Source organism: Podarcis vaucheri (assembly GCF_965113315.1).
Source record: "Podarcis vaucheri genome assembly, chromosome: 11".
Lineage (NCBI taxonomy): Eukaryota > Metazoa > Chordata > Lepidosauria > Squamata > Lacertidae > Podarcis > Podarcis vaucheri.
The window spans coordinates 9964245-10036333 of NC_138749.1; the positions used below are offsets into that span (position 1 = coordinate 9964245).

Here is a 72089-nt window from a genome sequence, read left to right on the forward strand (position 1 = left end):
AACTCAACCCCAAACAGCCTGTTGATGACTGAGCATGCTCAGTGCCCATGGAAGGCTGGCTAAATGCAGAAGTGGGAAATAACAAGAGCATGTGGTAGAGGGAGAATGCAATGGAGTATCCTGAAAGAATGTGGTTTCGTCTGGCTGCAACCCTGCACAGGAGCCCACATCAGGGGTGGACTTTGGTAATGTGGCACCCTGAGCAAGGACAAAAATTGGCACCCGCCAAAAAAAGAGAAAAATTATTTCCACAATAATTCCTTTTGGTAGAGCTGCTTTTAAAATGGATCTTTTCCAGTAGGCACTCATGTTGTTGTTGTTTTGCTCCCCCTTTGCTCATCTCCCTGTGAGGAATCTCCCGCAGCACCCTAACTCCGGTGGCACTGCCCCAAACTGCAACATTTAGTTGTGGGTCCCACTTCCCAGAGAACAATAGCGGAACTCCCCTGTCTCCAGATGTCAAGTGAGAGGCCTTTCCTTCTAGGAAACAGATCAGATTTCTGCCTGTGCTGATGCTGCCTGTTCAAAAGGACCTGGACTCAGAATGTGGTGACTGCTTCATTCTGAATGAACACAGAAATTCTTCTTTGCGGATGGATGGATGGATTTATTTATTTATTTATTTATTGTCACTCACTTAAATATTTATAAACCACACATTCATAGAAAACAAAACAAAGGAGTTTAAAACATAAAAAACACAACACTGCCATAATAGCCATAAGAATACTAATAGCATATCGAATAAAACTGATGGATAAAAAAATGATCACAGAATGGTGATCATTTTCCCAAATGCCCCTCCCTCTCATTATATACATATATTCTCCGTGTTTGTGTTTGTGTATGTGTGCATATATACCGTATTTTTCACTCTATAAGATGCACCAGACCATAAAACGCACCTAGTTTTTGGAGGAGGAAAACAAGAAAAAAAATATTCTGAATCTCAGAAGCCAGAACAACAAGAGGGATCAATGCGCAGCGAAAGCAGCGATCCCTCTTGCTGTTCTGGCTTCTGGGATAGCTGCGCAGCCTGCATTCGCTCCATAAGACGCACACACATTTCCCCTTAGTTTTTAGGAGGGAAAAAGTGAGTCTTATAGAGCAAAAAATATGGTATATATATATATATATATATATATATATATATATATATATATGCAGGTTTTGGTGTCTTCGGGTGTCTTCCCGTGTAAGAGTCGGGGTGTCTGGGCGACGTTTCGACGAGGTCTCACTCGTCATCTTCAGGCTGGTGCTTTCGGCTTCTTGTTACTGGAACTTCGTAGATTTTCACGGGTACAGGAATGCAGGTTTTGGTGTCTTCGGGTGTCTTCCCGTGTAAGAGTCGGGGTGTCTGGGCGACGTTTCGACGAGGTCTCACTCGTCATCTTCAGGCTGGTGCTTTCGGCTTCAGGCTGGTGCTTTCGGCCAGTAACAAGAAGCCGAAAGCACCAGCCTGAAGATGACGAGTGAGACCTCGTCGAAACGTCGCCCAGACACCCCGACTCTTACACGGGAAGACACCCGAAGACACCAAAACCTGCATTCCTGTACCCGTGAAAATCTACGAAAGCAAATATATATATATATATATATATATATTCTCGCAGCTCAACTGTGAAACAATTTTCCTTCTTTTTACAGTAACCTAGTGACAGCACTGTCCTAAGCATGCTTTTATTCTGAAGTATGTCCCAATCGCAGCTTAACAACAACCACAAGAAAAAACAACAGCCGCAACAACCATGTGCACATCCCAGCATTTAGAATCATATGATTGTAGAGTTGGAAGGGACCTCAGTGGTCATCTAGTCCAACCCCCTTCAGTGCAGGAATCTCAACTACAGCTGAATTCAGGATCTCAACAATGCCTACCAGCTGTTTCCTTTTCTCAGCAAGTTTCTATCCCTTAACTGTGCAGTAGGGAGACCCAACCTGGTTCAGGCAGTACCATGGAGAAGTGTGTGTGTGAAATAGATACCGTAATTTTCGCTCCATAAGACGCACCTGACCATAAGACGCATCTAGTATTTAGAGGAGGAAAACAAGAAAAAAAAATATTCTGAACAAAACAGTGGATGTATGATTTTTGTGGTTCATGCTGTGGCCACAGACATAATATGTGATTTGACGGTGAGTTTGTGGTAGCCCAATGCAAAAATCCTGAGAATCCATGTGGATCTGTGCTTTGTAACCACGTTTTTGCGCCATTGCGATCCCACGAAACAGTGGGTGCGTGATTTTTTTGGTGCAAGCTATAGCCATGGACATGCTGTGTGATCTGATGGTGAATTTGGGGCAACCCAATGCAAAAATCCTGAGGATCCATGTGCTTTTACCTCCCCCCCTCCCAGGCAGCCTCCTTTATCTCTAGAGTCCCTTATCTCCCTCCCGATCGCTTGCCGATCAGCTGCTCAGTGGCTTTGTTTCAACACCCCCTTCCCTCTTTCTAAAAATAAAAGCGCGATCTGCTTTTTGCCCCTGTGCAATTTGGTTCCAGGGACCATGCATTCGCTCCATAAGACGCACAGACATTTCCCCTTACTTTTTAGGAGGAAAAAAGTGCATCATATGGAGCAAAAAATACGGTAAATTTAAGAAACTGGTGTCTGATTGCGGCAAACAACTCTTTTAATAGTGTTGGCCTTAGCAGGGGTGGCACCATTGAGCTTTGTTTCAGGCTGAAACATTTGGGACCGGCCCTGGCATTAGGCAGGCTGAGGGGGCCTCTTCAGGCAGCAGATGTTGAGGAACAGGACCAGAGGGCCAAAGATTCTTCACACCTGCCTTACACGGTGCTAGAACATTTCCCCACCTACCCTATAGAACCTTATAGCAGACTTTGCTGACATGATGCTCTGCCAATGTTTTGGACTACAACTCCCATCAGCCCCGGGCAATGTTGGTTGTTATTGGTGGTGGTCCAAAGGACCAACAGGGCATCAGATTTGTGAAGGTTAGGTTATAGGCTTAGACTGAAGTGTTTCCTAGCCCTGCTACTGAATTCTAGGTCTCCATGTGCAGTGCAATAAGCTTATAAAATGCCAAGCTTGATAAAACTCCATTTCACAATGCAAGTGAAACATAACGATTAGAATGCCACTCCCCACATTTTTTTAAAAAAATTACACGCTCCCTGCAAGTAGAAAGCTAGCACATCAGGGAGACAAGTTTGAACTCGGCCCTTTTATCTGCAGTGCAAATTCTCTATTTCAAGAGAGCTTTTAGGATAGGGAGGCATGAAAAATTGGCAATTCTTAACTGCAGTCCATTCTAGAACCCCCACGTATTGCCTCTTGGTACTTAGGGGATCATCTTAGTGCTCTCCAATCGGAAACTCTCTGGATTTTTCTGGACTACAATTCCCATCAGCCCTGCCAGTATGGCCAATAGTTAAGGATAGTGGGAATTGTGGTAAAAAAAAAATCAAAAATCTGGAAGGCATCTGGGGAAAGATGACCGATGCCAATGAGAAATACTGGGAACTGAACTTGAGAGTTTAAAACAATCTAGTTTTTTTAAAAAAACAGCCTGGTTTGTCTTTATTCCTGTTCTTCACATAACAAAGAACCTGTGTGTTTTGCCAAAGGATGGAGGCAAACTGTAACTCAGTGGTACCTCTCTTGCTTCTCAAGTAGAAGATTCCAGGTTCAATTCCAGGCCTCTCCAGGTAGGGAAGGAATATCCCTCTCCTAAAACACTCAGCGCAGGTGGCGCTGTCGTCTAAACCACTGAGACTAGGGCTTTCCGATTGGAAGGTCGGCGGTTCGAATCCCAGCGAAGGGGTGATCTCCCATTGCTTGATCCCAGCTCCTGCCAACCTAACAGTTTGAAAGCACGTCAAAGTGCAAGTAGATAAATAGGTACCACTCCAGCGGGAAGGTAAACGGCATTTCCATGTGCTGCTCTGGTTTTGCCAGAAGCAGCTTAGTCATGCTGGCCACATGACCCGGAAGCAGTCTGCAGACAAACATCAGCTCTCTTGGCCAGTAAAGCGAGATGAGCACCACAACCCCAGAGTCGTTCGCGAATGGACTTAACTGTCAGGGGTCCTTTACCTTTTTAAAAAACCCTAGAAAACCCGCTGCCAGTCACTGTTGACAGTACTGAGATGAATCAGTAGCCTGAGTTGGAACAAGGCAGCTTCCTGGTTAACAGCTGGATTTTATATTTTCAAAAAACAGGGGAATAAAAATCTGCCTAGCACTCAAAGAGCCCCCTTTGAATACCTACAGCAACCAGTGGCGTAGCGTGGGGTTGCAGGGGGGCGGCCGCACCGGGCACAACATCTGGGGGTTAGGGTTAGGGGGCGCAAATCCACGGGTTAGGGGGCGCAAATTACTTGCCTTGCCCCGGGTGCTGACAACCCACGCTACGCCACTGACAGCAACCTCCCATGTCTCTGATACAGACTACATGGCTTCACCATCAGCCAATCATCCGCAGCCTTGCTTTGTTTATCACCTCTAGCCTGGTAGAACTCAAGTTCTGGAGAACTTGTATGGCAGCATGCTATTTTGTCTGGCCTAATAAAGCTATCACCCAAATGTGGATTCTGTATTTTTCCCCTCACTGGGTGACCTTAGGCCAGTCATTGCCTCTCAGCCTAACCCACCTCGCAGAGTTGTTGTGGGGGTTAATTGAGGATGGAGAGCGCCAGGTATGCCACCTTGAGTACCTTGGAGAACAGGGTGGGATAGAAATGCAATAAACAAACAAATAAAGAACATGGCTGCTTTTGCTTTTTGCAAGAATAAGGCGGTAGGATTCTAGGGTGTACCATTCCAGACTTCAGACAGGGAATTGTATTAAGGAAGGCTCCCCACATGCAAAAGGAAAACTTCCTGCATTTAATAAAGTCAGCACACAACCCTTTTCAGGATGCCCTGGTTTTCTCAATTTTATAAATTACAATTTGAGAATAATTTTTAAAGATATGCCCCCCCTCCACCTACATTCTGATATACTAAAGCCTAGGATTGTATCGTTCACCTGACCTTGTAAAATAGGTAATTCGCCGCTAAAATATCCATCCCCCTATTTTATTTTATTTTTTATTTAATTCAGCTTGAACTAAGAGCATGTATATATTGCAACGCCTACTGAATTCTCCGGGGTTCGCCCTTCTTCTCCTCTCCACCGATGGAGGGATGGCCGATGGAGATGACTGAAAAAGTAGCGTAAACGGTTTGACGTGGCTACCTCGATAAAGTAGGGCACGAAATGCGTGAGTCATTGGGGATGCGGAGGGAGAAGGGAGGGTGAAATCAGCCAAATGTGAGGCTAAAAAATAAAATAAATCAATCTCGATTTTTAAATACATTTTTTTGAGAAGAAGTCGTCTGTTGGGCTCCCCAACTGAAGCCGCAGTCCTAGTGAGTCACATTGAACTCAGTGTGCAGATGCTCCGGAGTAGATACGAGCAGGATTGCTCTGGAAATGTACCCGTCTCAGGCGGAGGTTATTAGGGAAGCATTTCCCCTGAAGGTGCCACATTAAGGGACAATATATTCTCTGTAATAATTGATCGCTTTAGCAGGCCAGATCAGCTGTTCCTCCTGGATCCCTAAGGGACGGTTCCTGTTGTTTTGAAGTTGGTTCGCTCACTTTATTCAGTAAAAAGGAAGCGATTCCCTCGTATCTGGTCCATTTCAAGCTAGATACGGCAAGAGGAAATACTCTCCCCCCGCCCCCGTGGACTCCGATTCAGAAGAAAGAGCAGGCTTTGAGTCAGATCTCAGGAGAGCTTAGCCTCAGAATCTATTCTGGCGAGCATCTTCGTTGGAATCTGTGGAGCGGATTGATTCAGACGTGCATATTATTCGCGGCACCATTATGGAATGACTTGGTGGCATGCGTGGGCAATCAGAGATCTAAGTCCAGGAGGCTAGGATTTTCCATATCGTAGTAAAGGACTTCAAATTCAGTCCCCGCCACCCAACCCCCACCCGCCACCCGCAACTGACACAGTTCACACGTTCAGGTGCAAAGGAGGTGCGAGCATGTCACTATTTCTCTACACTTCAGTAACTCCTCAGCTATTTATAAAATGGAAACTTGGTCGTCTCTACTGACGAAGCATTGCATTTAAGGCGATGGGAAACATGAACGTTCTGTGGCCGGCCATTCACACGTTCAAGGGGTTAAACATACCTGAGCGGGTCAAACCTAAGTGCATATAGAAATCAGATGATTATAAACACGCGTAAGCAAGGCCCTTTAAGGCTGTCAGTCTAATTTATACGGTTGAGAGTCCAGAGAGGCAACGTCAATGAAACATGATTCATAAAATCTGTAGAATAATGTCTGTACTAAAACCTATGTATCAGTCAAAGGGTGTGCACGTTCCTAAAACACACAGAACTTTTTTCCAGACTCACTCTACAATATATGCAGAGAGGCAGAAAACGCATTTTGCAAAGATTCTGGAGAGCCAAGGAAAAGTACAATTCTTTCTCTGGAAGAACATTGAAATTAGAAACCTGTATAAGGTGGATTTCTAATATCCATACTCCATACTTCTGACAACCTTGGATTTAATTATTATTATTATTAAAACCATCAGCGCTACAATTGCCTTTTAAAAACAACAACAGCATCCAACTTCAGGAAGAGTCTTTTGCCAATGGAAAATCTGCCAAACTGCACTGTGAACGTTGAGAACCAATCGCTTTATTGTTTTAAAAGAACCTGCGGCTCTTGTTACAGTGGAGAGTGGACCAAAGATAATGGAAAGGTAAAGAAGAATACATTCCTGTAACCTGGCTTGTTAGACGAGTCCAGTACCTAACTTGCTTTCGATTCTGAATTCTCAGGAATTTAAGAACGTCGGTCAGAGATTGTCAATACACTAATATTTCTTCGTGGGCTCATTGATAATTACTTATTTTTAAATCTTTCTGCAATGTCCCTTCTACTAGCTATTACGCGCCCTTGGGGTTTGCTGACCGTTTCTTGGCTTTTTCAGAAGTGGTGAGTTTTTCTGCCAAATTATAGGACACGCGGCACCGAAAAGGGACCACGCCTGCAAATAATAAGCCCTGACAAACGAGGCCGGGGCAAGCAGATTTTTTTCTTAAATGGGAAAAAGAAGGAAATCAAATAGCCTCATCCAGGAACAGCGAAGCTGTGCATGTGGGTGCGCGATTTCCAAGCCACAATGCTCTCCGTGTCTACTCAAGTCCCGTTGAATTCAGTGTCACTTACTCACGAGTAAGAGAGTATAGGACTGCAACCTAAAATGTGCTTGATCTGAGCCGAGGGGACTCCTGTTGCATCTTGGGGGCCCGATCCGCCTCCAACAGCCGAGCTATTTCGACCGAAACCGGCTTCCAATATCCAACTTTCCCCGGTTGCTTCGGGTGTTGGTTTCAAATGCCCCGAAACATCTCCGGCGCAACAGTTTTGTGGATCGCTTCTTTGGCGGTTTTTGGTAGGTTTTTAAATCCACCCTTTTTCCTTCTCCTGTGTAGAGTCCTTAAAGTGTTTACCTCGGGATTGTCTCGCTGGCGTCCAAGATCGCAGCCTGGAGGCGTTGGAAGTTTGGTCGGGGCATATTCACCCCACGCGGTGGGCCAACTATCCCGGGGTGAGCTCTCTCTTACCCCGGAGTAGCCTCGCCGCCGGCCATCAACCTGCCAAGAAGAATCTAACTAGACTTCAGGCGCGGGTGCGTGGTTAACGTGCTCTTCTGCGATACACTACCTGAAATCGGTTCCAAAGGGCGGGTCGCTTCGGATTAAGCGCCCCAAAGGCAGCTCCAGCGCCCTAGGAATGTGTCTTTGGGTTCCCAACTCCGCCGCCTCTAGGACTACAAAGACATTCATCTCCCCCTAACTCATTTCCCCCCGCCTTTCCTTCTTAAACCCTCAAAGCGGATTCCAATCCTACTCCAACATGACCGCTCAACTCCCTCCGCTTCCTAATGGAATGAAACTAAGCGAAGGAAAGGAGCTATGAGAAAAGTACGTGATGCGGGTGGTAGTGGATCAGCAATCCTGGCTGCCGGTGGAAATAATTCTCAGGAAATACACTCGACGCTTTGCAGACCTTTCCCTCTGGATCCAGCACGCAGCTTGGGAGCCGAGTTGCTCCGATGTGCTGAAACCGGTTTACACAGCCCTCCGCGCTAGGAGACTTTGGACAAGGAAGAACCGGGATCCCGCGGAAAGAGCGGGCACCCCTCTCTCTCCATCACAAGGAAGGGGCTAAAATTTGGCTTCTCCTGACTTCCACCTCTTGCGGTTTAACCGTCTCCTCCGTCCTGAGAAACGTCCTCGCCACGGCCCCCCCCTCCTTCTTAGGTATTCCCCTGAGCTTCTTTTTATCCCGATCCTGACCTCTAAGGCAACCCTCTGTCTTAATCTGGAGGGATCTTCTGAAGCCGGCGATCTCACGAACCCATACTTAGAAGAAAGCCCTCATAAAATGAGAACGACTTACTCAAGAGTAAATCGGCAGGAGCAAGGACTACGAGATAAATGCCCTACGATCGTGGCCTTTGGAGACGGTTCCTACGCGCCACTCTACTATATATTCCTTGCCACCCTCCCTTGCGCCTTTACATAAACACGGATACACACACGCACACGACCATTTTCTTTGGGGGAGGGGGAATAGATTAAAGAACCAAAACCAAACCATCCTTATGATAAACCAAAGTCTAGGAATCTAAGCTCTCCTGGCTCAGATCTTTACGCAGCGTTCAAAAGCAAGGCATGAAGGTCTTTCCTCTTTGCCTGTGGTTGATTCCCCCCCCCCCCCAATATTTTCTACTCAACTGCCTCTGAACATGGAGGCTCCATTGAGATCCCGGAAAATTGTCTCACCCGTTTCCGTTAGGGTCCTTTTTGTTTGGGTGTGTTTGCGCGCGCGCAAGGGACAATGTTGCCTGGACTACAACATCCGCGCACTCACAACACGCGTTTGGAGCTCTCTGCCGGACCCACAAGTGCCCCCCTCCCTCCCCGCGCCACACTAACCCGCTTTACCTCCTAAATCAGGCTGCTGCTGCTGCTCCTCCTCACGCGTACATCTTGCGGGTCCTCCTCCTGGTAAGGAGAAAGATCGAGCGTCGGGAAACCATCAGGCATTTACATCCAGGCGGGCAGGAATTCGCTCGCTCGCGCGCTCTCTCCCGGGCGGCTTCTCTCTAGCGCAATTAAAAAGGTAGCCTCTTCGCTCAGACGCCAAACGACGCTCTGGACCCCGGACGGGACTGAAGCGCTTGTCAATTATTAGCCTCCGCCGCTGGAAGAGAGATTCCAACCCCCAAGTCCGCCCAGTCCTCCTGCTTTTGCCGGAAGCAAAGGCTGAATCTCTGCGCTCTGCTGAACGCTTCTCTCTCTCCCTTTCTCTCTCTGCCTCTGAACTCTCAGGCGGACCGAGAGGAGAACACCCAGTGGGCACGGTGACGTCACCGGCTCCCGCACACTCTTCCTCGCAGGAGGAAGGGAAACCTGGCAGAGAAGAAGGCAGTCCAAGGGTGGGGTAGGATTGGGAGTGGGAGTAGGTTGTGTGAGAGAATTCAGCGGTGCGATCCACAAAGCGATCGAGCCGAAGTCATTTAGCTCTCTCTCGGCCGGTTCCAAGAGTCGGCTCCGCGTCAACCCTGAGCAGAAAATCCGCTTTGGCTCCGGATTCTCCGGTTCCTGCAAGCGAGCTCATCCCGTCTAGCTTCCTCCACTGAAGATGTGGAGCTTAAAAAATAAAATAAAAGGTCCTCAGCAGTGATTTTCACTGAAAATCAATGGGACTTGGCGTTCAACCCAATACGTTTGTAAAGGGGTGTCCGTTTATGTTACTGGCCTATGTGAGGCGGGCATGGTATAATTTATTCCCTGCCTCCCACTCAATATATCAATGTATTGCATTTTAATGGGGGGTATAACTGTACAGATGAAGGAAATATCTGGGCGTTAAAGGAGAGTGGTCCATTTGAAAATTATACACGTGACAGCGCTCCAGCTGTTGCTCTTCGGAGTCAGACTAGGACGACTGTGGAGGTGAACCTCAGTCCCCTCCCTCGCTCCCCATTGTTAAATGATCACTGAACCATTATTCAGTGTAGCACAAAATTATTATTTAGAAGGTTTGCAAGTTTGTGTTTGTATATTGTAAACCGCCCTGTGATCTTCAGATGAAAGGCGGTGTAGAAATTATTATTAATAATAATGTATAATCAAGGTAAATAGAGATTCACAACACCATTTTATCAAAACAGGAGGGCAACAGACATAGAGCACGATCCTATGTGAATCCCAAATTACTGGGAAGTCAAAGAATTCTAGAGCTGGAAGGGACCCCGAGGGTCATCTAGTCCAACCCCCCAATGCAGGAATCCTGCCTATTGCCTTACCTGAGGTAGGCTCGAACTACCAACATTTTGGTTAGCAGACAGTCGCAGTGATCTATTGCGCCACCTGTGGAGACTCATTTCACTTTGGGAAGTCCCATTTTATTGGGAACCCTTTGAATCGGTTAAATGCTTGTGAGTTAATGTGTCTGTAGGATAGGGGTTTCTTTTTGTCCCCCTGGGTTGAAGAGAGCTCCTCCCCAGTTCAGGGTACGTCAAAGTCTTGCAGTCTCCTGGCATTGCATTCCTAGACAAACCCGGCGGCGTTTGCTTATATGAGTAAACATGGAGAGGACCAGGGTTTACCCCTACTTCCTGAACTTTGGGAATACAGTTGCACTGAGTTCAGTTCCCAAGGATGATGATGATGATTTTATATATACCCCACCCATCTGGCTGGGCTTCCCAAGCCACTCTGGGCGGCTTCCAACAAAATATTAAAATACCGGAATACATCAAACATTAGAAGCTTCCCTAAACAGGGCTGCCTTCAGATGTCTTCTAAAAGTCTGGTAGTTGTTTTCCTCTTTGACATCTGGTGGGAGAGCGTTCCACAGGGCAGGCGCCACTACCAAGAAGGCCCTCTGCCTGGTTCCCTGTAACTTGGCTTCTTGCAGTGAGGAAACCGCCAGAAGGCCCCCTGCGCTGGACCTCAGTGTCCAGGAGGAACGATGGGGGTGGAGACGCTCCTTCAGATATGGCACAGATTCCGAGTTCCACTTCTGTGTTCTGTGAATGATGGCAGTTTAGACCCAATGAAAAGAGGGTCCTGTTCTCCTGCTCTGGAGGGTAGGCTTCAAATTACCAGAAGGAAATTCCTGCTCAACATCAGGAAGAACTTTCTGACAGTAAGAGATGTTCAATGGTGGAACGGTCTCCTTCAGAAGGTGGTGGACTCTCCTTCATTGGAGTTTTTTAAGCAGAGGTTGGATGAGCAAGGGAACTGCCAGAAGGCCCTCGGAGCTGGACCTCAGTGTCCGGGCAGAACGATGGGGGTGGAGACGCTCCTTCGGGCATTCTGGACCGAGGCCGTTTAGGGCTATAAAGGTCAGCACCAACACTTTGAATTGGGCTTGAATTGGGCTTGTGTTGCCTGCTCATTCCCTTCTAAGGCCCAGTAACCTCCCCGTTTTACCCTAAACGAAGGACATGGGCTATTACTCTCAGGCAGGGAACTGTGCATAAGAGTCATTGAAGATGATGAACTCTCTTTCCTTGGAAGTTTCAATGCAGAGGATCAATGGCCATTTGCCATGTATGATCTGATTGAGATTCCTGCATAGCAGGGGGTTGGACCGAATGACCCCCGTCCCTTCCAGCTCTACAACTCTATGGTTCTAAATACATATTTAATAGGGTCAGGGTGCAGGCGTACTAATATTATTAATATTGTTATTGATTACTATTAATAGCAACAATAATAACAGGAGCAACATGACATTCTGTGTTTATTCCGCCTCCCCGGTCGCCTCCTTATTCCTGACCTCAACAACGACAGAATAGGGAAACGTGCGCGCCTCTTCCACACAGAGACAGAGTCCAAAAAGAGAAAGAGAGAGAGAGAAAGAGAACGGGAGGGTTGAAACGCAGGTGAGCAGCGAGGTCCTTTCAAGCAAGGATAATGAAGAAATCCTAGCACGAGAAGCAGTGAGTCATCTTTAATATTGTTATAAAGTCGGTGGCGAGAGCCCATGGCGTTTCCAAGCTCTCACCCAGGGTTGGTGCTCCTTTGGAGAATTGAAGACATGGCGGAGATTGTCCTAGCTTGAAGATATATGGTTTATTCACTGATTTACACCTTCAGTCTGCATGGAAGGGGTGCAGATGTTACAGCATGGTCATCTCGAGAGGGGTTTGCTCTCCACAGCAGTGCAACACTCCAGTCCAAGGTTCCATCTCTCCTCAAAACTAAGCCTCCTTTATTCGGCTGCATTCTAAGGGTCAGTTCTTTTGGTGCTTTGAAGTACTAATAGCTAATCCCCTCAGGTGCCACCTAACAAAGGAGTTCACCTGACTTCATCAGCACTTGTTGATAGGCTAGGATTAAAGACTGGTACACACTTAGGACATTTACATAGGTTAATTAACTCTTCGACTGCTAATTAATTGCTGGTGCTCAGAAGTAGGTACACATTCCAAAACACGTGGATCTCGATTACATTTTCAAAGTCTTACACATAAACACTAACTGAACACCCCTTGGATAACCTCTTTCCAAGACACATTGAGACTGCCTTAGAATCATGTTGTTGTTGTTTAGTCGTTTAGTCGTGTCCGACTCTTCGTGACCCCATGGACCAGAGCACGCCAGGCACTTCTGTCCTCCACTGCCTCCCGCAGTTTGATCAAACTCATGCTAGTGGCTTCAAGAACACCATCCAACCATCTCATTCTCTGTCGTCCCCTTCTCCTTGTGCCCTCCATCTTTCCCAACATCAGGGTCTTTTCCAGGGAGTCCTCTCTTCTCATGAGGTGGCCAAAGTATTGGAGCCTCAGCTTCACGATCTGTCCTTCCAGTGAGCACTCAGGGCTGATTTCCTTCAGTATGGAGAGGTTTGATCTTCTTGCAGTCCATGGGACTCTCAAGAGTCTCCTCCAGCACCATAATTCAAAAGCATCAATTCTTCGGCGATCAGCCTTCTTTATGGTCCAGCTCTCACTTCCATACATCACTACTGGGAAAACCATGGCTTTTACTATACGGACCTTTGTTGGCAAGGTGATGTCTCTGCTTTTTAAGATATTGTCTAGGCTTGCCATCGCCTTTCTCCCAAGGAGCAGGCGTCTTTTAATTTCGTGACTGCTGTCACCATCTGCACTGATCATGGAGCCCAAGAAAGTAAAATCTCTCACTGCCTCCATTTCTTCCCCATCTATTTGCCAGGAAGTGATGGGCCCAGTGGCCATGATCTTCGTTTTTTTGATGTTGAGCTTCAGACCATATTTTGCGCTCTCCTCTTTCACCCTCATTAAAAGGTTCTTTAATTCCTCTTCACTTTCTGCCATCAAGGTTGTGTCATCTGCATATCTGAGGTTGTTGATATTTCTTCCGGCAATCTTAATTCCGGCTTGGGATTCATCCAGCCCAGCCTTTCGCATGATGAATTCTGCATATAAGTTAAATAAGCAGGGAGACAGTATACAGCCTTGCCGTACTCCTTTCCCGATTTGGAACCAATCAGTTGTTCCATATCCAGTTCTAACTGTAGCTTCTTGTCCCACATAGAGATTTCGCAGGAGACAGATGAGGTGATCAGGCACTCCCATTTCTTTAAGAACTTGCCATAGTTTGCTGTGGTCAACACAGTCAAAGGCTTTTGCATAGTCAATGAAGCAGAAGTAGATGTCTTTCTGGAACTCTCTAGCTTTCTCCATAATCCAGCGCATGTTTGCAATTTGGTCTCTGGTTCCTCTGCCTCTTCTAAATCCAGCTTGCACTTCTGGGAGTTCTCGGTCCACATACTGCTTGAGCCTTCCTTGTAGAATTTTAAGCATAACCTTGCTAGCATGTGAAATGAGTGCAATTGTGCGGTAGTTGGAGCATTCTTTGGCACTGCCTTTCTTTGGGATTGGAATGTAGACTGATCTTCTCCAATCCTCTGGCCACTGCTGAGTTTTCCAAACTTGCTGGCATATTGAGTGTAGCACCTTAACAGCATCATCTTTTAAAATTTTAAACAGTTCAGCTGGAATACCATCACTTCCACTGGCCTTGTTATTTGCAGTGCTTTCTAAGGCCCATTTGACTTCACTCTCCAGGATGTCTGGCTCAAGGTCAGCAACCACACTACCTGGGGTGTACGAGACATCCATATCTTTCTGGTATAATTCCTCTGTGTATTCTTGCCACCTCTTCTTGATGTCTTCTGCTTCAGTTAGATCTTTACCACTTTTGTCCTTTATTATGGTAATCTTTGTACGAAATGTTCCTTTCATATTTCCGATTTTCTTGAACAGATCTCTGGTTCTTCCCATTCTGTTGCTTTCCTCTATTTCTTTGCATTGCTCGTTTAAGAAGGCCTTCTTGTCTCTCCTTGCTGTTCTTTGGAAATCTGCATTCAATTTCCTGTATCTTTCACTATCTCCCTCGCATTTTGCTTGCCTTCTCTCCCCCGCTATTTGTAAGGCCTCGTTGGACAGCCACTTTGCTTTCTTGCATTTCTTTTTCATTGGGATGGTTTTAGTTGCTGCCTCCTGTATAATGTTGCGAGCCTCCATCCATAGTTCTTCAGGCACTCTGTCCAGCAAATCTAAATCCTTAAACCTGTTCCTCACTTCCACTGTGTATTCATAAGGGATTTGGTTTAGATTGTATCTTACCTGTCCAGTGGTTTTTCCTACTTTCTTCAGTTTAAGCTTGAATTTTGCTATAAGGAGCTGATGATCTGAGCCACAGTCAGCTCCAGGTCTTGTTTTTGCTGACTGTATAGAGCTTCTCCATCTTTGGCTGCAGAGAATATAATCAATCTGATTTCGATGTTGCCCATCTGGGGATGTCCATGTGTAGAGTCGTCTCTTGTGTTGTTGGAAAAGCGTGTTTGTGATGACCAGCTTGTTCTCTTGACAGAACTCTATTAGCCTTTGCCCTGCTTCGTTTTGATCTCCAAGGCCAAACTTGCCAGTTGTTCCTTTTATCTCTTGATTCCCTACTTTAGCATTCCAATCCCCTATAATGAGCAGAACATCCTTCTTTGGTGTCACTTCGATAAGGTTTTGTAAGTCTTCATAGAACTGGTCAATTTCAGTTTCTTCAGCACCAGTAGTTGGTGCATAAACTTGGATTACTGTGATGTTAAAAGGTCTGCCTTGGATTCGTATCGAGATCATTCTATCATTTTTGAGACTGCATCCCAGTACAGCTTTCGCCACTCTTTTGTTGACTATGAGGGCCACTCCATTTCTTTTACGAGTTTCTTGCCCACAGTAGTAGATACGATAGTCATCCGAACTGAATTCGCCCATTCCCGTCCATTTTAGCTCACTGATGCCCAGGATGTCAATATTTATTCTCGCCATCTCATTTTTGACCACATCCAACTTACCCAGGTTCATGGTTCTTACATTCCAGGTTCCTATGCAATATTTTTCTTTACAGCATTGGACTTTCCTTTCGCTTCCATGCATATCCGCAACTGAGCGTCCTTTCGGCTTTGGCCCAGCCGCTTCATCAGCTCTGGATCTACTTGTACTTGTCCTCCGCTCTTCCCCAGTAGCATGTTGGACACCTTCCGACCTGAGGGGCTCATCTTCCAGTGTCATAACTTTTATATGCCTGTTGTCTTTGTCCATGGAGTTTTCTTGGCAGGGATACTGGAGTGGCTTGCCGATTCCTACTCCAGGTGGATCACGTTTGGTCAAAACTCTCCACTATGACCTGTTCATCTTGGGTGCCCTGCTCGGCATAGTTCATAGCTTCTCTGAGTTCTTCAAGCCCCTTCGCCACGGCAAGGCAGTGATCCATGAAGGGGCCTTAGAATCATAGAATCATAGAATCATAGAGTTGGAAGAGACCACAAGGCCCATCGAGTTCAACCCCATGCCAAGCAGGAAACACCATCAGAGCACTCCTGACATATGGTTGTCAAGCCTCTGCTTAAAGACCTCCAAAGGAGGAGACTACACCACACTCCTTGGCAGCAAATTCCACTGTCGATCAGCTCTTACTGTCAGGAAGTTCTTCCTAATGTTTAGGTGGAATCTTCTTTCTTGTAGTTTGGATCCATTGCTCCGTGTCCGCTTCTCTGGAGCAGCAGAAAACAACCTTTCTCCCTCCTCTATATGACATCCTTTTATATATTTGAACATGGCTATCATATCACCCTTTAACCTCCTCTTCTCCAGGCTTAAAATGCCCAGCTCCCTTAGCCATTCCTCATAAGGAATCATTTCCAGGCCTTTGACCATTTTGGTTGCCCTCCTCTGGACACGTTCCAGTTTGTCTGTGTCCTTCTTGAACTGTGGTGTCCAGAACTGGACACAGTACTCCAGGTGAGGTCTGACCAGAGCAGAATACAGTGGCACTATTACTTCCCTTGATCTAGATGCTATACTCCTATTGATGCAGCCCAGAATTGCATTGGCTTTTTTAGCTGCCGCGTCACACTGTTGGCTCATGTCAAGTTTGTGGTCAACCAAGACTCCTAGATCCTTTTCACATGTACTGCTCTCAAGCCAGGTGTCACCCATCTTGTATTTGTGCCTCTCATTTTTTTTGCCCAAGTGCAATACTTTACATTTCTCCCTGTTAAAGTTCATCTTGTTTGTTTTTGCCCAGTTCTCTAATCTGTCAAGGTCGTTGTGAAGTGTGATCCTGTCCTCTGGGGTGTTAGCCACCCCTCCCAGTTTGGTGTCATCTGCAAATTTGATCAGGATGCCCTTGAGTCCATCATCCAAGTCGTTGATAAAGATGTTGAATAAGACCGGGCCCAGGACAGAACCCTGTGGCACCCCACTAGTCACTCTTCTCCAGGATGAAGAGGAACCATTGATGAGCACCCTTTGGGTTCGGTCAGTCAGCCAGTTACAAATACACTGAGTGGTAGCATAGTCAAGACCGCATTTTACCAGCTTCTTTACAAGAATATCATGGGGCACCTTGTCAAATGCCTTGCTGAAATCAAGGTAGGCTACATCCACTGCGTTCCCTTCATTTACCAGGCTTGTAATTCTGTCAAAAAACGAGATCAGGTTAGTCTGACATGACTTATTTTTTAGAAATCCATGCTGACTATTGGTGATCACAGCATTCCTTTCTAGGTGCTCACAGACTGTTTGCTTAATGATCTGCTCCAGAATCTTCCCTGGTATTGATGTCAGACTGACTGGGCGGTAATTATTTGGGTCCTCTCTTTCCCCCTTTTTGAAAATAGGGACAACATTTGCCCTCCTCCAGTCTGCCGGGACTTCGCCTGTTCTCCAGGAATTCTCAAAGATGACTGCCAGTGGTTCTGAGATCCCATCTGCCAGTTCTTTTAATACTCTTGGATGCAGTTCATCTGGCCCTGGAGACTTGAATACATCTAAACTAGCCAAGTATTCTTGTACTATCTCCTTAGTTATTCTGGGCTGTGTTTCCTTTGCTGAATCATTTGCTCCAAATTCTTCAGGTCGGGCATTGTTTTCTTTATCGGAGAAGACTGAGGCAAAGAAGGCATTGAGGAGTTCAGCCTTTTCTGTGTCCCCTGTTTGCATTTCACCATCTTCTCCTCTGAGTGACCCCACTGTTTCTTTGTTCTTCCTTTTGCTACGGACATACCCATAAAAGCCTTTTTTGTTGCTTTTAACCTCTCTAGCAAGCCTGCGTTCATTCTGTGCTTTAGCTTTTCTGACTTTGTGTCTACACGTGCTGGCTATTTGTTTGAATTCCTCTTTGGTGGTTTCCCCCCTTTTCCATTTTTTGTACACATCCTTTTTAAATCTTAACTCAGTTAAAAGTTCTTTAGATAGCCACCGTGGCTTCTTTAGGCATCAGTAACCGAGCCTGCAGAATAATTGAGGGTGCAGTTATTAATGGTGTGATTCTGACTCCGAAGTAAATCCGACGGATCTTCCTTCCTAATCCACGTAGGAAGACATAGTGGTAAACTGGCATGAAGAATTATTACATAGTAGTTCTACAGACGCTCATTCAGCAATGAAACTGGTAGCACATTTGCAAAGCTAAGCAGGGTCCGGTATGGTTTAAAACTGGATGAGAGACCTCTTGTTGAGATTATTGCATTGCAGAGGGCTGGACTAGATGACCCTCGGGGTCTCTCCCAATTCTACAATTCTATGATTCTATCGTTCCAAGGGGCTTACTTTTGTGTAGGAGGCAGCCAGAGGATCAAGGCAGCCTCCTCCTTCGAGAAACAGAGCATCAAGGGAACGTCAACCCCATCCATGCTTACTCGAAAGCCACACTGAATCCAATGGGACTTACTTGCGAGTAAGTGTGTTTTAGGAATGGAGCCTTCAGGATTTAAATTCCAGCCCTGCTCTGTGGCAAAATCCAAGAGGATTTATTCTTATTCTTTTTGGATGGGGGGAGGGGAGGGGTAAACGTGATTCGGATTGGCACCTATTCGGATTGGTGGTCTAGTCCGCCCTCGGCCCTCCCCAAATGAAGGCAATCTGTATTGCTCGCACGCCCCTCCTAATCTAAATCTCAGTCACTCAACGGTCTAAAGCGGCATTCATTCCCGCGCGTTGATTTGGGATTCGGCTCCATTGAACGCAGCCGGATTTGCTTCCGAGTAAGCACGCGCAGAGAAGATCGGGCCGGCAGCAGCAGGTGAGGTGCTGCCGTTCACTCTTATGGATCGGGCACCTTTGCAGTCCGCGGGTGCCAAGCTCGTTCCTCATTCGGAGAATTTCCAAGTGGATTGGGCCCAACGTTTGAAAAAGCCTGGCTAGTACAAAGTGATCAAGATGCGTTGTTTATGAAAGCCGGGCGGTGGTCTTTATCTGCAGGCAATTTGTAAAACGACGAGGTGTGTGAATAATTATAGTATTTCCCAGCATGAAAATAAGCCAGGCTTTGGAAGGGATAAGGAATTCGGAAGAGGGAGGGGAAACTAATTTGCCATTAAAATTAGGCATATCCCCTCTTCAAAGAGGTTCTGTATCCATTTGTGATTCCTGCTCAGAACACAGACATTCTTTTGATTGAAACTGCGATCCCATATGCTTTTTCTTGGGAGTAGTCTTTCCTCGCAAGGATGCCAACCGTTTTACATCCCTGAAATCACCGGGGTTGGATCCTGAGTCACAACAGTGCCATCCTCCTCATGTAGGCTGATTCTGAAGTCAGTCCTCAGGTAAGGGTGGCAAACGTTCCACCAATTGTGGGAATTGTCTTCCTTCCAAGTAGATTTCACTGAAATCCAGAGCACTGGTTTCCAATATATTAAAGGTAAAGGGACCCCTGACTGTTAGGTCCAGTCGTGACTGACTCTGGGGTTGCGGCGCTCATCTCGCTTTACTGGCCGAGGGAGCCAGCATACAGCTTCCAGGTCATGTGGCCAGCATGACTAAGCTGCTTCTGGCGAAACTAGAGCAGCGCACGGAAACGCCGTTTACCTTCCCGTTTACCTATTTATCTACTTGCACTTTGACGTGCTTTCGAACTGCTAGGTTGGCAGGAGCAGGGACTGAGCAACAGGAGCTTACCCCGTCGTGGGGATTTGAACCGCAGACCTTCTGATCGGCAAGTCCTAGGCTCTGTGGTTTAACCCACAGTGCCACCCGCATCGCTTTCCAATATATTGCTGATTATTAAATGATAACACTCAAGTTTCAAGGTATGAAAGGCTATTGAAATCCACACAGCTTTTATTTCGTCTGAAGGCCTCAAGTTGACACCAACTGATCATGAGACCAGGTTCTTTGCATGTACACGACTTGCATGTCAAGTGGCTTAAGCAGCTTGTGGACCTGGCTTACTTACACCACACACAGCATGTGACACTCAGAAAGTTTGCTTTCTCCATGGTGCCCACCACCATCACATATCCTAGGCACCTATTTACTCCAAAGTAAGCTCCATTAAATGATATTTGCACTGACGTAAGGCTGCAATCCTGAACATAAGTGGGACTTCTGAAAAAAACATGCATAGGTTTGTTTTATTTTTAAAGCATTCCTTAAAGGCCTATCCAGACATGCTTTCATTGTTCACGATGGTTTGTGCTATTGGGGTGGTTACACACATCCCACTTTCACTACACTTTGTATCTGCAAAGGTCACCTTCCTTTCCAAAAAGTGCATATCCAATAACTTCCTGTTGAAATCTCATAACTTCCGGTTTATTTTTGTCCTGCTTTCGTTACCCTATAGCAAGCATGTCCAACAGGTAGATCGTGATCTACCAGTAGATCACTGGACGTCTGTGGTAGATCACTGGTAGATCACTGGCTCCCCCCAAGGAAGTTCAACAACTTTGGCTCTGCCCCAAAAGGCTCAAAATTTTAGCTCTTCACCCCCCCAAAATGAGGTTTTCCTCCTGCCTCAAAAAATCTCAACAACTTTGACCTGAACCCCTAAAAAAGGGGGTAGATCACTGTCAGTTTTTAACTCTGTGAGTAGATCACAGTCTCTTGGGAGTTGCTCACCCCTGCCCTACAGCATGGGTAGACAGACTAAGGCCCAGGGGACAGATCCAGCCCAATCACCTTCTAAATCCGGTCAGTGGACGGTCCAGGAATCAGTGTGTTTTCACATGTGTAGAATGTGTGCTTTTATTTAAAATGCATCTCTGGGTTATTTGTGGGGCATAGGAATACGTTCAATCCCTCCCACCCAATATAGTCTGGCCCCCCACAAGGTCTGAGGGACAGTGGACCGGCCCCCTGCTGAAAAAGTTTGCGGATCCCTGCCCTATAGCCCCCCCCCCCGACAGCACAGGGAAACCATCACAGAATAAATTCACCCCAATGCACCATCCTTGTGACGAGAACATATTGCAGAATATACAGTGGTACCTCGGGTTACATATGCTTCAGGTTACATACACTTCAGGTTACACACTCTGCTAACCCAGAAATAGTGCTTCAGGTTAAGAACTTTGCTGCAGGATGAGAACAGAAATTGTGCTCCAGCGGCGTTGCAGCAGCAGGAGGCCCCATTAGCTAAAGTGGTGCTTCAGGTTAACAACAGTTTCAAGTTAAGAATGGACCTCCAGAACGAATTAAGTACTTAACCTGAGGTGCTGCTGTACGGGCAATGGCACCCTAGTCTGGAGGGGTCCTTATATTACAGAGGCTGGACTAGATGACCCTCATGGTTCCTCTCTGTGATTCTAAGTCTGACCCTTGTTCCATCTAGCAGCACATTTTCTGCATTGACTGGTTGGGGGTCTTCAGAGTTTCAGGCAGGGATCTATCTCTCACAGCTTCACCTGGAGATGCCAGGGATTGAACAGGTGATTTCCTGCATGCAGGACTGGTTCTCTACCCCTGAGTTATGCCTCACCTTTAATATCATTTGCGCCTGGTGGAATTCCATCTTCTCCACAACTATCAAAAGTGTCCTATTGGCAGATCCATCCAACACAGCTAAGCTCCTGTCGCAAGAGGAGCTGGGCTGCCCATCTTTAGGATTAGGAGTCAAGGCTGTCTCCTCATGGTCTCCATGCAGGATGAGATACATGGCATGGGAGGTTGAGGGTGGGCCTTTTTGGTGTTGGCCCCCTGCATGTGGAGCTCCCTCCCTACTGAGGTGTATCTGGAACCATCTCTCTATAGTTTTAGGTGGCTGGTGAAGAGCACTTTCCTCCTCAGGCCGTTGTTCGAGAACAGACCTGATTGGATCAGTGGATTAGATCCTGTTGTTGTTAGTACAGTGGTACCTTGGGTTAAGAACTTAATTTGTTTTGGAGGTCCGTTCTTAACCTGAAACCGTTCTTAACCTGAGGTACCACTTTAGCTAATGGGGCCTCCTGCTGCCGCCACCGCACAATTTCTGTTCTCATCCTGAAGCAAAGTTCTTAACCCGAGGTACTATTTCTGGGTTAGCGGAGTCTGTACCAGTGGTTCTCAACCTGTGGGTCCCCAGATGTTGTTGGACTACAACTCCCATCATCCCTGAGCTCTGGCCTTGCTAGCTAGGGGTGATGGGAGTTGTAGTTCAACAACATCTGGGGACCCACAGGTTGAGAAAGGCTGCGTGTAACCTGAAGCGTCTGTAACCCGAGGTACCACTGTAAATGCTATTTAGTGACTTGTTGGTGAATTTAAAGTTTGTGTTATTTTATGGATCTTTTTTATTAAAAGAATATTATTTGATGTAAACCACCCTAGGGTTTATGACAAGGGTGGTATACTGTATAAGTAAGTAAGTAAATGGTACACATTTTTGATGGATGTGTATCTCTGTCTGGAGGGAGCCTTTTCTTCCATGTAAACATGGAAGAAGAAAATGCCAATTGACCTAGATTCAAAGGTCCTTCAAGCTTAAACTGCATGTTTTATGGTCAGGGAACCCTGAGCCCCAGCACAGATGCAGATGAACTTGTAGGCTTGGTATGGAGACAGATAACCTCTCCATATTTTAAAAAGTGGAGTTAAATGGAAACATTCTGTTAAAAAGCAGAATGGCAAACAGTCTATTCTGGACTCATAACAAGAATATAGTTCCCCAACATTTCAGCAGAAAAGGCCTCAGTCCAACAAACTCAGTGTTAAAAAGGCATAGAATCATAGTTCTGAAAGGGTCAAATGTGGCCATCTAGCCCAACCTGTATAGTTAAAGCTATGGTTTTCCCAGTAGTGATGTATGGAAGTGAGAGCTGGACCATGAAGAAGGCTGATGCCGAAGAATTGATGCTTTTGAATTATGGTGCTGGAGGAGACTCTTGAGAGTCCCATGGACTGCAAGAAGATCAAACCTATCCATTCTTAAAGAAATCAGCCCTGAGTGCTCACTGGAAGGACAGATCGTGAAGCTGAGGCTCCAATACTTTGGCCACCTCGTGAGAAGAGAAGACTCCCTGGAAAAGACCCTGATGTTGGGAAAGATGGAGGGCACAAGGAGAAGGGGACGACAGAGGACGAGATGGTTGGACAGTGTTCTCAAAGCTACCAACATGAGTTTGACCAAACTGGGGAGGCAGTGGAAGACAGGAGTGCCTGGCGTGCTCTGGTCCATGGGGTCACAAAGAGTCGGCACGACTAAACGACTAAACAACAACAAGCCCAACCCATGCAAAGCAGGAGGACAACTAAAAAATCCCTGGCAGATGATCATCCTAGCTCTGTTTTAAAACTTCCAGTGAAGGAGAGTCCACTGTCTTCCGAGGTAGCCCATTCCAGTGCATGCAGGTTTACTCCGAAGGAAGTCCCATGCAGTTGTAAGAGAAGTTAATCCTGAGAAAAGCTGAAATCCTGTACACATCAGGTTTACCTGTGAATAAGTCTCACTGAAATCAAGAAGACTTAGTTCTGGGCATAGACGTGTATAGGGCTGCAGTGCTTATAGCTCCAAAATTATTCTGTTTTAAAGCTCCTATCTTTTGGGGGTTCTTGATTAGGGTTTTGGTTTTATCACCCACCTACCAGAAGATTCAGGGCAACTTGTTGCAGATTATGCTCCAATCCTATAATCCATTGCCCGGGAATAAGCCCCATTTAACAAAGTGGGGTTTACGTCCGAGTAAGACTGCATCTTTCAAGGGCTTAGAATAAAAACGCGCTTCATAAGCAGACCTAGGAAGAGGGAAGGGTAGGGGAACCAGAGTACTAAAGTATTGAATTTATGTAGTCGAAAACTAAATAAATGTGTATTTCCATCCGAATTTGGCATAAAGTGTTATTTTTATTCCGAATGACGCTGTGGCGATCTCCCCAGCAACACAGGAATACATACGTAGTAGAAATAGTGGAATCTTGCAGCCTCGACAATTCAAACTGAGTCCTAGTGATATGAATGGGATTTGTATATTCTCGGCAATTAAAGGCGTCTCCCGTTTCCCTTTCTAACGTTAAACCCCCAGCTACATCTGCGCTAAAGGGGAAACCTCGTGGGTATCCGATTCTTAACATGCGCCACAAAGTCAAGGGCCAGCTTGTGTAATGGTTACAGCATCGTTCTAGGACTTAGGACCATCAATTGGCAAGCATTGAGAATGCATAACCCGTTCCCCTCTCTCCACCCCATTGCCTCTATGAAACAACCCGGACCAAGACTATGAAAGAAGACGTCAAATAGCTAGGGAGTTGTTAATACGCATTCCGCCCCGTATTATTGTTGAGCCGGAGAAGGTACGCATGGTTCTCTAGAAACTCATCCCTTGATTGTATCCAGATAAATTATTATATTTATCTGGATGGAAAGACGGAATATGATACCCGACAGACTCAACTCCCCAGCGGTTACTCAGAAGTAAATCCCACTATTATTTTTTAAGTCTGGGCACAGGATGGCAACCCATTCAGGCCGATGGAACCGTGCGACACAATTCCTACATATAATTTTTAGAAGGCGGTATGTCGCAGCGACAGCAGCAGCATTTACTCTGGAGTAAACTTAGCGAAAGCTGCACCCGAAGCCTGCCTAAGGCCAATTAGAATTGGGAAGGACATCCATGTCTGTTCAGATCCGGCTTACATGAGGTGTGGATCGCCCGGTGTCATCCTTTTGTGACTGCCCTCCTCATACAGAGCTAGCGCGCATCTGTTAAGAGGCACGGATTTTCCTCTTGATTAATAATAATAATAATAATAATAATAATAATAATAATAATAATAATAATATATTTATACCCCGCCCATCTGGCTGGCCTTGCCCAGCCACTCTGGGCGGCTTCCAGAAAAATATTAAAATACTGTAATACATTAAACATTAAAAGCTTCCCTAAACAGGGCTGCCTTCAGATGTCTTCTAAAAGTCTGGTAGTTGTTTTTCTCTTTGACATCTGGTGGGAGAGCGTTCCACAGGGTGGGTGCCACTACCAAGAAGGCCCTCTGCCTGGTTCCCTGTAACTTGCCTTCTCGCAGTGAGGGAACCGCCAGAAGGCCCTCAGAGCTGGACCTCAGTGTCTGGGCAGAACAATGGAGGTGGAGACGCTCCTTCAAATATACTGATATACAGATACTCTTGATTTTCCCAACCCCACGGTGCCTCAGCCCCCTCCCCGCCCCATCGCTCCACTCCGCCTTTCCCCTTCTGTCACGGAGCCTGCCGTTTGCATGAGAGCGAGAAGGCAGGGCTCCCCCGTTTGCCTCGGACTCCGTGGCACTTTAATCGATGCTTCTAGCCGGGCGGACGTGAATTTCTCGCACGTCATCGGATCTCCTCCTCCAGCTAATTGATTTAAATGGCTGATCGGTTAAAGCAGCGGGCCTCCCTCCCTCCTCGCGTGATCTATTAGCAGGGAAGAATGTCTTCCCCCTCAATTCCTTGCTACTTGAGTAGCTATCACGACACAAAAATGGCAATGAATGCAAGGGAAAGCTCTGGGTGGATGTTTTCGAGTATGTATGTTAAAGAAATGTCCCTGCTCTCTGGGAGTGGTGTGCGTGTGAACAAGGCAGGTAGTGCGTCCTTGTATCTCTGCAGGTCTCACCTGCATTTGCTCCTTCGCTATAAACCGATCTTCCCATGGGTATCACCTAATAATAATAATAATAATAATAATAATAATAATGGAAGTGGGAGTCTTTCAATGAGACCAGTGCCCTTCTTCCTTCAACTGGGCATACTGGTCTTTGGACACCAAGCTTGCTCCTATCTGAATAGTTCCATCCCGGCTGTCGCTGTTTTCTAGTGGCACCAGATAACGCTCGATTATAGTTGCTCCGGAGCTGTTGCGCAACAAACCCGGTCCCCGCCCCCGCAAAAAGATTTGACTTCTAGCGGTAAGGGAAGTGATGGGGAAATGTGGAGGAAAGTGGGAGATGCCACCTTACGCAAGCTCCCTGCAAACAAATCTGAAGGCGTGCTCCGTAGATGACCAGCTTCTATCTAACCTCTCTGCAAACAAATCAGGAAGAATGCGCAATAAGCAGATCTAGTGGGAGCTGCCTACCCAACGTAAGACCCTTTGCAGGCCTGAGGCAAGAAACAATTTTTTTTTGAGGGGCCATGGTCGTGACAGTCCTTCCTGCTATTATTAAGAATCTACAGAGCTATGCAAGACTGTATCCTGAACAAGGGCTCTATAAACATCGTTGCAAAAAGCTCGGATCGCTTTTCTTCTCACTCTTACGTCTTTTATCCTTGGACCCCATACATACTAACTGCAACCCCAAGCACACTTGCTCGGGAACAAGACCTACTGAACTCAGCGGGAGTAAACGTGCTAAACCTTTTGCCCTTTTAATACCCTATGGAAGTGGGTGGGACGTACTTGCTTCCGGAGAAGGGTCACGCTGCTCAGTTCAACGCGTTGAGCAATTCAGTTTACTCAGAAGCAAATCGCACTGTATCGAGAGGAATTTGCTCCTCAACTGAGCTGCTAGGATTGCAGCAACCCTAGACATGGCGATGGAGGAAAGATCCGACTGAGTTCAATGGGGATTACTCGCAAGGAAGAGGCTATCAGTGGCGTAGCGTGGGGGGTGCAGGGGGGGCCGGCCGCACCAGGCGCGACATCTGGGGGTTAGGGTGCGCAAATCCATGGGTTAGGGGGCGCAAATCCACGGGTTAGGGGGCGCAAATTACTTGCCTTGCCCCGGGTGCTGACAACCCACGCTACGCCACTGGAGGCTATACTTGGGATTCCAGACTAAGTTGTTGGTTGCGTTGCTCACCCCTCTGCGGTGTGAAGGAACAGTGACCTGCGTGGGCTGGGGTTGGGGTTGGAGAGGGTCCATTCTGCTTTCTGCCAGTCACAAATAGTACTTCCCACTCGGCTCCTGCCCGGCTTTCAGCATCCTCGCCTGCTACAGAGCTCAGAAGGGTCGTAAGCTAAAGCGGCTGGCAATCTCAACTATTGGCTTTTAATTAAAGCGCGCAGGGCTCCAGTGTACGGAAGGAATCAGCTACTTCGCCAAGCAGGCGCGGACAGGATCAAAGCGGGCTGGAATCCTGTGCACCCTTACGCGGGAGTAAAACCTTTGAGAAACGGCGGTATTGAATGCTTCGCAAACACGTGTAAGAGTGTGCTGGCAGTATTCAAGAAAAACAAACGCTGGGCGTTAGAACCAGTGGCGTAGCGTGGGGGGGGGGTGCAGGGAGGCCCGGCCGCACCGGGCGCAACATCTGGGGGTTAGGATTAGGGGGCGCAAATCCACGGGTTAGGGGGTGCAAATTACTTGCCTTGCCCCGGGTGCTGACAACCCACGCTACGCCACTGGTTAGAACACAGAGTTGCAAATATCCCCTCCTCTCTCTTCGGTATTAGATCAGCCGTGGGGCACCTGTGGCCCGCCAGGTGATGCTGAACTACAACTCCCATCAACCCTTGCCATTGACCATGCTTGCTGTGTATGATGGGAGTTGTAGTTCAGCAACATCTGGCGGGCGAAAGATTCCTCATCTCTGTCTTCTTGGCCACCAGACTATAGTCTCAATTGGTATCCCACCAAATTTTAATTTTTGTTTAAAAAAGTAAGAGCACTTGAGAGTTTGGGAGGGTGGTTTGTATGGATGGGTCTACTTGCTATTATTATTATTATTATTATTATTATTATTATTATTATTATTATTATTTTATAGGGGCAGTATTCCCTGCCATTTTGCCTGTTTTATTTGTTTGGAGAAGTATGTGTGTTTGCCTGATTATTGCCTCTCCCCCTCCTGCCACCAAGACATGAATATTTTGTAATGCCCACAACAGTTTCTTAGCTTTCCCAAACGCGGAGGAAATCTGCAGCCAAAATGCCAATTTAAGTTCACTGTAGAAGAGTAAGAAGGGGTTAAGATTCACAGAGAGCTGAGTTCCTAAAGAGAACATACCTCTGTGATGTCATTCCCTTGAATTCTGTGATGGGAAACTTAAAAGGATTTTAACTCAGGAAAGATCTAAACCTCATACAAGTGGGACTGGGGAGATAAATTAAGTTTAATATATCCCCTCCTACTTATCAAAATTCACCCAATACCAAATGTGCCTCCAGGTGCCGCAAGATTGGGGGCTCCTATCTTAGGTTAACCTACCTCATGGGGTTGTTGTGAGGATAAGAGGTTGGTGGTGGAAGGAAGGATGACCTGTAGAGTTGACCTGACAGAAGGTTGGGATAAAATTTCAGTCGATAAATAAGAAGATCGTATATTTTCCTTACCTAACAGGACCTAACCCAAGCAGTCTGGAGATTCAGACATGAAGATTTAAACAATAAGATAAGATAAAACTTTATTTGCTTTAGCCAATGGCCATAGCAACAGTAAAACATTACAGTTTAAGCAAAAAAGGGAATTTGATATAAGAGCACAGTTTAAAGTTTAAAGAGTTTAAAGAGGCTTGACAACCATATGTCAGGAGTGCTCTGATGGTGTTTCCTGCTTGGCAGGGGGTTGGACTCGATGGCCCTTGTGGTCTATTCCAACTCTATGATTCTATGAAAGTTCTGAATCAGCTGTCAGTTAGTGGCCCTTATTCTGATTGCCCCTGCTATGAACCTAGCCACCTTTGCTGTTATCTGCTCATTTTGATCTGATAGAAGAAAGGACATTGTGGCAGTGGTTGAGCGCCCTGGGATGGTTAGTACAAGTGGGGTGATGCTCTCGTTCCTCAGGTCTTTGTAGGGAGTACAGGACAGGAGGACATGTGCCGCTGTTTCGGTGCTACCATCTCCACAGGGGTAAAGATGTTTCTCAGGCGGGATCTTTTGGAATTGACCCTCAAGTACCGCAGATGGCAAAACATCCAGTCTTACAAGTGTAAAAGCACGTCTGCATTTTGGGATAGTAAGTTTGTGCAGATATGGGGCCAGAGAATCAAAATGGAGAGGTGGAAACGAAACATACCAAGGGCAGAATTTCCTTATAGTGGCCAGGTTGTTCTGATGCTCGATATCTTTTAGATGTTGACCAATTAGACTGTTTGCTTTAGTGGGGCCCATAGTGAGTAGGTGTTGTGGGGATAGGCCAGAAGAGTGAAGTTTTTGATAGAACTGTTTTAAGCCAGGCACTTTTATGGGAGTCTTGAAGTACTAGGGATAGTAAACCAGGGGGATTTGAGTTTAGATGGAGCCAGAAGTTAAGAGTTCTTTGCCAAGTCCGTACTTCTACTGAAGGGAGATTTAAAGAATGATTAAACATCAGGAAGAACTTTCTGACAGTAAGAGCAGTTAAACACTGGAAAGGACTCCCTCTGGAGGCTGTGGACTGTCCTTCACTGGAGGTTTCCAAGCAGAGGTTGGATGGCCATCTGTCATGGATGCTTTAGCTGAGATTCCTGCCTTGCAGGGGGTTGGACTAGATGACCCCTAGGTCCCTTCCAACTCTACAACTCTATGATTTTATGAATAGAACCTTGGAGAAAATGTTGTTTTAGGAACATGGGCATAGCCAGGATTTTTGTTGGGGGGGCAGGCCTCAATTTGCTATATTTTTTTTGTATTTTTAGTTATTGGGGGGGGAGACAGCTGGCCCTCCCCGTCCCCCCTTGGCTACGCCCATGCTTAGGAATCCTCTCCAAGTTTTCTTGGTTGGATCTGTGTGAGATCCAGGTGCAAACTCCTTTTCATTCACAAATTCTATCCTCCTTCCCATTTCTGCTCTGCAGTCAATAATCTAATCAGCAAAAGCTTCTGTACCAACAGTCGCTGAAATGGATTTGAGTTCTTGACCTCATAATAATGCGCTGAAATCAGTGCTTGTCATTCGATTAAAGAAATCTTACTGCTCAACCTTTAAACGTGGCTGGTCCCACTGAGTTCAACATGACTCACTTCTAGGAAAATGCGTAGAAAATTGCAACCCAGGTTGATTTCCCCATGCTGTTAATGGATCTATTAGCTAAATTTGTGGGTTTTGCAGCCAAATCACAAATGAATGTTTTGCTAGGCAAGCACAGGGCTAGTACACAGAGAGTTATTAAAGTTCCTAGAGAGGACCCTCTCTGTGTGGCCACTTCCTTTCCCTCCTCTGGGAAACCTCATAAAAATTAACCTCATAAAAATTCCTTCTGCCTCTGAGGAGACTCTCTTTCCACCGTGTCCCCACGCTACACAGGTGGGGGCTCCAGATACACTCACCCCTTTTTGAGACGACCAACTTTTATTTTACTGTAACTTAGTGGCATTTTTCTGCATACTGCTTTGTAAGCAAACCATTTTGTGTTGTTATGTTTACTAAAAACGTGTGGTTTATTCTCTGCAACTGGGGTGGGGGAGAAGACCACAAAAAGAGGGTAAAAAGGTATAACTGCTTTAGTAAACTGCAAAATGTATAAGTGTTTTTACTTTGCTAAAAAGGTGACACAGCCCATTTACTTTTTGCATTTCTCCCATGAGTGTGGGCTAGGAGGTTGAGCTATGTGAAGAAGTGTGTATACACATGAAAGCTCATACCTAGAAAGCTTATACAGTACTTAGCTGGTCTTTAAGGTGCTACTAGAATTACCGTATTTAATTTTTTTTTTTTTAAAGATCCTTTTCAAGACTGTCTTAAGACAAAAATACTTGATTCTCTTAAGGGAGTTCTTTTTGGATCATCTATCTCTATCTATCTATCATCTATCTATATCTATCATCTATCTATATCATCTATCTATCTATCTATCTATCTATCTATCATCTATCTATCTATCTATCATCTATCTATCATCTATCTCTATCTATCTATCTATCTATCTATCTATCTATCATCTATCTATCTATCTATCTATCTATCTATCTATCTATCTATCTATATCATCTATCTATCTATCTATCTATCTATCTATCTATCTATCTATCTATCTATCTATCTATCTATCATCTATCTATCATCTATCTATCTATCATCTATCTATCTATCTATCTATCTATCTATCTATCTATCTATCTATCATCTATCTATCTATCATCTATATCTATCTATATCTACTGTATAAAAAATCTTTCATCTTGTTACCTGTTTGTATATGTTTGAAACTTTAAGCCTAGAGCCTGCCTTCAGGGATCACACTGTGCTCTGTCTGATTGTGAGTAAAACTACGTACCTGTACTTTTTGTTACTTATGAATAAGACACTGGTGTCTTTATTCTTTTAGGAGGGATTCAAGGGGTCTTACCAGGAAAATATTAGAACGCATTTCAATCTGGACAAGCCAGATTGAATTGCGTATTGTCTTAAGAAACTCACATGGGTTTGCAGCTAGTTTTCTGCAGTGCGTGAGAAGGGGAATGTAAACTCTGCTAAGTAAAGAAACTTGCTAGCGCAAGTTAGAAAGGATATTAATAAACAGTATATCCTCTCCTGCCACCCTGAACATTCCCACATGAGGTTGTTTAAGATCAGAGCTAATTTAGTAGTTAACGTACGGGTTCAACTAACGTATGGGTCATACTGCAGACCCCACCATGCATTTTACCACGTTCTGAGGCTGATCCAGTCTTGGATTTTGGCCACAAACCTCCATTTCAATATCTGGTGGGTAACAAACGCAAAGGAAAAGGCATCCATCAATGAAGAATCTTTGTTCTTTCTAGTTAATTTTATAGTTTTTAAAGACTCCCTTCACTGAAATGGTCACTAGGCATTTTATTAACAATAAGAAAATGTAAAACAAAGTCTGCAATAAATGAAAAGATTAAAATCATTCTCATATATTGCATAGCAGCATCATAAAAATGGCACAACCCATCAGCCCCTAAAAACCTGGCAAAAAATATGAGCTTTTGCCTGGCATCAAAAAGAGGTTGGGACAAGATGCACTTCAGTCGGAAGCTTCTTCCACAGACATGGAGCCACCACCAAAAAGGCTCTGCTATGGATCCCCACACTACACACCTCATTTAACACAGGGACCACCAAGAGAGTTTCTTCCACAGATAATGTAGAGAGGGGTTCAGTTTTCCACATCTGATTTGGTTCGTACATGCATGTTCACCACTTGTTCGCTGCAACATCAAGTGATAACTTGCATGTATGAACTAACCTGGATAAAGCTTTCCTGTGTCCAAGCAGCTGCTCAAAACACAATACTTTTCAACAGAGGCAATTCAGACATTTGGAAAAGGGACATCAAGGACACGTTCAAGCAAACATGTAGCTGAAAAACCTCCGTAGGTGGTGAGAAAACAGGAAGCTTGGGGACAATGCCCCGAGCAGTTCTTAGGGTGGAATCAGAGGTGGAACCCAAACATTTCTGGCAAGTCCAGGATGCAATCAAATGGTTTGAGAACTCTCACTATCTCTTTAACAGAGCTGGCCCTACTTTTGGGAAAAGTGAGTCGGCTGCCTCAGGCTGCAGATACCAAGGGGAGCAGCAGCCCCTAGTCCCCAGCCCCAGTCCCCATAGCTAGCCTGATGTCCTCAAATACAGTGGAAGATGTTCCATTGTCAGTGTTCATGTAAGATTCAATGGTCAATCCAATTAGATTCTGACATCTAATGGAATACCGTACTTCTCCCATATTCTCCTTTGCCTCAAGCAACTATCCGACTTTTAGAAGACATCTGAAGACAGCCCTGTTTAGGGAAGTTCTTAATGTTTGATGTTTTATCGTGTTTTTGATATTCTGTTGGGAGCTGCCCACAGTGGCTGGGGAAACCCAGCCAGATGGGAGGGGTATAAATAAATTATTATTGGTATTATTATTATTATTATTATTATTATTATTATTATTATTAACCGAAGGCCAACGAGCCCTAATTTGGGAGGTATTCTCATCCTTGATTTCCTGGTCTGAAAACCAAAAATAATGGCCGGAATCGTTTTCTCCTTGTTGACAGCAAACCTTATTCCACACATGGGAATATATGTGGTTAGGCCAAATCTGTATATTTCTTCTGCTCTCAGAAACAGAAGGAGTGTGTTGCACAAATTGAACATAAGTATTCTGTGTTGTGCAGGAGTGTGGACTACGTCCAGATAAAAAAGTATTGATGTATTCTGTTTATGGACTTGGGTGCAGTCACACATGCTGGTCACGGGGCTCTTAAGTATTATCTCCTCCACCAACCACACAAACACAGTCTTTGACCAACTGTATGAAAAGTTCCCTATGGCTGGTTCAGACTGTTAGGTCCAGTCATGGACGACTCTGGGGTTGTGGCGCTCATCTCGCTTTATTAGCCGAGGGAGCCGGAATACAGTTTCCGGGTCATGTGGCCAGCATGACTAACCCACTTCTGGTGAACCAGAGCAGTGCACGGAAACACCATTTACCATCCCGCCGGAGCGGTACCTATTCATCTACTTGCACTTGACGTGCTTTCGAACTGCTAGGTTCGCAGGAGCAGGGACCGAGCAACAGGAGCTCACCCCGTCGCGGGGATTTGAACCACTGACCTTCTGATCGGCAAGCCCAAGAGGCTTAGTGGTTTAGACCACAGTGCCACCCGCGTCCCTGGGATGTATATGATAACCACTTGATAATCATTTAACATCAGCCAAAACTGCGCAAGCATAAATGGTTTATCGCAGGAACGACATTGCTGGTGGAACTTGGATATCACTTCACATTGTCTCAAACCCAGTGCTATTCAATAGTGCTTATTCACACATTGAGATATCACCAGCCATGAAGGCCTAGCTCATGCATCCTTCCATGGACAGGACACCACAGATTTAACATCACAGATGAAACTTCCATCATGTTTCATGTCACCTACAAGAAAAGGCCTTTTCAATGAGTCCATTCATACATTTCATACAGGTACGGATGGTAATTTGTGGCCCTGCAGATACTGTGTGACAATGGTCCACATCAACCCTGACCATTGGCCAGGCTGGCTGGGGTTGATGTTGTGGGAAAATCTGCAGCCAAAATGATAATTTTTGTTTACTGTACAAGTGTATGAAGGAGTCAAGACTCACACTGAGCTGAATTCCTAGACAGAAAACTTCTGTGATGTTATTTTCCTTGAACTTATTTAGTGGGAAACTTAAATGAAGGATTTAATCCTTAGCATTTCCTCCTTGCTTCAGATCATTTTTCATTAGCCTGCTGATGGAGATGGGTGTGTTGTTTGCTCTGTTGGAGAGCAAACATTATCTTAGCACATTTTAATATGTAGGGAGTAACTAATAAGTGTCACTGCCTGCCTCATATGCTTCACTGTACTATGCTGAATCCTGGCAAGACTTAAATGTAAGTAAACTTATTTTCTAATATATGTAGTAATACAGTCTGTTGCCTGGTTATTTTTATAGGAGGGAAATTGTGATAAGTGTATTTAAGGCTAAGCAGCATAGTCTCAAGTTTCTTTTTATTCTGCAAAGGGATATTTTAACTCAGAATAAGATCTAAACATCACTCAGTTGAGACTGGGGAGAAAAATTAAGTTTACTATATCCTCTTCTACTTTTTAAAAATTCATCCAATAGGTGGAAATAGGAATCCAACAACATCCGGGGGGGCTGTGAGTTCCGAACCCCGATTTAAGGGCTAATCACCAAATATTAAGCAATTGTGATGGAGGACCAAGTGATAGATATTCTCATGTCAACCTGGTGCTATGTTTTCAAGACCAATATGCCACAGATAATCAAGGATCACAAAAACACTCCAAATGGAAAGATGTGTTTTAAATAATCAGAAACAGCCAGTTCCAAATCTTTCTATAGAAATCTTATTTCTATTATGGGGTTCTCTCTCTCTCTCTCTCTCTCTCTCTCTCTCTCTCTCTCTCTCGTTTAACTCACCACTAATCCCACCAAAGGTTTCCCTAAAGCTCTTATTGATGCTGAAATGCAACCTTTGGGGAGCTGGCAGTAACTTGACAGAATGTCATCTCTGCTGTGTGCACAAAATCCCTTTGTTTTACTGCAGTAATTCATCTAGAATGACACCCCTACCAAGTTTTAAACCATGTTACAAGGAAGCCTCCATCGAACACCTCATTTTATGTTTTTGTTCTAAATTACAGAAGATGGATGAAGGAATCTGTGTGACCTGAAACATACTGCCTACAAAGTCGATGCCCACATTTGCCCTCTTATTTATTATTATATTTATATCCCACCTCCTCCCCCCAAGGAGCACAAGTTCATATTCATGCCCCCCCCATTTTATCATCATTAAAGCCCTGTGAGGTTGGTTAGACTGAACAACAGTGCCTGGCCCAAGGTCATCGGAGCTACAAATCTCAGAGTTTCCTGGGAAGAGTGGTTTTTTAATATACCGTATTTTTCGCTCTATAAGACGCACCAGACCACAAGATGCACCTAGTTTTTGGAGGAGGAAAATAAGAAAAAAAATATTCTGAATCTCAGAAGCCAGAACAGCAAGAGGGATTGCTGCGCAGTGAAAGCAGCAATCCCTCTTGCTGTTCTGGCTTCTGTGATAGCTGCGCAGTCTGCATTCGCTCCATAAGATGCACACACATTTCCCCTTACTTTTTAGGAGGAAAAATGTGAGTCTTATAGAGCAAAAAATACGGTATATACAACCACAATGAGAACTGTAGCTCTGTGAAGGGAATATGGGTCTCCTAACAACTCTAAGCACCATTGACAAACTACAGCTCCCGGAATACTTCGGCGGAAACCATGACTTTTTAATGTGGCCCGAGACTGCAGGCAGGGCCTTACAGGAGCGAATGAGCTATCTCTGATCAAGCTCTTTGCACAGAACATTTAAATCACTAGCATTTTGCCCTAGACAGCAGTTTTTTTCCTTGGGAGGGGCAGATGGAGTGTCACTCTCACATTCAGCCTTCAGTGCAGGCAGAGAATCTAGTGAAGATAAGAAAACTTATCAGGTACAAAATATCAGGTCAATTCCTCCATCCACGGTCAAGTCAGTGGTCTTGTGAATGGTTCATGCCCCCATTGCACAGCAGCACCTTAAGGTCATGTGGGTCATCTTTGTTGATACCAGTATCCTTCTGGTCAGGACCAGACCAGGGGTGATCTTCAAACAACGACTGAACCTGCCTCCTCGGTAATGACATGATCTGGTCCTAGCATAACTCTTTCTCCTCCTACCCATGATCACTGAGATCTGGTGTCCCAATGCATCCCCCCTAGTGGAACCTGCCCCAGCCATTCTGTTATAACTTAACAAATAGACAAAGGTAAACTAAAAACACAAGTTAAAACAGCTAATTCTCAAGTTAAAACACCTTTCTATTTTAATCTACAGACTGAACGCTCAATCCATCTCCTACAGCTACCACTGGCAAATCAATGGAAACCGAAGAGAAGCAGCTATCAGCTAAGCAGTAGGACAGATGTGGAGAACCTTTGGCCTTCCAGACGTTGTGAACTACAAGTCCCATCATCCCTGGCCATTGGTCATGCTTGCTAGGGCTGATGGGAGCTGTGGTCCAGATGCATGTGGAGGGCGGAAGGTTACCCATGCCTGCTTGAGGAGAAGCATCCCCATGGCAAGAGCTGTTGGGCAGGTGGTGGGATCTCCTTCACTGCAGGTATTTAAGGAGGCTGGATGACCTCCTGTCTGGGATGTTGTAGCCCTATAGATGCAGTTGGACCACAGCTCCCATCAGTCCCAGCCAGGAAGGCCAATGGTATGGGATGATGGGAATTGTAATCCAAGAACATCTGGTGGGCACCAGCTTGGCGACCTCTGATGTAGCTGTAGCCTGCATCTCAGACCTTGCACTGAGCACTGAGATTTGAACCAGATGACCCCAATGGTTATATGGCATCTGATCCTATTGTATTTGGTTGAAGGTGGACTCTTAACGATTTGGCACAAATCTGTGACCAGAGAAGTTGAGATTGCTTCTGAAGGCATGGAATTGCAACAGGATACTCCAGTGCTTATGAAGAAACATGAAGAAGCTCCTGATACAAATCAAATGAGGATGAACTATGACCTGATTAAGTCCCAGTCCAAGTATCCCTGCTTGCAGCCCAGTCCTATCTGTATTATTTGGGAGCAAGCCCCAACCCGAGTCAATAGGGATTACTCTCAAGTGCATGGGCCTAGCACTGCCCCCTTAGCTTTGGTGGTAGATCGGTTGTAAATCGCCTCCACTCCTTATCCTTTTACCACCCGAAAAGTCTTAGAGGTGTTTCAGCCTCACAGCAACCTTGTGAAGTAGGTTAGGTTTGGGAGGGGGACTTGCCCAAAGGCAACTAAATGATATTCATAACTGAAGAGGGCTTTGAGGATCAGTTTACTACAGCCCACATCCATTGTAACCGTGATCCACCGATTTTAATTCAAGCGTTTATTCCATCCTTAAAAAATAGAGGTACAACCCAAACAAATGAAGAAGGAGGGATTTATGTGTCAACAGTTGCATGTACATGTAATATGTTCACAAATGCCTTGCGGATTGGGCCTACACACAAGCTCATTGGTTTAGTCAGGCGCTTGTCCAAAACACTGGTCTTTGAAAAGCATTTTTTTTAAGGATAATGCTCACTCGGTTCAATGCCAAAGTACTTTTTTAAAAAGCCCATTGATTTCAGTGGATGAGTTAGGGCAATTGCTTAACAGCATTTGCTAGCCTATAGCCTCATACTTGGGAGTAAACCTCACTGAGCTCAGTAAGACTTGCTTCCGAGTAGACAAGTAAAGATTACTCTGTAACTAAGGGGCTTAGACTTTGTTCGGATCATGACCATTTTTTTCTTTTTACAAGAATAACTTTGGGGTATTTTTTTAGAGGATCGTTTGCATGCTTTCAACCTTAAAAAAATAAATGCGAGTGAAATTATCTCTCTCTCACACACACAGAGGCATCCGTATAATTCCGATGATGATTTGAATTTGAAAGGGAGAGAGCGACTCTTTTGAAAACGAGAAGGTCCCATCTGGAAAAGCTCGACGTTCAATTAGATCGCATCACTTCAGGGTGTCCTCGTCTTCCGTCCCCCCCCCCACCCCGCCGCCGTCCCCCCCCCGTCTCGTCTCCTGAATAACCTTCCAGGCAAAGCGACACAAAAACCGGCAGGCGAGCGCCGAAGCATCCATGGAAAAGAGAGAGAGAAAGAGAGAGAGAGAGAGAGAGAGAGAGAGAGAGAGAGAGAGAGAGAGAGAGAGAGAGAAAGAAAGAAAGAAAGAAAGAAAGAAAGAAAGAAAGAGACAGAGAAGAGAAAATATAAGGGAAAGGACGGCGCCTTGGAGCAGAAAAAACCACTGGGAAAAGAACCTCAGTCGCCAGCCCCGTTTCTCTCCTTTTCAAAAAAAGGGAACCACATTTAGAGGCGAGCGACTCTTATTTCTGCAAAGAACAGATGCGATTCCAAGGCGCTTTTGTTGTATTTCACGCGAGGGAGAGAGAAGGGCGACGAAGATTCGGAGCAGCCGGTAACGTTGCGAGCTGGGATTGACTTGGCGCTTTGGCGAGAGGGTGGGTGTTTGGAGATCCTCCCACTATCTTCTGCCACCCCCCACTTCCAATGACCTAAGGCATCCCTTACTGAAGGGCCCAGCCTTTTTCTGCAAGACTAGGCACTTCGGAATCGACACCGAGGAAATAATGGGAGCCCCGACGACGCAGCTGGGACTCGCGGGCAGCTCTCTCCGAAGGGAGATAGCCTTTCCTTTCCAGTAGCCTGCAAGAAAGCAGGGGAAAATATATGCCTTTGTAAGAAAAGCCACTGCGGCTCTCCTGCCCTGGTTCTCTAGTGCTGTGGGTGGTTTTCTTTCTGTTGAGAGACAGTTCAGTCTGTAGGCATGTGAGGAAGGTGGAGAGTGAAAGAATCAACGGGGGGAGGGGGAGGAGAGGAGATGTTGAGGAACGATCTGTTAAAAAAAAAAGGAAAAAAGGAAGAGGGACAGGTTTAACCCATTGGGCGGCAGCAGGAACCGACTCCGGAGCGTTCCCAGTTGCTTGATTTTGTTTCTGGAGAGGACCTCTTCCTCCTGACTCCTAGGATGGGTCCCAGAAGCTTATTTGAGGTGACAGTCTTTCTAGGGAGGCACGGACTTTTTGGCGAAGGGGCAGCCTAACCCCTAACCAAGTTTATTGGGAGGGGAATCGCGCCGGATTCAGTGGGGCTCAACAAAGTGCGTGTCTGCGCGGAAGCAACCCCATGGAATCCAAGGAGACTTCCTTCCCAAGTTCAAGGTGTCTCTGATTAGAGGTTTAGCCCCTTCCAACGCTTCTGCGGACACTTGAGATTGCGGGTCCCACTGAGGCTAGCGGAACCTCCTCCTGAGTATCGACGTTCCTCGGATCCGGCCTTATCGCGACCTCAAACGAAACGCATTTTTGGCGCAGTGAACCGTTCAATTCTGAACGCGTTTGATCAAAACTGAATTTCCACTTATGAGAGTTATTCCCCTCCGAGGCTGCAGTCCTATAAACACTTACCTGGAAGTAAGCTGAAGTAAGCGTAATAGGTCTTACTCTCAAGTAGACGCATAGGATTGCTCTGTCAGTGTGTAAAGGGAAGAAGAAGCTTCGAAGTAAAAACGGGTCATTGCTCCCTGGCTCTGCACACATTTACTGCGGAGTAAGGCATGTTACTTCAATAGGCTTTCCTGCCAAACGTACTTTTCCTGAAGAACATTGGCTTTTCGAAGCCCTCAAAGGAGAAGAGATAAGGTTCCAATCTTGATTCACGACCTGGGAATTTAAAACCTCAGAAACCGATTTAAATGCCATCTGTTTGCAATTCTTGGGATGAATGGCGTATTCCCCCCCCCCCTTTTCGATCGGCTGTGGCTTAAGACCTCAACACGCTTTCTGACGAGGAAGCCCTATTGGACACGGTGGGGTTCCTTTCTGAGTAAACGTGGCGTAGGATCGGGCTGCCGGGAAGGGATTCGTTTTGAGTAGTCGATTAACCCCGAACCTCTTCCCGCCTGCGCCGCGCAATCCCGTTTAAAACTCTTTGGCAAAACCCCCTCTCTCAACCGCACGGTGATAATAAGGCAGCATCTATCTTGCCTGATGACCACCTACTGCTTTATGGTCGCTTTGTTCCAACTATTACAATCAAGAGAATTCTTTATTTACTGTTAACATTCACTTAAAGCGGGATGTTAATGATGCTTTGGAATTCACCAAAGAGAGTTTTCTGACGATTCTCTCTCTCCCCCTGCCCGCACTTTCTCTTTTGTTTATTTCAGGAAAACTTGGCTCGGAGAAGGAGGGGTGGCTGTGGGAACCCTGCTTGATGGAGAAAATCGGAGCTGAACTTGGATCTCGAGTTAGGTATTTGCTCATGGTTTGGATTCCCATTGAAAAGGGCTCACTCGCTGCTGAAGATGGTAACCGTCACTCAGCAAACAACGCCAGGAAGTGATAGAACAGGCATAGACAAACAGACGCGCACGCACGCCGAAATCTTCTCTTTTCCATTGTCTCCGCCACTGTCGACATTTAGGACGCGATCCAGTGCAAGTTAAACATTTTAAGGAGACGTGGATTTCGCTGCGTTCTTTTGAACATCGGTGGGAAGTTCAAGCGCGCCCATTTAGCTTGTAAGCTCCGCGGGGCAGAGAACAGCGGCTGTTTACACCCAGTGGCTACAACCATTAATCGGCAGATTATTCGATAGAAGCGTTACCAGATTAATTTTGGCACGACGGTCCAGTTTTTCAAACGTGGGTAGGTTGTTTTGATTCAGGCGTGTCAGGATAATTAAAAAGAAAATGGCATGATCGAGCCGCTTTAGATAAAATAGCACCCATGGCTTGCTGCATTCCAAATTCTCTCACACGTTTTAAGTTTCCACCCATTTTTGGAATTCTTTAAAAGAGCACTGACTGACGGGGTGGGGGAGAAAACCGAGTGGGAGGTGGCAATGGAAAGGAGCGTGGCAATCAGGCAAGAACGCAGCGCAAGAGATCTCCGCACTGCAACATTTTGTTGCAGCTCCTACTTTTTAGCGTGTAAGCTGCAAACTATTAAGAGCGCTCCCTGGCTAAATCAAAGAGCACCTCGGGGAACTGTGCCTTCCGTGAGTATTTTGAAATTTGGCACTGTACTTTTGCTCCATGAGAACCTGGGTTTAAGAAAGGGAAAACTTTCCACTCTTTATAATCACAGGAGGACCCTTAAAATCAGGCTTTGAAGGGTGCGCTTCGCACAAGAGTAACCTTATGCTCGTTCTATTCCCGTTCCCGTGTGTGTGTGTGTGTGTGTGTAAGAGAGTGAGAGGTGTGTACAGTAATATATAAAACATCCTTAAAGAGCAATGGCTGTCATCGAAATTCTTTAACCGACACACACACATACACGGAACTCCTATCTTGTTAAATGACCTCCCCTCCGCACTGCCTTCCCCAGTAGTATCTAAATAGTAAGCTCATCGGGGCAGGGGCTTGCCCGGGTTTGTTCATTCTGCGTGATGGGGTTTGCACATTTTTGGGTGTGTGTTTGTGTGTGGGAGGAATTGCAAGGCACATTGAAGGCACTCTATAAATATTAGGCTGCATCTGTGGGCATTCCAAACCTATATAAGGGCCAAGGAAAACCCAGGAGGAGGTGGAATAGATATCAGTAGAACAGGGCAGACCGGAAAGGTTGGGTTTTTTTGCTTTTCTTGTGCTTCCCTAACTAGAGCTTTCCAGATTTCTGAGGCTTTTACCTGCGTCGGATAAGCGCAGCCCCGTTCAATTTTGTGCCTCGCCTGATTTCTCGGGTTCAGGGTTTCGCACGTCGGTGGGCCTTTCAGACTGACAGGAGGAGCGGCGGGCCTCGCAGCAACGCACGGAGTTTAATGTAGCCAATGATGCACGTATTTTATTGCAGGAGATTCATTCATTATTGATAAACGTTTGCAGTAGCTTCCTGCTTCGGGGAGAGTCCCCGCCCCGCACCTTTTTTTTTTTTTTTTTACTTCTTTCTGATGAATAAACTAACAAGGCCTCTGCTTCCCTTACAAACCCAACCCAACCCAGTTCTTTCTCCGGTAAAGCTGCTTGCACACAACGGACCCACGAACCTGTTAATCCGGAGCACCTGGATTCCCAGACAGCTGCAGACCCAAATGTGTTTCCTGATCAAATTGTTTCGGTTTGCCTGGGTCGCTGGACCATCATCGTTAGGACACCCTGGGGCTACAAATCCGGTCCATACACCAAAACAAACTGCAAAATAAATTAAGGCCTCGTTGGACCCTAAAGAAAGAGTTGCAATTCGCAGTGCGAACTGGATTAAATCCAAATAGTCGTATTTCCTACGCACGTTGATGCAAGACAGTATGCGTTCAATGAGCTTCTTACTCTTAGGTTGTAATGCATAGGATTCATGCAGCCTTCCACGAGCTGTGGATCGGGTTCTCTTCCTACTGCTATTTGCAATTTTTAATCTCCACATTTATTTTGTGTGTGCTACTTAGTGTATATTAGCGTTAGCTTTACTCCGCACAACTGCAACCTTATGGTGCGGGATTAAGCCCCACTGAACTCGGCGGGATTTATTTCTGAGTTAAGCAAACTTGCTATCCTAGGCTGTAACATTATTTGTTGTTAACCGATTCTTTAAAAGATCAAATACTTCTGTGCCAATATACTTGCGTGGAAGGCATCAGGAATATTCGAATCCAGCGAGCGTGGCTTAACCGATTTGTGGATTAGGCTGTTCTCGGAAGCTTTAAGGTTTAGGAACGGTTAATTAACCTCCCCTAATCAGAAGCCACATCAAGTTCCGCGCAGGCGGTTTGAAGACAGAACAGTCAAAGTGGGCGGGGAGAGCTCAAATATCTTAAGTAGGTACGTTATTCTCGATACCAGTGAGTGGAACTAAACACTGTCATCCTAAACCAGCACTGTCTTAATTTGTTTTAAAGATTAAATTTTCTAAGCAACCTTGAGTTGTGATTTGTTTCTTTACAAAAAAGGAACGGTATATTATTATTATTTTAAAAAAATTATGCACCCCCTTAAAGTGAGTAAATAAACGCAACTTGGCTATGATCGTTCTGCTCACCTTCATTTCAATGTTTTAAACGCGCTGAAGAACAGAACATGGCCAGTCACGCTTTAGGATCGCAGTCTTGGATTTTCGTAGTATAAGTCTCTTGGCTTCCTGTTTGCAGCAGAAAAAGTCTAAGGCTGGGGCCGCACCGCTTTTGTGCATTTTAGGAAAGGTGCATGGTGGGACTTTGTGTCCATCCCCTTTCAAGAGGCCAACTTATGCATAACTTTATTGGGTATGAACCTCAGCGAGCTCCTGGCGGGGGGCGAGAGACTAGGCGCAGAGGTGAATTCAAGCTAGCCACGCTGGGTGAAAAGTGCAGCCGTGGGCTGGGTTGGGGAATAAAGGAATAAGGAGATCCTGTCCCAAAGGTGGTGTCAGAACCACTACCTCCAGTCTTTAGGGATCGCACCAAGTCATTTCTCCACCTGTCACCACTCCCAAAACCCAAGTCGAGGACCTCCTCCCTATTTAAGGGAGATATGCCCCCCACCTTGTCTGCCTATTGCGCTGGATTAATTTCATCTTTTTCTTTCTTTTTTCTTTTTTGCACGTTGGCTTTTCTTTTTCAAACGTGGACCCCGTCTTGATTCCTATCTTCTAAATGTCCGGGCTATTTTCATATCCTGTTTCTTAAGGCTCACGGATGTTGAATTGCAGTTCCAAGGGTCAGCAGAAGTTAAAGGCGGAAAGTAACCTTCCTAAAAAGCGGGGGAGCGGGGAGGAAGGCATGAATCTTTTGTATGAGAGGGGACTTTCAAGAAATTTCATTTTATTTTTAAAGGGTATGTAACCGCTCAAGATGACATGGCTCCAAAAATTGACAGGAGCTTTAATTTGCAAGAAGAACAGGCTGCCTGTTTTATTCCTTATTTTCCCTGAACGGGAATCGCAAGAGATTGTAGTTCTTTAAGCCAAACCACCACTCCGTACCCAGAACAGTATATGCGATAGAAATAAGGGCGGTCTTTCATTTAAGAGCAACCCAGAAATTTATCTGAAAGGCCTTTATATCTAATTCCGTGGGGCTAGAAAAAAACAATCAAAATACTTCTGTCACGGATCCGGCTGCTTTAGGAAGAGTCCCGCCTCAGCGATAGATATTCGTGCCGAATAGACCGTAAATCGCTTCCAACCCTACCGCGGCGATCTTAAGCGTAATAAATACTACTGAAATCGGGGCGCTTTCCAACTCAAACGCTTTTAGGAGCCAGAAGTCCCTGCACGGTTAAGAGGACCTAGTAGGGTTTAAAGGTATTGCGGATCAGGCTGAGAAATATGCTACATTCAAGCTCTCTACAGCAACCTTGTTTGGAATTCCCAATATACATGGTAACTATCAAGGGTTTTCTTTCTGAGACGGTGCAGTATTACGGCCCCGTTTTTGCGAGTGGGGGAAAATCTCAAAGCCTTTTGAATGCCGACCTGATGGTGCTGAACGGACAGCAGCCGAGTCTTGTGGTGCTGAACGGACAGCTCCTTCCGCAAACTCCCCCTCTCTCGCATCACCGCCTCCTCTACTTTAAGTAATTAATTGCTAACGTAAACAAAAACGTGTTTGTTTGTTTTTTTAAATAATATTTCGGGGTTCCCTTGCATTATCTGAGAGTTAGCTAAACAGGAGAAGAGAGAAATTTTGGTTCCCTTCTCGCTCCCTAACTTCGCTTAGTTTGTGCCGACCCGGGCTTAGTTCCCTAACGTTAATAAGAGCGCCTCTGGGCATGTACAGTGGCTATTTCCGCACCGCCAAGTAACCACAGCCAGTCCTCAAGTGCCTGGGGTCCTCGGCCAGGGAGTGCAAGTACCAGGTGTGAGGAACCTCGCTATTATTATTATTATTACTACTACTACGTTTTATATATTAGGAGCAGACTGATCCCTCAGCGTAGGAACCTTTCTGAGGCAGGACGAAAGAAACACTCTCCGTTACCTTCGGGGCCCAGCATTCGACATTCAGCAATGCCGATTATTCAGGGATAGAAATACAACCCTCACCTCCCAAACACGCAAACAAACCAGATGTCATTGCAGCGTATCCAAACCTTGCTAAGCCCATTTGCAAATAAAACTTCAAAGCCAAATAACTCCAGTTTGCTTTCTCTCCTCGTCAGTCAGACTTCCCCAAGCGGAAATTCATCCACTTAAGAAAAACCTTTTTCTTGGGAGTTCGATTTAAATTATGGCAAGTTTCATTTGCAGGGAAGAAATTCACTTTTTTTGTGAGGGAAGAAGCTTGTCGAGGAAGAAGCATCAACGTCAAATAAACGCCAGGAAAGCGTTTTTATTGTCAAATGACATCAGAGTCCTGTAATCAAAGATTAATTGTCTTAATCAAATAGATCCACCCTCAGCAAATTAAGACGTCGCCAGCAACAAATTATAGGACAATTATAATAGCGCGGAATTGGCAGGGCGGTTGGCTGGCGAGTGAGTTGGTTGGTTGGCGTTTTGGAGTGGGGGGTGGGGAGATCCTAGAAACAGAAGCACAACAATGGAAGACTGCGAAGCATCAAGAAAGACAACCCAGAGGCGGCGGAGGCAGGAAGGCACTCAAGACTGGAAGATGACACCTCCATCACCGACCCACCTTGAACCAAGAGATCGTGCGTGGCCGCTGCGCCAGAGAGTCGTCTGAAAATAACAGTCATAAAACAGAAAGCCCGTTTCAAACTCAGTGCCCCTTTCCCCTCAAGCGAAGCCCAGTGCTTACCTGCCTCAGCCCCGCAGATTCTGCTCCCCGCAGCCGGGCCAAGCGCCTCTCAGCGCTCGGGCCATCCGAGCGGCGCCTTAGCGCGGAGACTCGACGGAGCTTCCTTCCCGGGCGGCGAGTTCGCAGGCGTCTCTCTTTGCTGGGGAACTTTGGCGGCAGGCCGTGGCTCTCGCCCTCCCTCTTGTGGGCTGGGGCGGGGGGGACGGCGATTGCCCTCTCCTAGGCAGGCGGCAGTAGCAGCAGCAGCAGCCAGCCAGCCAGCCAGCCGGCACGCCAGCACGCCGCCTCCAACTCCTCCTCGAGGGCTCTGTAGCTGCTGGAACCAGCCAGCCAGCCAACCAAACAAACTGCCCTCCTCCCCCTCTTAGCTCTTCCTCTCCCCGCCTGGTTCAATCGGAATGCGCTTGGAGAATCTGCTGGCCGAACGAGCGCATTGGTCTCCACTGTAGCAAGCCTCTAAGAAGTCGCAGGGTGAGGGCGATGACTCGTTGGGCGATCCTCTGCCTATTTACTCTGAAGTTTAGCTCCACGGCGTGGAACGGGACCCATTCAGCCCCCAGTAAAACTTGCAGATTCCCCCCACTAAGCGGGCAAGCCTCCTAACTAAGGCTTTCCCCACCAGAGTCCAATGGAATTTAGGATGCAATCCTGCTGGGCACCCTTACCTGGGAGCTAAATCCAATTTAATCCACAGAATTAAATAGGATAGTTCATAGCGCGCACTCCTAACCGCTGTCTACTCAGAAGTAAGTCCAATAAGGTTTACACCCAGGCAAGTGGGGGTTAGGACTGCAGCCTGAGTCAGTCTGACTACAGCGTTGCTTCTGCCATTGACCTTCCCTAATCGAGCCTTTCGCTCTTAGGTTTGCGGGCCTTACTTCCGCACCCCGAGCCTCGCTATCCTAAGCGTGTTCGGAAATGAAGGAGGCAGGCCGCTGCCAAGCTGGAGCCCATGCGCTGAAGCTCCGAAGCGAATGCTCCGAAAGGAAGCCGAGGACTGGATCCGTCCTGCGAGGCCTGTAAGGAGGGAAAGAGCTTGGAAAGCGGGACTCCCACTCAGCGCGCACATAGAATCATAGAGTTGGAAGAGACCACAAGGGCCATCGAGTCCAACCCCCTGCCAAGCAGGAAACACCATCAAAACCCAATCGTTTCCCAAAACACACAAGAAATGCCCATTTGGACCTTGCGTCCCACTAACCTCCTGGCAGTTCTCAGAATCGTGTTTGGAGACCTGTCCAAAAGCCAGTACAGCCGAAGCGGTTTATACCACCCCCCGGGTCTGTTTAATAGGGTCACATCTTCTGCGTTGGCTGACATGGAAGCCTGTGATCCTCAGGTTAGATCGCCCGCCCCCGGGAGTCTCCAGGCTGACTTTGAAGGGGCAAATGCTTAAATAGGCAATCCTAAACACACTAAGGAACGAGCCCTGTAGGTCAGTGCATGAGGATTGCGCTCTAAAGATCGGGGAGCGGAGCCTTGATGATAACGCGTTGCAAGCCGCGCCACATTATGCTCTGGAAAAGACCCAGGAGGAGGAGAACCGCGTTTATTAATAATAATAAATAATAAAATATGCGCCTGGCATAGAGCGCTTATGCAGTTGGCTAGTCTAGCCATGCCTACTCAGAATTAAGCCCTATTGAATCCACTCCCAAGCAAGTGGGGGTTAGGATCGCAGCCTTAGCCACGAAGCTCATTGGGTGACTTGGGCTGAGCCAAGTCTCTCCCAAGGTTGTTGTGCTGGGAAACCGTGGAGACGTGTAAACGTCATCAACAGACGGATTACAAATGGCGCCAAGAAGGACACTCGCTGGGCACTCAACTTCGCTGTCTTACTTAGGGGTACAGACCCAAGAATACAACTTTCTTTTCTTTTACTCTGCCCTAGTCTAGTTCCTTACTCAGCCTCGGGCTTAGAGTGTCCTAGACACTCACAGTAAGCGAGTGAACAGATGTGTGAAATTAACTCCTCTTAAAGTACCCCGGATTTACCCCGGTTTTGGCGGGGTGGTTAAAGGGCAAGAACCCCAGTTACATAACGTTCAGTATTCGCCCCTGGAGGCCTCCTGTCTCTACCCTTTCATTTCGATATCCCTTTCCCCTTAAATCAATATATTTCCCTTCGCCACCTACGTACATATATTGTATGTCTCTCAGCCCAGGTCCAGGCGCTACCCTGGAGAAAACGGCTGCAATTTCACCCTCTCCGTCTCTCCCCCTCCAGCCCAGTCGTGTTTTTCATCCAAATAATGGACCCTCTGTCTTTCCTTTCGCCCCAATTTCCCCTTACAAACTATTTCTGCCCGTGATTTGCTACGGGACCGGGTGTGCGGGGAGTGGGGGGGGGGGGAAAGCAAAACCCCAAAGCAAAACAGGCGGCTGTTTAAAAAAACCAACCCCAACTCCAAACAAAACAGACAAGGGAAAGGGAGGAAAAAAGAGGAAGACTAAAGAAAACGCAAAACACCAACCTTCCCAGCCCTAATGAGTTCAATTACAATGTGGTAAACACATTGCCTCTACGCTTTAATTAAGCCTGCTGTCCAATTTTAACTCATTAGTAATTCATTAAGAGAACAGCCCTTAGCTGGCGGAGGAGGGGAAGAGGCGCAGATTGGGGGAGCTGCATTAACCACAGCGCCCACCCCGGGGGATTTCCGCTGCCACCGCGAAAACGTCTGCGGGAAGCGGGGCGGGAGCGCGGCCCGCAAGCCTGTTGAGCCGGAGGGCGCTGCGCGCTCCCCAGAAGTAAGGGGGACTCCAGCCGGGGGCTCCTTACCGCCGCGTAAAGTTTTTTCAAGTCCACCATGTAGGGGAGCCAACTTGAATAAAATATTGGGGGCCCAGTAAGCCCCGCTCCGCATAATCGATCACAAGATGAGGGGCATTCATACCATTTGAATGGTAATGCCCATCAGCTTTGGGGCCCCCGGCCCCCTTAAAAAAATTATTGGGGCCTCGGGCCCTAGGAGTTGGTTCCTATGCCACGGTGCGTCAAATGCACGGCAGATAGTAATGCCTAGAACTCACGGTGCCGACAGCATAGGTAGATTGATAAAGAATTTATCCGTTTTAATGGGGAGTTGAGTGCACGTCTATCGTCGACAGCTAAGATGGAACTTTTCCAAACAGAGGAAGTCTACCTCTGCGTTTCCTAGGTGCGAGGAGGGCGTCAACAATGGGGAGACGACTGCCAAAAATATTGGTAGGAACTTCACAGGCGCTGTTAAGATTGTGAAGCAACCTGCCCCCAGAGGTGGTGGCTTTCCTTTGCTGGAGATATTTAAGGAGAAGATGGACAGCTGTCAAGCAACGAGGCTGTAGCTGGATCCTGATTTGTCGATCTTTCACTGACTACGGGCGACGGTCAATCATCTCCTAGATCCCTTCGAATTTCAGAATTTTTTCCTTTCTGTCAGTCAGTCTGTCTGTCTTATATACTTTTAACAGTGATATATAAAGAATGGAATTGGTGCGGATTTCGCTCCGCCCCCTCTCTCCCAGATATATACCATATCTATATATGATATATATAGTTGCAAAATCTCCTGGGTGCAAACTGTAAATAGGAAACAGGAACACCTATTTCCCTTCGCATCTGAACACCCCTCGTAGGTTTGTAAGCTTCTTGGGGCAGGGAGCTGTATCTTTTCCTTCCTGAGTGAGACTCGAAAGCATATTATACCACAACAATGACAGTGAGGATCTGTCCCTCACTCACAGCCGCTTTTCATATCTGCTTGTAGATACCTGGGAAGGAGTAACAGGTAGACCTCGCCCCTGGGGATCAAGAAAATGTGAGCTCTTCCAAAATCCGTTTGCTCCCGGATTGCCAGAGTAAACTGACAGCAGAAACTGAATTTCCTATTAATGTAAAACAAAAAAAGCAAGCGCCTCTAATTATCTCTTGCTTACTGCGCTTTCAACACTGAAAAGTGTGAAGCCAGGAAAGTTGTATGCTGAGGTGGGTAAAAAGGATTTAAAAACAAATATCAAAGAGATTTGGAGGAAGTCACAGAGGGAAAGCGACGCTTTTCTGCCTTTTCTATCTGCCCGCGCATCTCAGAGCTTTACGCTTAGAAATTGTGTCAAACCTCCCTTTTCGTTGCGGAGCCTCCAGACACTTTCAGCAATCCAGGTTTGAGCGAATAAAGCGACTGGACTCGGATTGATAGCCCGGTCCACTCCAAACCTACTCAGAAATAAGGAACATTGTGTTCAGTGGGACTCGGCCGTCCCAATAATGTGCATGGTTAGGTTTTACGGCGATCCCCTAATCCGTTTTTTTAAAAAAAAAATTCCATCTCATTTCACTGGGGTCGACGCCCGAGTTTCAGATGCTTCCAGACACCGAACCCAATCCGGTGCACTTTTTTTTACTCTCGTACAATTCCCGCTGTGTTCCTTGAGGGCGGTTTACTCCCAAATCAGCCGTCAGGGGAGATTTGCAGCCCGTGTGTGTACAGGATCGCAGCCGAAGTCTTAGGCAGCGATCCTATACACTTAGCTTGAGGGAGAAGAACGGTCTGGAGTTTACTTCTGAGCAAATGTGCAGAAGATCGCGCTGTTCGTCCTTTCCCCGTTGAAATGTAAGTAGGACACGATCCTAACCCCTTTACACGATTTCGTCGGGACTCCCTCCTGTCCTTTATTGAAAACTTGTGAACCTCTTTCTATTGGATGGGAGCAGACCCCCCCCCCGCAATTTCCCCAGCTGGTCAATCCATCTGAACGATGTCCAGTCTAGCACCATCCTGTGGCGCCACACAGCAGGACCCTATACATGTCTACTCTGAAGTAAGCCCCAGACTTCCAGTTAAGTGGGTGCACTAGATGTGCACCTTTACTGGGAAATACGACCAGCCCGTGGTGGTGGTGGGTGTCAGAATCTACCAGTAAGTCCTCCAGAGCAAGTTCCATTGACATATGTGTCTTGCCCTACCTCCCACTGATTTCCTGTAGGGAGGTGTGAAAGGGCAGTTTCCTGGTGGATTAGGCCCCTCCCTGGAAACGTTTCTGAGGCCAGCGACCCACCACGAAGAAGGAATACCTTGGGACACTAGATCTGGCAGTCCTACCAAGATCACCACAAACCCCACAATATATGCACAGAAACAATTTTGGAGGAGCTGGTGCGTCTGAATGGGCTATTTGGATAAGCGGTAGTCCTTATACCTTTCCTAAAAGGGAGATACACTGCAATAACAAATAAACAAATAATAATAAAATACATAGCGATTTATTCCTCCCAGAAGTGTAAAACATATAATCTCCCCAGAAGTCAGAGTTCATTAAGGGCTATGCATACATGTTCTAACAGCAAACATTTAGTGAGTGCCTTCTGTGGCAATTTTTAAAAGATTGCTGAAAACTGTACTATTCTGCCTGGCCTTGTGCTGACAATTAAGAACACATCTTTCCACAATGCTTAACAGATACCTATTTTTTAAAAATGGTTTTATTCTATGGTTTAATGATTTTATTGTTATAAAGTACTTACAACACATTGCTTATTTATTTTTTAAAAATGTATCATATAACTAAAACTACATTATTGCATTGAAAAATGAAGCGCTACTCACTTTTCTATAGTGAGTAAAGGAATTAAAAGGAGGCACACTTTGGTGCTCTCCAGAGTGCTGATTTCCCCCTTTTTCCTTTTGGCAGGTGTATTCTGCAAAGTGTCATTGATGCAATAGCAGTGTATTAGTGAGTGGATTTACACTGGAGACGCCGCACATCATTCCATGTTCTTAACTGCTCTATGATGCTTCTCCTAACGTTGCCGCATTATTGAGATCTGGAGAGGTCGGCTTGTGCAACTGAAGCAGGACAACCCCGCTCCATCCCCTGAAACTTTTGTGGTATAAAGTCACAGGATTTCATCAGGAATGGCCTGCACAGATTGGAAACAAAGCAGTCTGTCTACCCTAAAACTTTTGCAGCTGCAAGCAGTGCTGAAAGTGGAGTCGTGTATAACCACCCTGAAATCATCATGAGCACGAACCATCATAAATGTCTAATTTTTTAAAAAAGACATCAAGAATCTTGTATCCATATACAAAGCTCTTAACAGCTGGGTCCAGGACATCTTAAGGGGTTCCTGATTACTTCTATTCCCACCCAATCACTGAGATATTTGGAGGAATCTCTGGTAGTCACTCATGGCTGAGATGCACGGCTTGCAACTACTAGACGCCATGCATTCACTGTAGTGGGCCCAAGCCTGTGGAACTCCCTCCCACCTGAGATTAGACACTTGTGTCTAAGACAGGCTTCCTTAACCTCAGCCCTCCAGATGTTTTGAGACTACAATTCCCATCATCCCTGACCACTGGTCCTGCTAGCTAGGGATCATGGGAGTTGTAGGCCAAAAACACCTGGAGGGCTGAGGTTGTGGAAGCCTGGTCTAAGACTTCCTTGTTCAAGATAGCATTTAAAGGTAGTTAGTTTTAAGATGACTTTTTCTTTTCCCATTTTCTGTGTTGTTGTTTTTTTGGTACACCGCTTGGAAATGCAAATATTTAAGTGGTATATAAATGTCTTCAATAAATAAAGAAAATCTGGAGGGGCCCTTATTCCTTCAATTAAAATAGTGAGTGTGAAAGAATAAGAATCATGTGGCCACAGTCTCTACAGTGTGTGGCAGGATCTGCTGCCAAAATCACAAATACATGATTGCTAGATAGTCACAGACAGAGGACTCTATGATGTCATATCCTCTAAACCAGTGTTTCCCAACCACTGTTCCGCGGCACACTAGTGTGCCGCGAGATGTTGCCTGGTGTGCCGCGGGAAAAATTAAAAAATTCGAAAGATTTTTTTTTTAAGTCAAATTTTCGATTGGGGCGCCATCACTAGATGACCCCTGGGGTTCCCTCCCTCCCTCCCGCTCTGCGCCTCCCTCCTCCTCCTCCGGGGAGGCCCTTCCTGGCTCTCGGCCAAGGCTTGGGGGCGGCCACTCACTCACTCGCTCGCCCACCCGTCCCTCCATCCCTGCACCCGGCCTCTCCCCCTCCGTCCCCGGCACAGGGGCTGCCGGGATCCGTAGTCCCCTCACCCTTGGGCTCCGCGCCCGCGCGGGGTGCGCGAACTACACTTCCCAGCGTGGCATGGCGGGCCGGGCGTTTTGTTTGAAGCGCTCTTCTCCCGGCCATAGAATGAGCGCGGCGGCGGCGGCCGGGCGGGCAGCGGCTCTTCCGCGCAGACCCCGCGCAGCCTGCCTGCGCCCCCGCGGAGATCGGGCGGCAGGATGGAGCCCGGGGATACCCGCGGAGGCGGAGCGACGGAGGCGGAGGCTGTCCCCCAGGTAGGGCTGCGTCGGGGGGGGTTTATTTTTGCAATGCTGCATCCGCGCCGGAGGAGACGCATCGGACCACGGGGAGACCCCTTGGCGGGCGTGCAAGGCAATGCATGTGTGCAGGCGTTGCATGGAGTGCAGTGCAATGCAATGGCAACGCGGCGCCCTGCATGCATGCATGCAACTTCCACTGGCGCTCCGGACTTGGCAGGTGAGGGGGGTCCCCAGTGGGCGGCAGGGAGAGCCGGGAGGGCGAAGGGGAGCCGGGGGGGAGCAGCGCTGCTCCCCGAGCTGAGCCCGGGGGGAAACTTCGGTGTCGTTGCGCCGGGTGTTGGAAGCGGAGGCTGGCGGGGGCCCCTCACCTGCAAAACCTGGTCGCCTCTCATATATTTCGTGCATTGCATTCATCGCCCGCTTTCTCCTCCAAGGAGCTCCCGGGGGCGCGCGTGGTTCTCCCCGTGTTATCCTCGCAACAACAGCCCTGCGAGGTGGGTCAGGCGAGTGGCCCAAGGGAGCACCCAGGGATTGTCCTGGCCAGGTGGGGTGATTTGAACCCTGCTCTCTGCCCGGTCTTCGTCCTCATTTAGCCCCCACATGTGCATGACTGTGCATGACTAAGGTTTTCCCCCCTCGTCTTGGCTATGGTGTGAGTCTGTGCTGTTAATTAATGGGGTTCTGCCTTTGGAGAAGATGAGCCAGCCCTCAAGGAGGTGATTATGTAATTTGCTAGCAATTCATGTCCTTCCCGGCGTGACACTGCGCGCTGACGTCACGGGGCTGTAATGGTGGTGTGCCTCGAGATTTTTTTCATGAAACAAGTGTGCCTTTGCCCAAAAAAGGTTGGGAAACACTGCTCTAAACTTTCGTGATTGGAAGGGGAACAATAAAAACTTAATCTCTAATTATCCCTGTCATTGGGACGCGGGTGGCGCTGTGGGTTAAACCACAGAGCCTAGGACTTGCTGATCAGAAGGTCGGCAGTTCGAATCCCCGTGATGGGGTCAGCTCCCATTGCTCGGTCCCTGCTCCTGCCAACCTAGCAGTTTGAAAGCATGTCAAAGTGCAAGTAGATAAATAGGTACTGCTCCAGCGGGAAGGTAAACGGCGTTTCCGTGCACTGCTCTGGTTCGCCAGAAGCGGCTTAGTCATGCTGGCCACATGACTTGGAAGCTGTCTGTGGACAAACACCGGCTCCCTCAGCCTATAGAGCAAGATGAGCGAGCAACCCCAGAGTCGGTCACGACTGGACCTAATGGTCAGGAGTCCCTTTACCTTTACCTATCCCTGTCATTACACACTCTTTTTCCTACCTGTGAAGGGGGAAGATTTGTCTTTGCTCTCCTCCAGGGAGCAGTCTCCATTTTGAACTGGACTATGGATATTTGTAATTTCAGATTATTTGACTTTCATCACTGTATCTGTTGAATCCTGGCAAGACTTCTGATGCAAGTAAACATTGATTTTTTTTCTTGTTTACTAAACAGTCCAAGAGTGATTTCTTTGTTAAGAGGGCAACATACAAAAGGAGAAGATAATCCAAGCCTGCCTAAAGCATCATTCAATATCATAATTGTTCTAGAAGGTTATGCAACCTTGTCCTAATAGCTTCCAGAGATAAGCTGCGCATGGTTGGAGATATCACTCCGCTGAAATAGGTATTTGCATTCTCACACAAGTGAGAAAGTGGAAGGATAATTGCTAAACGAAATATCCTCTCCTACGCATCTAAATTCATCTAACACAGTGCATGGATGAGACTTGAAAGAATGGGGAACTTGTTACCCACCAAATGTTGATGGACTCCCAGCGTCCCTGGCCATTGGCCAGGGATTTGTGGGAATTGTAGTTCTGCAGTGTCTGGAGGACCACAGCTTCCTCATCCCTGGCTGAATGATAACTTCATGCATCTCAAAGAGCCACTATAGAAAAAAAATACTTTTGTATCACCACCCACAACAGCATAAGGACATAGTCAAACGATTAAAGAAAGTTTTGTTGATTAATGACCTGCTTTATCTGGCTACCTTCCAGATTAAATTTAGTATTACCAAAGCCGCAACATTGGTGACTTTTTTTTGAGATACTGTAGGAAAACTAAACCTAAATAAAAGATGCACCTATTGGGGGGTGGGGTCTAATATTTTCTCCCCCCCACATGCTATTACAGCGGGGTCGGCAAACTAAGGCCCGGGAGCTGGATCAGGCCCAACTGGCTTCAGGATCCGGCCCACGGACTGTCCATGGATCGGCGTGGAGATTATTATAATAATTTATTATTTATACCCCACCCATCTGGCTGGGCTTCCCCAGCCACTTTGGGCGGCTTCCAACAAAATATTAAAATACAGTAATGCATCAAACATTAAAAGCTGCCCTAAAGAGGGCTGCCTTCAGATGTCTTCTAAAAGTCTGGTAGTTGTTGTTCTCTTTGACATCTGGTGGGAAGGTGTTCCACAGGGCAGGTGCCACTACCAAGAAGGCCCTCTGCCTGGTTCCCTGTAACTTGGCTTCTCGCGGTGAGGAAACCGCCAGAAGGCCCTTGGTGCTGGACCTCAGTGTCCAGACAGAACGATGGAGGTGGAGACGCTCCTTCAGATACACTGGACTGAGGCTGTTTAGGGCTTTAAAGGTCAGTTCAGCACCAACACTTTGAATTGTGCTCGGAAACGTACTGGGAGATTCTGTTCATTTGGGTTGTGCCATTCCCTCCCCCCCTCTAACACACACACACACACACACCGCGACGGCACCTCCTCCTTCCCTCCTTCCTCCTGGTTTCTCCCTGCCCTGCCTAGAGGAGGAAGGGGGCTGGGCTGAGCTGGCTGAGTGCCATTTTAAGCAGCCCCTCTCCAGAGCCAGCCCTTTTGCGCCACTCATCTTCCTTCCACCACCGCCGCCACCCCCACCACCGCCACCACCACCACCACCTCCCTGTTGCTCCTGTGGGCCTGAGAGCGGAGTGGACGAGCTCCCTCTGCCTACCCACAAGAAGCAGTGGCAGTGGAGGCAGCGGCAGCCCCTGGGAAAGTAAGCACAGTGGCTGGGGCTGGGGTGGAGGACTACTTGCCCTCCTTGCTTCTTCTTCCAGCTCCCCCCCAGTGCCTCTTCTCCAGCCCGTCATAAGGTCTGAGGGACAGTGGACCGGCCCACGGCTAATTTTTTTTGCCAACCCCTGTATTACAGTGACATGTTTGAAAGACAACAAAAACTGTTGGAAGCAATAGCATGCTCAATGGCTGTTTCTAGAGTTGCTCCCTTTTTTCACCTGGTTTCTGTAGCTGCATCCTTAACAACTGCTTGATCTTTAGGAATTAGCAGGTGATGTTTCTCCCCCCAGCATGGAGAACAATGTTATTACCTGCTAATTGTCGTGGATCAAACTGCAGTAAAAGGCACAGCTGGCTTACACCTACTGGCTATAAAGCTGACAACCTAGCTGCTTCACATCAGTGCGTGCTCCATTGGGTTGCCAAGCTTCCCCACCCCGTGGCTCCTGCGCCTTTAACATCTGCACAATACTCGCAAATTAGGAAGCTCTTCTGTATCTCCATGCCAGAGAAAGTCATCTGCTTTCTTTCTGCCTTCCAGACACTGCTTATGTGCACAAGCACAGGGTTAATTCAAAAATTTGGCAACCCTACGTCACTTGACTATATGTCTATCATCTATCTATCTCTATCTATCTATCATCTATCTATCTATCTATCTATCATCTATCTATCTATCTATCTATCATCTATCTATCTATCTATCTATCTATCTATCTATCTATCTATAATCTATCTATCTATCATCTATCTATCATCTATCTATCATCTATCTATCATCTATCATCTATCAATCTATATCTATCTATCTATCTATCTATCTATCTATCTATCTATGTATCTATCTATCTATCTATCTATCTATCTATCTATCTATCTATCTATCATCTATCTATCTATCATCTATCTATCTATCTATCTATCTATCTATCTATCTATCTATATCTATCTATCATCTAACTATCATCTATCTATCTATCTAATCTATCATCTATCTATTGGTATTGTTGTTGTTTAGTCATTTAGTCGTGACCCCCTGGACCAGAGCACACCAGGCACTCCTGTCTTCCACTGCTTCCCGCAGCTTGGTCAAACTCATGCTGGTAGCTTCGAGAACACTGTCCCACCATCTCGCCCTCTGTCGTCCCCTTCTCCTTGGGCCCTCCATCTTTCCCAACATCAGGGTCTTTTCCAGGGAGTCTTCTCTTCTCATGAGGTGGCCAAAGTATTGGAGCCTCAGTTTCAGGATCTGTCCTTCCAGTAAGCACTCAGGGCTGACTTCCTTAAGAATGGATAGGTTTGATCTTCTTGCAGTCCATGGGACTCTCAAGAGTCTCCTCCAGCCTCATAATTCATAAGCCTCAATTCTCCAGCAATCAGCCTTCTTTATGGTCCAGCTCTCACTTCCATACATCACTACTGGGAAAACCATAGCTTTAACTATACGGACCTTTGTTGGTATAAGTATATGTGGAACAAACAGTTATTTCCCCACCTTTATTCCTAGCTGGAAATCAAAGCTCTGTAGGGCAGACTTCATCAACCTGGCTCCTTCCCAGCCAGCACTTTTGAACACTGCATCTGACATCTTCTTCAGTTGTGATGGCTATCGCATTCCCAAGGCTGGGGAGTGATTCCTAGCTATCAAGAAAATCCCCCCATAATTAATGACTATTATGGTTCATTGGTTAAAATCTCTGATCATTCATCTCATCTGTTGGCTATCCACAGTGACCAAGATGGACAGACCGATTCATTTATTGAATGATTGATTGATTGAATGAATGAATACAACACATTATAATTTAAAAACAATATACTAACAAGACAACTGAAAACCAGCAGAAAACCAGCAAACATCATAAAAGCAAAAGCGATAGTGGGTCCAAAAGCATCTAGAAGGCAGTTTCTGCGTGTGCTGTGGAGGGAAGTAAGGGGCAGCTGGGGCCTGTCCACTTGGGAAGGTAGAAGAAGAAGAAGAATAGTAGTAGTAGTAGTAGTAGTAGTAGTTTGGATTTGATATCCCACTTTATCACTACCCTAAGGAGTCTCAAAACGGCTTACATTCTCCTTTCCCTTCCTCCCCCACAACAAACACTCTGTGAGGTGAGTGAGGCTTCAGAGAAGTGTGACTGGCTCAAGGTCACCGAGCAGCTGCATGTGGAGGAGCGGGGAAGCAAACCCTGTTCACCAGATTACGAGTCCACCGCTCTTAACCACTACACCAAGCTGCACTACACTCCATTGTCTTTGAGACAGACAGATGCCAATGCAACATTTCATTGCATTGGGGCTGATGTGAAAGTTCTGTTGGCCATGTTGGACTGGCAATGGCCATTCACACATGCAGATCCTCCCTCAATGCTGCAGTCCTCGAAGCATGTGTGAACCAGTCCTTTCCCTTCCTGATTTTTGCATGGGCAGTTTTAAGCACAGGCCCTGCTAGTTTTAAGTGGTTTATAGATTCCCTTGGTGAGTATCCTCGGTGAGCAGCTAATACTAATTTTTGATGCGCTAATTAACCAGTTGGGCCTCGGCCAACTCTTTAAGTCTCATTTGCAGGGATTGTTTTCATTGGCCTCAGGCAGACAGTCTTACTTTAAGAACGCTATTGATCAGAGGCCATCCTAAGATGACTGGAGTGTTCCTCTTGGGGGAAGCCTCACATGTTTTAAGTGCACCCAGTTACTCTCATGACCGGCTTGTAAACAGGTTTTAATGGGGCTATTAGTGTAAAAGGACAGGAAACTTTCAAAAACAGGCTTTTAACTATTCATGAGGATGTTTAATCTGGTGCTTAATCACCACTGTTTGTTTGCACACAGCTGAGAAGGGAGTGGGAGCGTCTCTATTAGCCAGTGACGGGGCATTAATAAACGTTTCAGACCTATGATGAATGGCGAGCGCGACAACTCTTTACTTTTATTTAAACTTATTTACTCTTTGCAGACACAGTTACGCAAACTTCAACAGGACACCTCAGAAAGGTGGCAGCACATCTGGTGTCGGATAAGTTATAGTGCTCCAAGACATGAGGAAGTTTTATATCGTGGGACTGTCTGTTGGATGCTGGGAATGTAAGACACTGCTTTATACCAAATCAGGCCATTGGTCCATCTAGTTCAGTATTGTCTGCCCTGATTGGCAGTCGGTAGCATTAAAAAAATTGAACACTAACCAGTCCTCTGGCCTACTACAGCCAGTAAACTGGGAGGCTGTACTTTTTGTCAAGCAACCATGTTTTATTCTTATGATCATAGTTTATCCTCTTGTTAATTACACTGTCTTAAGTATGCATTTTATATTTGGCTTCCTTTAGTAATGTTTTCCTTTGAAATGTTTAAGACACACATTTTTGTTAACTCGGCAGTGCTAAATGTGCATTCTGTAGCTGACCTCCTTCGTGATGTTTTATTTTGACATCTTTAAGATAATATTTTAGTTGCTTGGAATGTATACTTTGTATTTGACTTTCTTCAGCGATGTTTTATTCTGGATTGTTTCATTTGACATTTAAATGTGTTGTAAACCGCTTTGAGCCCCCCCCCCCCAAATATTAAGTGCTATAGAAATGAAATGAAAGAATGAGTAGAAAGCCATCTCTAAATGGTCTAGATGAGAGATGGGGACTAGAATTGAACTGCAACTCCCTTCCAGCTGTTTTGGCTGGGGTGGCATGATGGATGGACCTTAGAACATCCTCTGGAAGACCCTGCAGAGAATCAGGAGGGAGTGGAGAGTTAAAAGTTAGAACCAGACACTTTGTCAGATAGGGCTCAGCTTGGGCTGAGATAGGGCTTGGATTGGATTTGCAAAAGGGCTAGGAAGGAATTAGCTGGATAGTTAGGGGTGTCCTTGCCAGGGCAACCCAGATTATTGCCCTGAGGGGAAGGTAAGGAACCCAGAAGGGTCTGGGAATGTTGTACTAGCTTAGTAGAACAAATAGCCATTCTAGGTGGAAGTAGTTTAACTTGGAAGCAGGGTTAAAGTGGAAGTTTAAGTACAGTGGTACCTCAGGTTACATACGCTTCAGGTTACAGACTCCGCTAACCCAGAAATAGTGCTTCAGGTTAAGAACTTTGCTTCAGGATGAGAACAGAAATCGGGCTCCGGCGATGCGGCAGCAGCAGGAAGCCCCATTAGCTAAAGTGGTGCTTCAGGTTAAGAACAGTTTCAGGTTAAGTATGGACCTCTGGAATGAATTAAGTACTTAACCTGAGGTACCACTGTACAGTTCTTAATTGTTTCTCTAAGGTGCTTTTGATGGAGACAAAGTGCTTTATAGGAGTAACCATGAAGTTTTTACCCTCATTGAGTATGTTTGAATAATATTCCAGTTTTGTTTCAAATGTGATTGATCCTTACTTTGGCTCACAAACACATGCTGGGAATCTCAGACTTCTCAGGTGTTCCTAAGAGGCAGTGTCTAAGTTTAAAACACGGCAACCTAGTCACGTTACCTAGCTTCTATTTTTTTTTAGGGAGTTTGCCACAGATGGGAGCTGGAGTCCAGCATCCTTAGACTTAGGCTGCGATCTGAACGCCACTAACCTGGGGAGTAAACCCCCTTGAACATAATATGACTTACTTCTGAGTAGGCATGGATGTGATTGCACTGCTAAATCCACTTAATATATTAATAAGCAATATTGTCGTTGGGGAACTGCGGCCTTTTAGGGAAATCACAGAAAAATTTCCATGACAATTGCCTGCTGCTGGTGAACTATGTGGCTCTGTACATTTTTACAGTGTTCTGTTAACACCTTAAACTGTCTTAGGCTTCGCTCCTACACTCACTTGCCTGGAAGTCTGCTTTATAGGACTCAATGGGTTCAGTTTTAACCCAAAAAATACCAACAGTGAAATCCTATAGTGTCTACTCAGAAGTAAGCCACATTGAATTCTAAGGGGATTACTTCTGGGTAAGTGGGTATAGGACTGCATTCTAAGTTGCTTTAAGGTGGGTTTTTCTTAGTTGCTAAGATTCAGTTTAGCAACCTGCTTTGTAGAGGCTTAAGGAAAAGCGAATAGCTGCCAACAACTCATTACAGCTCTGCTGGAGCTCTAATTTTTACCTCTTGTGTCAATGAGTACTTGCGGGCTCTGAAATGTGTGGTTAATTCATCCGCTGAGTGTGCACTTCAGTCTGGAATGCACAGAAATCCTTAAGACTGTTTCATTGATAAAACAAATGCCCAGCAAGAGCCACTTTGTATGATGCATCTTCTACTTGGAAACAGATTCCTGAGTACAAAATATGCGTGCATCGCATCAGTTTTTTCAAAGGCACTCCATGTGTACGAATTGTGGCTTTCCCCTTCAATGTATGCACAAGGGGAACATACCCAGGGAAAGAGAGAGGGACAGGTGACCCAGGGGACTGCCCGGGGCAATATACCTGGCAGTTGGCAGATTTGGACTGTTGAACTCTCCAGTCAGTTGTTGGAACAGATAGTGCAGAGACCACTCATCTTCACTCAGCTGGCAGGACTCATCTGCATGGGAAGTGCTGAGCTAGTTCAGTGGCGTATCATGGGTTGACAGTGCCTGGGACAGGGAAGAGGAAGGGTGAAATATACTTGGAGTCGAGAGTGGATTTCATGCTCTTTATTCAGCTCATAGTGGTGAGGAGGAATGGAAGTTCCCCCAGAATGTCTGCTTTATATACATTATTTACACAATGGGCTGCACATGATTGGCTAATTCTGGGATTCTCCTGTAGGCCAATCAGTTTGTGGATTCACTTCCACCTGGAGCTGGATTGGGTGGCTCCTGTGGACCAATCAGACTGCTGCATTCTGAATCCTATTGTTCTAGGACCAATCAGACTGCTGCCTTTTGGATCCTATTCAACTTAGTACATAACAGAGGGAAACGGACAATGTACGCATGCACATTCAGCTGCCTAACGGCATCCGTGTCACCCAGGAGACCGCAGCCACAGAGAGTCGTTCTCTTGTCTGAAGAGGTCACTTCCTGGTTTGCATGGAGAAGCTGTTTTCAACGGAGCCCAGCAACAGAAGCACACAGCTGTATTGAGGCAGCACAGGGAGTTGAAATTTTGCGACCCCTAACAATTTTGCGCCTGGGGCAACTGCCCTTGTGGACTCACCCCCCCCATTATGCTTCTGAGTTCGTTATGTGTTCTCTTCCTTTAATACTTGAGGGAAATTTACAATAGCTGTGCCTAACTCACAAATGGTGTACCCGTGCATGATTGTGAGTCATCAGATCTGCGTGGCACATTTACCATCTTTTTGTGGGATGTATACACAGGAGCAGTCAATGACAACATTCCTAGAGTGTACATGTTAGAACATGGGGAGGGATGTCTGTCCAGCAAGCAGGTAAACTTCCTGGGGACGGACTTCCTCCGCATGTGACCAGAGGTGGGTGTGGCCTCACCTGTGCAGGTAATGACAAAAGCACAGGGCAGGCAGCCACTCTCTCTCTCTCTGCCATTTTCCTTCGATGAGGAAACATCTAAGGATGCTCTCTTGGCTCCCAGTCAAGAGAGGAGATAAGGTCTATCTTGCTACAAGATAGATTCTGAATGTATGTAACCTTTTTAAGCTGTCTGCCTTCTGGGATCATATTGTGAACAGAACGTGAGTAAACTCTTTTATACTTTTATAAAGACTGTGTCGTGTATTTTAAGAGGGAACAAAGGGGAAATTACCAGGGTAATTATTATAGAGGTTCTAGCGAACCTGTGCACACGTTACCGTTGCGAACTTAAAGGGGGATGTCTATAAACTCTGCTGATATTTTGGGAACTTGTTAGCACAATTTGGATAACGATATAATTAGTCAATATATCCTCTCCTGCACCCCAGAACATCCCCACACTTTTATTAAACAAAGTCATGCAATCTGTGGAGAAAGAGAGACCCTCTCATCCTACTAAGAACAGAGGGGTCTTCCGTTGAATGGTGGGAGACTCAGGGTAGGATGGCAGGAAGTGCATTGTCAAACCATGGAACTCACTGCTGCATGGTTTTGTGATGGCTCCCTGCCGACAGGGCAACCCGAACCCTGACCTGGTCAGAAGTGTGGAATGAAGAAGTGGTGGAGTCATCACCTCATTCACAGCCCCCCATTGCTATCAATTAGGGATGGTTCTTCCTGCTCCTCGTTTAACCCCCATGACAACCCTGTGAGAGAGGTCAGGCCAAGAGGCATGGAGCAGACCAAGGTCAGCCAAGGAGCTTCATGGCTGAGCAGTGATTTGAACCCTGGTCTTCCAGATCCTAGTCAGACAATCTAACCCAGGCACCCCCAACCTGTGGCCCTCCAGATGTTTTGGCCTACAACTCCCATGATTCCTAGCTAACAGGACCAGTGGTCAGGGATGATGGGAAATGTAGTCCAAAACATCTGGAGGGCCGAAGGTTTGGGACGCCTGTTCTAACCACACTGTCTCTCAAATGAGCTAAGAACAATGCAATGTTGCCAATGGGGAATGGAAAAATTGACACTTCATAGGAAACTGGAAAATCATACCACACATTTGGACTAGGAGGGGAGTGGAAGACTTCCTAAGGATGTCTTTCCCACTCTCTCCAAAACACTGATTTTTTATATTTTTAACCCTGGCTCCCACCTAATCCCAAAGAGGTTATTCCTTCGGCAAGAGTTGTGCGCTAATGTGCTCCAGGCAGGGGTGTGCGCATTAACAGGCAGTCTTAGCCTTTGCGCATTAAGCATTAGATCCCATCTTTAAAGTCAGATTAATGAGGATTAGTGGCACCACTTAAGAGTTTAAACATCACACTGACCCAAATCATGTGCCCAAGCCTTGGTGTAGACTTCGGGAAAGGAAGGCGATAGATGAGCGGGTCCTCCTGATGTCAGGAAAGTGATTTTGTTTATTGGTCTATGTAAGAAAGCCGACATTACTTTCTGCCTTTAATCCTTCCGTTGCGCGCCTGCAGTTCTCAAATAGGTCCTATCCCCCTGAACCTGGCCCGATTATCCTTCTGCGTAAGTATCCATTTAATAATCAAAGACCATTTCCAAGTCTCTCTCTATTTGACCTAAAAAGCCCTAAACAGCCTGTGCATTTTAGAGAGCGTCTCTGCACTTGTTTTCCATCAATTGTGTGTTCACCCAAATTCCTGTTTATACCCTTGTGTGCCAAATGCAAGCAGCAAATGAAGCAGAGGCTGGTGTTCTTGGTGGCCACCAGCAACTGAAGATCCATCCAAATCCATTCTTTGGAGTTCTGAATGCAAAAGAAGACCTCTTTCACTCCAGTGGTTTTGAATGGCTGTAAAAAGGTAAAGGTACCCCTGCCCGTACGGGCCAGTCTTGACAGACTCTGGGGTTGTGCGCTCATCTCACTCTATAGGCCGGGAGCCAGCGCTGTCCGCAGACACTTCCGGGTCATGTGGCCAGTGTGATGAAGCTGCATCTGGCGAGCCAGCGCAGTACACGGAAACGCCGTTTACCTTCCCGCTAGTAAGTGGTCCCTATTTATCTACTTGCACCCGGGGGTGCTTTTGAATTGCTAGGTTGGCAGGCGCTGGGACCGAGCAACGGGAGCACATCCCGCAGCGGGGATTCGAACCGCCGACCATGCGATCGGCAAGTCCTAGGCGCTGAGGTTTTACCCACAGTGCCACCCGCATCCCTTGTTCTGAATGGCTGTAGTTATAAGTAATTTCAGGCATTGCTCCATAAGACACACCTGACCATAAGAGGCGCCTAGTTTTTAGAGGAGGAAAACAAGAAAAAAATATTATGAACAAAACAGTGGATGTATGATTTTTGTGGTGCATGCTGTGGCCACAGACATGTGATTTGACGGTGAGTTTGGGGTAGCCCAGTGCAAAAATCCTGAGGATCCACATGGATCCATGCTTTGTAACCACATTTTTGCAGCATTCGAGCCCCAGGAAACAGTGGATGGGTGATTTTTTTGGTGCAGGCTGTGGCCGTGGACATGCTATGTCATCTGACGGTGAATTTGGGGTGACCCAATGTAAAAATCCTGAGGATCCATGGGCTTTTACCTCCCCCCTCCCAGGCAGCCTCCTTTATCTCTAGCGTCCCTTATCTCCCTCCCGATCGCTTATTGATCAGCTGCTTCCTTTCAACACTCCCTTCCCTCTTGTTTGCCTTACTGTCTTTTCCTTAGTTGGAGCAGTTTTTTGCTCCTCCTTTTCTTCTAATTTCTTTCCTCATTGCTTTAGTCTTCCTGTCTCCTCTCCTTGCAAGTTTTCTGTCTTTACCTTCCCCCTCCCAGGCAATCTCCTTTATTGCTAGCGTCCCTTATCTCCCTCCCGATTGCTTGCGATCAGCGGCTTTATTTCAACACCCACTTCCCTCTTTTTTTTAAAAAAAAAGCATGATCTGCTTTTCGCCCCTGGGCAATTTGGCTCCAGGGACCACACATTCGCTCCATAAGACGCACAGACATTTCCCCTTACTTTTTAGGAAGAAAAAAGTGCATCTTATGGAACGAAAAACACGGTGTTTATTTTAATTGATTCGACTTTTAAGTACACATGATTTTGTTGGTTGCAAGCTCATTATTTTTACACACCTTTTAACATTCTGGATGGGTTGCAGGGGGCACAGAACCTTCTTCATTTTGAGGGACACGTCCCCTTACAGAGCACATAAGCTACTCTGGGAGCCTCCTCTGGCTGAAGACTGGGGTGCAAATGCTCTAAATAAATAAATCCCCTTGCTGGGAACATGCTGGGAGTGGCATGTCAATGGTGGGTGGGCCAAAGGTGAAAGTGGCTGGAGCAACAAATGTGATTCTTACCTTGAGCAGCTGGTTCCATTCCAGGCAGCCCAAAACCAGAGGGTTCCATGCCTCTACATCACTCCATCTGCCATCCAGACAAGCGAGAGAGGCATGGTCTCAGTTCAAGAACACACTGAAGGCCAGCAAAAGTATGCAAAGTGAATGACAGACCAACATTTTTAGAGCCCTGAAGCTTGAACTTATATGGGGGCCTCTTTGCAACCAGCAACGAGGTCTGAGTAACCACTTACCATCTTCAGTGGGGTTGTTCCACAACGGATCACCACAATATTTTTTTAAATTAGCTACATCTTCAATTTTGATAAAATTCGCTGTGCTGAATTATCTCACATGTCCAAGTCATTGGTGAGAACAAACATTTCCTACGCCTTATAATTTTCAGGATATTTGATGGGGGATGAAAATGAGGCAAATGTTATATACATGCATGATGTGTTAGGATATTTCCGTTCCACCTTAAAAGGGAGCAGGCTGTGAGTCACAGAGTCTGCGTATTTCCTGTTCACAGGAAGTTTATGTTTTCTATTGCTTTTGTTTTCTCTCTGTGTCGGAGACACTGACGTAGGCAGTCATGTCTTTCTTTGTTCTGATCAACGCTGAATAAAACTTGTAAATAATGCTCTCCTGAGTGTAACTTTTGCTGTGCATTATCTGCTGATAGAGTGTGCATGAGCTCTAGAATGTGGCAAGATATTTTCTAGAAACTCATGTCACTAATTGCTGATACTGCGTGCCTACGGGAGATCGATGGATCGTCCGGCAGACGGCTTGGGGCCATGATGGACTTTGTCTCCCTGGCAGTATCCCAACATGATGCACTTTATAAAGCAACATTTTAAAGCAGGGGTAGGCAACCTAAGGCCCTTGGGCTGGATGCGGCCCAATCGCCTTCACAATCCGGCCCACGGACAGTCCGGGAATCAGCATGTTTTTACACAGCTGTCCATGGAGGCACAGGTCAATTCTGTGTCCAGGGCAGCTGTTTATCAGCTCCATCTGGTATGCAGGCTGAGACCCTACCTGCCTGCGGACTGTCTCACCAGAGTGGTGCATGCTCTAGTTATCTCCCACTTGGACTACTGCAATGTGCTCTATGTGGGGCTACCTTTGAAGGTGATCCGGAAACTACAACTAATCCAGAATGCAGCCGCTAGATTGGTGACTGGGAGTGGCTGCTGAGACCATATAACACTGGTCTTGAAAGACCTACACTGTGTTTCCGAGCACAATTCAAAGTGTTGGTGCTGACCTTTAAAGCCCTAAACGGCCTCGGCCCAGTATACCTGAAGGAGCGTCTCCACCTCCATCGTTCCACCCGGACACTGAGGTCCAGTGCCGAGGACCTTCTGGCAGTTCCCTCACTGCAAGAAGTCAAGTTACAGGGAACCAGGCAGAGGGCCTTCTCAGTAGTGGCATCCCACCAGATGTCAAAGAGAAAAATACCTACCAAACTTTTAGAAGACATCTGGAGGCAGCCCTGTTTAGGGAAGCTTTTAATGTTTAATAGATTATTTTATTTTAGTGTTCTGTTGGAAGCCGCCCAGGGTGGCTGGGGAAACCCAGCCCGATGGGTGGGGTATAAATAATAAATGATGATGATGATGATGAGTAGAATGTGTCCTTCTATTTAAAACGCATCTCTGGATTATTTGTGGGGCATGGGAATTTGTTCATCCCCCCCCAAAATAGTCTGGCCCCCCACAAGGTCTGAGGGACGGTGGACCGGCCCACAGCTGAAAAAGGTTGCTGACCCCTGTTTTAAAGCAATGTTGACAAGTTGCTTCTGGGGGTCCCAGAATTAAGCCGAGTAGAGCAGGAACAGTGAAAGGTGAGTGGCTTTAGGTTTTGGAAAACAACAACAAAAACACTAAATTCAGCAACATAGCAAAGGCCTCCTTCCTTTCTGTTTCTGTTGTGGAAAAGGCATTTGGCAAAATGGCTTCAGGCAAGAGATTTCTACTGAATGAAAAATAATCTTTAGAACTACTTCATGAGATACTGAGGTCCTTGTGTAAGAGGAAGTCTAGGACTTCTTTGTTTTCCTTTGCCATCAGTGCTGCTACTGCTGCCACAGCAAGGCTTTGGCGTAAAGTCCAAGTGCAACGGAATGAGCAGAAAGCCCACCCTGAAAGAGAGCAAGGTTGGTCTTACCACATTTGAGGGGGATGTAGCTCAGTGAAGAATTGATGCTTTTGAATTCTGGTGCTGGAGGAGACTCTTGAGAGTCCCATGGACTGCGAGAAGATCAAACCTATCCATTCTGAAGGAAATCAGCCCTGAGTGCTCACTGGAAGGACAGATCGTGAAGCTGAGGCTCCAATACTTTGACCACCTCATGAGAAGAGAAGACTCCTTGGAAAAGACTCTGATGTTGGGAAAGATGGAGGGCACAAGGAGAAAGGGACAACAGAGGATGAGATGGTTGGACAGTGTTCTCGAGGCTACGAACATGAGTTTGACCAAACTGTGGGAGGCAGTGGAAGACAGGAGTGCCTGGCGTGCTCTGGTCCAGGGGGTCACAAAGAGGCGGACATGACTAAATGACTAAGCAACAACAAAAGCTCAGTGGTAGAGCAACTGCACTGGAGCCAGAATATCCTAGCATCTATCCCTGGTAGAATTGGGAGAGGCTCGGAAGCGCGGGTGGCGCTAGGGACGCGGGTGGCGCTGTGGGGTAAACCACTGAGCCTAGGACTTGCCAATCAGAAGGTTGGCTGTTCGAATCCCCACGATGGGGTGAGCTCCCGTTGCTCGGTCCCTGCTCCTGCCAACCTAGCAGTTCGAAAGCATGTCAAAGTGCAAGTAGATAAATAGGTACCGCTCCGGCGGGAAGGTAAACGGCGTTTCCATGCGTTGCTCTGGTTTACCAGAAGCGGCTTAGTCATGCTGGCCACATGACCCAGAAGCTGTACGCCAGCTCCCTTGGCCAATAAAGCGGGATGAGCACCGCAACCCCAGAATCGGCCACGACTGGACCTAATGGTCATGGGTCCCTTTACCTTTACTTTACTGAAACTCTGGAGAGTGCCTGCCAGACAATATTGAACTGGACTGACCAATGGCCTGATTCAATATGGAAGCTCCCCATGTTCCTGTAAAGTAACATACAAAGCTCCCCTTTATACTGTTGACCATTGTGTCCAAGGTCTAAAATTGCCTCATGCTACCAAAGGCATCCAGTAGGGCACTGCAAACAGCACCCACAAATAAATGTGCCAGTGTTGTTTCCTGGCCTGGCTGGTCTCCCATCCAGATTGTGACCTATTCTGACCTTGCTTAGCTAAGTAAGGCCTGACGAGACCTGAGCCTGAGGTGACAGGGCTGCACGTCCGTGTGCTTAACAAATTGCCTGCTCACTCAATTACATTTTATTTAATCATCTGTAATAATACAAATTATGCCTGATGGTAGTAAATGTTCGTGTCAGCTCCTAATTACTGACTGATTAATTGCTCACACTGGTTTGTGTTACTTATATCAGAATATACAGGGAGGGTGGCGAAAGTTGATGGGTGGGCCTAGAACTCCGTTTCTGAATCTTCATGCAAAATGTTTACGACGATTAATTTTCTAATTATTAATAATCACCTTCCGCATAGATCATAAGGTAACGCATGAAATAGACTAAAAACGGTTACCCAAATAACGCCATGCGAGTTTTAAAACAATACAAAATGGATACCTATTGCAGAGACAAATGCTAGGAGGTCACATCCAACAGGAGACAACTTTTGGAAACAGATCCTGATCAAGGTCAAACACATTAGTTGCAGAGATCATGTTAGGCATGGCCCAACCAAATGAAGGCTCCTTTAAGACCCACTGATTGCTCCCATTGAAATCAGCAAAGTGCCAGCCCTTCCATGTGGCCAAGGCATGCAAACTTTGCACAATAGCCACACCATGCAGTGTTTAAAGCCTTAAATGAATGAGGCCCCAAATACACGAGCTACCAACTCCTTCCCTACAGACCTTCTTGGGTGCTAAGATTGGTGGAAGGTGCCCTCTTGCTTGTTCCACTGCTCTCAGAAGCTCATGGAGTGGCAGCCCAGGAGACAGCCCTCTCTGCGGTGTGGGATGTGAAACATAAGAGCAGTCAAGTACAACATTCCTAGAGTGAACGTGTTTACACATGGGGAGGAATGTTTGTCCAGCCAGCAGGTAAACTTCCTGTTTCCTTCTGGGCTGGGACAGACTTCCTCTGCAGTGACTAGAGGTGGGCGTGGCCTCACCTGTGCAGGTAATGACAAAAGCACAGGGCAGCCATCTCCCTCTCTATGACTACTTTCATCGAAGAAGCAACATCTGCTTAGCCAAAGATGCTCTCTTGGCCTCCAGCCTCCAGCCAAGAGAGGATAAAGGGACTGTCTCCTTATGAGATAGTTTCCAGGTGTATGTTACTTTTCTAAGCTAAGTCTGCCTTCTGGGATCTGATTGTGAACAGAATGTGAGTAAACTCTTTTTATACTTTTATAGAAGACTGTGTCGTGTCTTATCTTTTATGAGGGAATAAGGGGGAAATACCAGGACAGTTATTATAGAGGCTTTAGCGAGCCTGAGCAAACGCATCCGCTGTGAGTTTAAAAGGGGGAATGTTACTCTGCTAAATTGTGAACTTGTTTACACAAGTTGGAAAGGCTATAATCAAACAATATATCCTCTCCTGCATCTCTGAACATTCCCACATGTGGAAGTCCCTAGATGGTGGAATCTCATCTCCACAGAAGTGCCTGGCGCTATCATGACGCAGCTTTGGGAAAATGCTGCAGATGTGCCCCTTTACCCTGACTTTTGACACAGAGATGTATATTTTTAAGGCCCACCTTATTTTTGTGATTGTTAAAGTTTTTAATATAGTTTTTAATGTGTATGATTAATTGTTGTAACCCACCCGGGGTTATTTTCAGGAACGCGTGGAGTTTTAATGCACACTTTAACCTAGTATACAGTGGTACCTCGGGTTAAGTACTTAATTCATTCTGGTGGTCCGTTCTTAACCTGAAACTGTTCTTAACCTGAAGCACCACTTTAGCTAATGGGGCCTCCTGCTGCCGCCAAGCCATCACTGCCTGATTTCTGTTCTCATCCTGAAGCAAAGTTCTTAACCTGAGGTACTATTTCTGGATTAGCGGAGTCTGTAACCTGAAGCGTCTGTAACCTGAAGCGTATGTACTCTGAGGTACCACTGTATATGCATTTTTTTTTTAGTGTACATTACTTGGCTAGGGAACTGCATTGCAAAATTCGGAGTGGTGCAAATTTCAAAAGATGGCTGCGTTTCAGTTGTGGGGATGAGATTCCACCAAAACGTTGGTTTTGGATAGGGTGAACAAGGTAGGCTCACCCTTCAGTGTGAACTGAAGTGAATTCCTCTCCTGTCTGTTGCAGTTGATTTTCTGTGCAGGCTGTGTGACAGGAGGGAAAAGGCACTGGGAATGAAACCTTCCTTGTGCGTGACCCCCCTTGCCATTTTATGATTAATCACGTGCTATAACAACAACAACAACAACAACAACAACAACAATAATAATAATTATTATTTATACCCTGCCTTTCCTGGCCAGAGCCGGGCTCAGGGCGGCTAACACCAGGAAAATTACAGTAAAAACATAATAGGAAAAAATACCAATTTAAAATACAGGTTAAAATGCAATTTAAAATGCAGCCTCATTTTAAAAGTAGCCCATAGATCAAAACCATTAGGGGGGGGGACATAAGGGTCAGACTGAGTCCAAACCAAAGGCCAGGCAGAACAACTCTGTCTTGCAGGCCCTGAGGAAATATATCAAGTCCCGCAGGGCCCTAGTCTCTTGTGACAGAGCGTTCCACCAAGTCGGGGCCAGTACTGAAAAGGCCCTGGCCCTAGTTCAGCACTATTAAGCATAAATCAAAAGTGAATATGTGAAAGTGGGTGCCATGTTGCAGGTTGGGAGTCAGAGGTGGGTCTTGGATCCGGACCAGTTGGAGACCAATGTTCTCACTGTGGCGCACTATCATCACATCCGCACCATGTACAGGCAGCCTCCTGTTTATGCAGGGGTTATGTTCCGAGGCACCATGTGCATCAGTGAAATCACATATAATTGTAACCCATTGAAAAAGCTTGTCAATGCCCCATTCCGCCCCCATTCCACCCTTTTAGAGACATTTCTTTTTATATATATATATAAATTTTTATTAAGTTTTCTTTTTGCAAATACTTCTTACAACCATGATTACAAATTAACAATTTTTGAACTTCCACCAGCACCTCCCTCAATCATCCATTTTTCATATCTTCTCGCATTTTCTATGTAGTATTGCCAATTTAATATTAACCTTCCTCTAATTCTTTCTTGCAATATACCTTATGTTATCACAAAGTCTCTTTAAAACCCACTAGCGTTATATGTTCATCACATACAGTTTTCAGATAATCCGTAAACTTTCCCCAGTCCTCGATGAATTTGTAATCTTTCTGGTATCTAATTTTTCCAGTCATTTTATCCAATTCTGCATAGTCCATAAGTTTCATCCTCCACTCGTTCAAAGTTGG

The 72089-nt window shown here is 46.3% G+C and overlaps 1 long non-coding RNA gene across 1 annotated transcript; it reads left to right on the forward strand.

The window, feature by feature from the left end:
* The first annotated feature begins 11954 nt into the window (after positions 1-11954).
* On the forward strand, positions 11955-40328 carry LOC309514315. Its single transcript, XR_014211916.1, has 3 exons — positions 11955-12004; positions 17829-17936; positions 39923-40328. It is a non-coding gene; the product is annotated as an uncharacterized lncRNA (long non-coding RNA).
* Positions 40329-72089: the final 31761 nt, after the last annotated feature.